We start from the raw sequence: 68,231 nt of genomic DNA, 5'->3' as shown, positions 1-68,231 counted from the left end.
CATAACTGGGTGACCCATTTCGATGCACAGAATATCTAAGCATTCGCTTTTATTGTTAGCTATAGAGTCAGAACGAGCCCACGACTGAATTGTAGGCCTATAACAGACAAACATCTTTGTCGATGACATTACTACAGAAATCCGCCTATATGGAGATTGGAAATCAGGTTGCAGTTTCTGCTGAATCCTCTCTGGAATAGCGCACAGTTTTTTGCAGCCACAGAACGCTCTGTTCAGATCTTGTTCTCCAAGTTGCGCCCTGCATGCCACCATGTCTGTTCGTGTTGTTGTCGTGGATACCTCCGCTTTAGCAAATGTAGTCTACAAAAAGTTGTGTGAAAAGTTTGACGGGGCAGCTGCGATGACCCATCCATTACTCGCGTTCGCCAAATGACACGGATCAAATCATAAGCGACAGGTAGGATTTGTATTAAAGAACTCCCTATCTCTAGTGTTATTTTAACAACTTGGTTACCAGCCAGTAGAGCAGCATTGTTATTAATATTGAGAGAAATGTAAAATACGCGTACGAAACGTATTCCTGAAAGCCATAATATAAGGTGCGCCGCTTCCGGATCCTCGGGGCATTTCCTCGTGGCATCCAAGGTTCTGTGCCTGGTGGTTTCGAAGCCGTGATGCTACGCTACAAGCGGGCCTGGCCAAGCTTGCATGTCTCAGCTGATATCCTGTTCTATATCCAGTCGGGCATCGGCACTCTGACACTGTAAAACAATAGGATACTCACCATTAGAGGCTGTCGGCAAAGTTACATGTGTTAGATAGGCGACAAATATAATTAAGAAAGATCTTGGGTTGCCTCAATATTCTGGAAACGCAGTAGTAAGGTTTTCTGGAGACTTCGGGAGTATAGGTAGCTTACTAATCTCTATCATTAATCTATCGTATTTTATTTGTCTCTGTCCTTCTTCTTGTTATGGAATCACGCGAATTATTCCTTCGCGTTCCTTGTTTCGTAGTGTGGAATGAGGCACTCAGGAGGGACAGCATTTTCACCTGCTCACGATCATTTTTTGCGAACTTTCAGTCCCACTTCCTGGTTTCAATCACGAAATATTTCGGCTTTGGCTCTCTTTCAGGAGGCTTGTGTTCTGTACCTGCAGTGGGAAAACAAATTTTCTCTGTTCGGCAATAGTTGATTGATGAAAGAAACACTCGTTAAGTGTTGTAATCATGTTCATTTGGTTGACATTGAATGGTTAACGGGTGTATTCGCCGCCACCTCTTTTTCAAAACACACTGATACGAACCAGTATGCCACTCAGCATCGGCTGCGGCTTCACCGCTTGAGACGGGGTGTCAGTGAATTTTAGCCAGCACATAACCTTATTTAGGTACAGCAACACTTGAATTATCAGCAATACGCGAGAAGACGACAATATCCTTGCTATTCACTGGTGTGCGCGTACTGAGGAAGCAAGCAATCGCACATTGCTGGCACTTCATTAATTACTCTAGCAAAGCGGCAACGGTATTATTTCGCCACTGTTTATTTCCCCTCACAAACGGTTGCGCGACATGGGCGTCCAACGCCAGCTGCGCGCAAGCCCCTAACCATAGCGTCCACTGTAGTGCTGCGTACAGTGCTCGGTCAAGACGTCTACAGGGAGATGATGTTACAACTAGAAAAGGTGAAACTTAACAGGAACTACGAGCGACTAAGGTTACAATTGGAGAGACAAAAGAAATCAGCTGACCATACCGATTCCTCGATCTTTGAACTCATTTACTCGAACAGAAGTTACTATCCTTGCTCCCCCAACGTCCCCAGCTCGTTTGAAAACTCCTTTTATCCGAAGGCATGACGACGACGCTTCTTAAGCGATATCAAATGCAGTGGAAAGCCGTCTGTGCTAGAAGGTCGTTGAAAATGGCTGCTGTGCTCCAAGCCGCGGTTCGGATGACCATTGCATGGTGCACCAGCTATGTTCCGTGAGCGCTATGTCTGCTCTGAACTTTGCGTCGTGCATGCTAATAATACCTGCCAAACGCCCGAACGTTAAAGTTGTGCCATGTCATAGTGTTGATGGCGTCGTCTCACCAACTACATATTGCCGTTGTGGTATGAGTTTGAAAAGCAGTAGCGACGGTGGTCGAGGTTTTGCTTTGGCTCGCCATGTATTGAGAATGCGGAGGTGACATAACGGTGACGATGGCGTGACAGAGTAGACAGATGGGCAGAACAAAGTGCAGTCGCCCAAAAAGCTTGTTCCAGAGCTTGTTTCGTACACGATCCGACTATACTAGAGCCGACCGCTGTATTGTACGGCTAAAACGATGAAACAGTGAAACGTCGAAAGTGGTGATTTATTTACTACTGTGACATGAAAGTATACCCTTTTGCATTCAGCATGCATACGCTGGGCTCATTAAATGACATCTGCATTTTGAGCTATTATTTGCGTTGCACACTAATCTTGATCTCCCCTTGCATCCTTCACAGCTAATGTGCTCCCATTCACATCCGCAGATTCGAAACTCGTAAAACGCGCAGTAGTAATATATCGTCTCAATAATTCTCTGTTCAAGTCCTGTGACCACAAGGTAGGGAATAAGCTTGTGTGGACCAGCGAAGCGTTTGGTCGGTGTTGTTTGCACCTTGCGACAGTCGACCTTGTGGGTGGAGAGATTCATTGAGCGAAAGCAAAGTAATATCACTGCAGAATGACGAAGGCTGTGCTCGTACACTACATAAATATTATTTCTCATAATTTTAAGAGCACAGCGACAAAGGTCGAAATGAAAGCATTTTCAAAGCCCCCGAACGATTGCAGAAGCTCTGCAACATCAACTCGGACAAAAAAAACAGATTGCTCCTTGTCTTACACAGCACCGCGAATAATTTGTCGATTCCATCGAAAATGTTATTCATACGATAACCTTGTAGTGCAAAATAGAGTGAATGAAAGGCTGAAGGAGCGTCACTTAACTGCTACAAAAGTTGTTTGAGACCATTAAGGCATGCAATGCCGATAGTGCAGCTGCGTCTCGCTAGTTGAAACCATTGCCATTTTGAAGCGGGAGCAAAGTAAGACGACAAGAAAAATTATTATGAAGCATGAAATCGCAAAATTGAAACAACAGTGCGTGAGGATGCCTTCAGGTGCCGCTATGAAAAAAAGACATGCGGTTTCTTAATTTAGCGTGATAGCGCTTTGTAATAAACGTTTTAATTACGCAGTGTACATGTGTGCAGTTCTTAGATGTGTACTTCTTAGTATATGATATTCTTGTTGTTATTTCCCTTTGTCCGATATATATATATATATATATATACGTCATGTACATGCGCGAGCAAAAATATGATTGCAAATATGATTGCAAATTCGAACTAACTAGCCCGTCAACATGTTTTATAGTGAAGTTCATTATTCACCAACATTAAACGGTAGCCGCGTGGCATAAGTTTACCGGATGCTGCCTGGAGTTGAAGAGTTGAATTGAAGAGTTGAGTTGTCGCAAGAGGTACGGAACCAATCGACCCTGCTCAGTAATAACCTTTCGTATCTCCATGTGAGCATCTGCAAAGGACATTTTATCATGAGTCTACGCAATCACCTTTCAGCGAGCTCATGAACATGGGCACGTAGTGTAAGCTGTCTGATACGCTCCTGAAGCGGCGAAAATTCCTTTTCTCTTTTTATGATCTAAAACAAGAGCAAGATTACCTTCAAAATACAATGCCTACGCAGTAATTCGAAAGAATTCACAAACTTTTATCAATTATCCACTTGAACATTCGGATTACGTATGCACGCTACGAAGTTATATGGTTTCCTTCTGAAGGTAGGCTGCACAGATGCTGCAGGCCGCCTATACGTGTCATTGCAAGGCGTGTGATTTTTCTTGAGACATGTAACGGCTAGCTCATCGCTCATAGCCGCTTATAGGCCTGATTTATGCTGAATATTAAAGCGTGCCACTTATATAACATTCGTTAACGAGGACATAATTTGGAGTATATAGTAAAAGAATAAGGTCCACCACAACTTTTGTTGTTCACTGTGGCGAAGTGGTAAAAGTAAAGGAATGAAGCTGTAAATGCCTCTACTGCGTAATTTATTTCGCCGAATTTTTCGTGACCGTTAGTCAGCTGCACTGATAGTGGAAATTTGCCTTGTGCGCAAACATGCAGGACATCGTTAAAGGCTTCAGTAAAAATGATTACTTACTTGCGAGTACGTTTTGGACTCGCCGAGCAGGTTGGAGCGCACATTTGTTGCAAATATCGAAAGCTATTGATCGCGAGTTATCTCTATTTGTTCTAACATATATTCTATAACCATTTATTGGTAAAAATTTATTTTCTCGTGTAAAATTTAGACAAACACTTGTTCAGGCCAGATATGCCTGAACAGACCCAGTTTCCGAAACGAACGCTTTGTTGTGATCTTATTACGTCCACGCAGTGTACGGGTAGATTTTCGGCCATACAAAAAGGCATTCTCATTGCAGAAAGCCTGGAAAAAATAATATTTGTCATTGAAAATACCTGGTGTAAAAATGAAGCTCATATCTCGCCATTCTATCTAATAGAAGTTTCTTTAAATTTTCTGAAGTCATCTTTGACAGAGGAATAAGTATTCCAAACACTTAGGGTGGAATTTTTAGAGAGCTTCAATTTATATCTGTATTTCTTGCTTTGTGTAGATTTAGGAGACAGACGTAAGCCAAAAGAATGTTTTTTTTACTTTTCAACTGTGATTTTGTAATTGCTGCTCTTGTCATACATTACACGGTATACCCCAGGTGATTTTCATCATAATACTGCCAGCACTTTTTCTTTGCTGATATATCCTTGACAATAATGCTGCTCAGAAACAGTATAGGCTACCTGCAATGGTCAGGCGGCGCAGCGACCGGCTCAGCCGTCAGCGCCGCCGTGTCAGTTCCGCGAAACACCGAGGTGCCAGTTCTACGAAAGCATGCTTCTGCGGCGCCCGTTTGAAACAAGTCAGGCGTTCTAAATTGTGGTTTTTAAGGCAATCGAAAACATTGAGGTTCATTTTCGGCCACTGGCATTTGAGAAAGGACGTCCACTTTACGACAACAACCATGCATATCGTGTCAAAAATTAAACAGGACGGACATCGCAGCAAAGTTCTTGTTACAACAAATAAAACACGTTTACGACGTCGAACTCAAATTAAGTTAACAAATAAATAATATATTCCGTTTAAGTGGGCAAATACGGCCGTAGACGTTTTTCAACTATAATTTGTAGCTTCAGTATACTTCCAGCGTAGCTTGCTCATCACAATTGTCCAGGATTTGGCGAGTTGGCAGGTAACCTGGATGATTCTTTATGGAGCTTTTTTTAACACGAAAGTGTTTTATGCCGGGGTCCACCAAGACTTCACTGACGTATTTCCGTCACGGAAATACGTCATAGAACATAATACAAAGAAAGAAACCAGAAGAAAAAGTTCCACAAACCTGCAAAATTTGGAATCGAACCCACGACCTCTCGGTCCGCGACGATAGATCGCCGAGCGTTTAACCCATTGCGCCACGAACGCATTTGCAGAGAGCTACACAGACGCACCTTATATATCTAACACTCCTCCGTGTACCCGCGCTCTTGCTCGGGGCGGTGCCGCCGCCTACGAGCAGAAAAGAGAAGTACTGCATTATGACACTAACGCGCACCGACAGTGAACGCTTCGGTGGTCTCAGCACTACGACGCCTCGATGCCAGCATTCGAAGGGACGCTGGCATCAAGAAGCACTACCAACGCCACTTAGGTGGCGTTCACCGTACTCAGCACAGCGGAGCGTGGCCTCCGCAATTAGCTCTGAAAATGTTTCTGAAGTTGATCGCGGAGGCTGCAATTACGACGCGCTGTACGCGCTGATTTGACTCGGTGACGATTCAGTTACGTGCTTTGTCTTGCGCGTTGTATTAGTGTGTCAGTTACGTGCTTCGTCTTTCGCGTTGTGCTAGCGTGTGCAGCGTAGTGCAGCTTCCATATGCACGACGGTTGCTCATGGTCATCGACGTTGGTAGTCGTGATGGAGGAGACGTGCCACCAGGCGTCAGCGTGGGTGCATCAACGCCTAAGGGCGCTTTAGCCACAAAACACCAATAGACATTATATATCAATGTGCAATAAACATTACACTACTTCTGTGAAGACACGTTTCACTTTCGTGTTCTATACCGATTCCTATATAAGAGGGATCAACCACATTTTTTCTGTTGACAAAGTGCCTCGAGCATATTTTGGTGTTGTCGTTCGGGCTCCAGTGTGAGAAGTCATCACCACTGAAACATAACAGAGACCCATCAGCTGACACTAAGCAACACAAAGACTGAACAAATGTGTGCTAGCGTGCGCGAGAGAACTGCCCAGTGCGAATACTCGATGTGTGCTGCGGTGTACTCCAGCCTTAGTTCTGTTGTTCTAAACGCGAGAAACATCGGCATAAATGAGTCTGGTTCCAGCAGTCGCGTCTTGATCCAGGCGCAGAAAGGAGCTGCACGTTGGCTTATATATTAATGCACAAGAACTACAGTGAGCACAAAGGTCCAACGCGGAGTGCTTACGAAGCTAGATTTGACACGTAACAACCATCGCGCATTTGTTTTGGAGCGAGACTAGGTAAAGAACTATCCAAACCAATTTACAACAGCGGAAATCAGATCACGCGTGTTTATACAGTTGTCGCTTTTTGTGCATTTTCATGGATGCTGCCTCCTGTTTTCTTTTCTTTTTCTCCCTTTATTTTAGATTTTGCGTTTGCGTCTTAGTTCAACAGAAATTGGCAAGAGCGACACTTACTTGACGGGCCGAAGCGCGGCGATCCATTTCAGCCGCCGGGTTTCTCCCCAGCCTTGAAGGGAAGTGGCACAATTTGATGCCGACATCCCCTTCGCGGTTGTGAAAATACCTAAAACAGCAGTATATGCGCATGTTCTTCTTGTTCAGACTTCTCACGGAGGAGCTGCCGAGAGGTCGCGGTGAATCCATTGAAAAATTGGAAAAGGAAACTTTCAGGCGCGCCTGAGCGCAGCACGGCCCAAGGTTTAATGGCGGTGAGGGCCAACTCGCGGGTGTTCACGGCCGCTGCTAGGTGGCGCGACATGCACAGCCAAAGTGCATTGCAGGGTGCCTATAACCTTTGAAAACGTTATACTTTTCCAGCATATATTTCTTCTTGTGAGCAAACAAACATCTGTACTGAGCACAACATGCACCCACAAGTGCATGCTGCGTCTTATATCATGCAGCAGTTAATGCATGCCTCACAGAACAGCGCGAATGTATTTCTTGTTGGAAACAATACAATAAGCTGATAAATAATAAACATCCTGGTATTTTTGTTGGCTGATTTCGGGAGTAAGGTTGTAAAAATAACCTGTTAACTCACGACGTTTTCGGTGCGTTGTTTGACAAGCCACTACAGTACCTTACTAAAAATATGCCTTCGAAATTATTTCATGAGTTATGTGTATCTTATACGATAAATCTTGCGGTAGGGAGTTAAATAAGCGTATACTACCAGCTCAGACGCTATATAGTGAAATCATACATCAGTAGCTGCCCCGAGAACGGCCGACTGTAAATTCTGAAGTTATCAGGGCCAGTTATATTTTTTTACATTTTTATTTGCATCTGGGCGAAAACGCTGATGAGGTCATTGTTTCCTAGTGCGGAAACCGTGAAAGGTGTGCTCCTTATTCAACACAGCTTTGACCAGTGCTGACTGATACCCAAAGAAAATGCCTGGTGCCGCTTTTCGTAGAAATGCCGAGGAGTGTGTTCCAGCCAGACTTGTACACCTTACAGAAAAAGAGTAACCGTTTGCACTTACAATTACTTCATTAAAAATAAACTTGATTACAATGACGAATTACTACAACACGAGTGTAATTGAGGAATTACTCAATGGTAATCGATCACTTCTGCGTTACTCTCCTCCGAACACTTATTAACATTGCATGAATACAGTAAACAAGACGCTGGCCTGGCGATTTCAGTGCGACCTCTGCAGCCCTTTATACATTGCTTATCTGCATAACAATTGCAATCAAACGCTTTGTCAGTCATAGTTCCTCGTTTTTGTAGTGAATGTATTAGCAGCAACACTCAAAACTTGCTCGAGGAGGCAAAAGAGAGGGAAGGTGAGCCAGTTATAGCACAATGTGCGCGCTGGCGGGCTAGTGAGCTATTGTAACATACACGGTTCTCGAGCAAGCCCAGTTGTAACGTACACGGATCTTGAAAAAGACAAGCCCAGTTGTCGAAACGTTGGCTCCTGCTTTCACCTTGTTCTCGTTTTGCTGAATAAGTTATGTGGTTACATGTAACTAGCTACTGAAAAAGTAGTGGAATTAAAGCGAGGTTAGCGAGTAAACAATGCAGTTGACAAGTACGAAATTGCCAATAAAATGAAATTGATTACGAGTAATTCGTTATGTAGAAGTCTGGTTCCAGCCCCGGCGTACAAATATTTCATTGTAGTTAAAAAACTATAGGAGTAGAATCAAACATCCCTGCCGGGATTCGAACCCGGGCCCTTTGGATTAGAAGTCCAACGCGCTATCCACTGCGCCACAGGGACACACGAACGCCTGGCGGCTTCATACTAAAAATGCGACGGAATGACGTTGCAGCGACGTGACAGCGTGTTCATTTTTGTTACGCTGCAAACCTTGCTGGGCACGACTGCAAGCTTGATTTTGAAATTTGAACTATACGTATTGAGTAGCAGGTTTAATGTATACGAGCTCCCCTTGAACCTCCAAATCGTACATTTGATCCCTGCAATATGGGTGCGCTTGCGCGCCTAACAAGGAAGCTACACTGCTCTAATGGGGCAAATCAGGTGGCTTTTGCAATAGTATGAAGGTGAAGATAATGATTTCTTCGGCTTCTAACAAATTGCCGTTCCGAAAGATGTGGTGCAGTAAAAGCCATGTGGCGAAGCGGCCATAAAATCTTGTTACCTGATTTACCGACCGCAAGCTTACTAAGCCAGCTTCAGGAACATTGTGCAATGTTTGTATGATGATACGATTCATAAAAATAATTTTCGGACAGATATTGTCTTTGCGCTTGCTAGTGTTTAGGTTGAACGATGGCAGCTGATGTTCGAGAAGCAACTTTTAGAAATACTAGGTTACCCTTAGTGAAGTCTGCTTCTACGATCCCCAAATGCATACAGGTGAATCTCATGAAGGCAGATGAATGGAGCTAATTTGATTCGAGAAGAACATGTAACGCAATTACACTCGTTCAAATCATCATCATCATGTTTATATCAACTGCAAGACGAAGGCTTCTGCCAGTGGTCTACAATTTTCCCAGTCACGAGCCAGCTGTACCCATAATATGCCTAGAAATTTCATTCGGTTTAAGGGCACTCCGTTTGTGTCACTGAGAGCAAAAACCATTTCAACAAATCTAGCCAACATCTGTATCCAGTAGCTGTATGCTTATTTGGGAGCCACTTTTAATTAATTTAGGAGAATAGACCTTATCACATGGTATTTAAATCCCGAAGTACACTTCTCGTAACTAGCAATTTCTGTCCTCGCATGTTTCAGCTAAATTTCTTTTCCGAATCAATTCATTACTCTTATTCAGTTTGTTATTCTATTATTTTTGCAAGAACAGAAATGTCGTCATGGCGTTCTGCTCAGCAGTCGTATCTGATATTGTGTTTTGTTCCACGAATATTCGCGAGTTGGCGGACAATTAGTATAAATATTGCAGCACGGATCGTCCTTGTGCGTACAAAGTTGTTTTTAAATAGCGTTTATGCACCAATATTTGGAATATGGCATACAATACTGGAAGCTGATAAGATCATGCTATCATGTCCGGAAAGATGCGGAACTATCCGATAAGTAAAGCGGCCGTATTTGACTGAAATACGTTTTGTTTATGGTTTTATGCAATCGCCGCCGTCTTATCGCTCCCACTACAGCATGGTCAGGCGATGTTTCTTTCGTGGTCCACTTCGCTTACTAGCGGTAATTTGCGTTTGTGCGTAGCCTGCTCGGAAAGCCAAGCTCGGATATCCAGAGGTTCAACCAAAGATTGCTGTTTGTTCACAGCAAACAGTCGACTCATCTTCATATTAGCATATATACTGGTAATAATTGAACGCCATTAAAATATGGCCAGTATATACGTTCCATTAGAATTCACTGTGGTTAACCCACCCACATAGTGTATGCAGAGAGCGAATAATGCATATATAACGATCATTTAAAGCCAACACACAATGAAGCTAAGGAAGCCGTGGCAGCTGCGTTTCAATGGTGGTACACTGCAAATCACCCGTGTACTGTGCACTGGGTGCACGCTGAAGACTCCCAGGTGTTCAAAATTAATCCGCAGTCCCTCATTACGGCCTGCCTCATAATGAATTCGTGGTTCAGGCTAGCAAGACCCGAGAATAAAATTTTTACGCGAATAAATGTATAGGGGAAATTAGCTGTGGTTGAAATTTAGGTGTACAAAATAATCAAAATATTGGAAGTGAAAGCGGATGAAAAGATAACTTGCCGCCGGTGTGTGCCGAACCCACATCCTGTTCAATACAAAGGCACTGCTATAGCGATGGTAGATTACACTCTTCGGACGATACACAGTGAATTAATTCCAAACACTGATACGACCACAGAAGAACTACAAGCGGTAGTAGCAGCTATACAACATCTCCCAGCAACACTTATCACTACACACTAAACAATTTCTCACCCATAAGGGTGTAAATCAGCTTGTCCCCAGACGAACACCCTTTGCCACCTATTGGGTGCTTAAAAAAGGGTGCTAGAAAAGGGTGCAGAGGCCAGCACCCTTAAGGAAGGGTGCACAGCATAAAATTTTAAAGGGTGTAGTGGTCGCACCCTTACTAAAGGGTGCTATTTCACCATAACACCCTATAAAATGGGTGCTGGAAGGGTGCTCCACATTGATTCACCCGAGAAGCAAAAGCCGAGGATTGATGTACGACCGCAAATGTGTCCACAAAGGTAGAATGCTCTACTCCGCAGACAATGCCGCGTGACAGGCCGCTTGCTAGCAACTGATATTTGGACAAAACAATGTATATATATATATATATATATATATATATATATATATGTAGTGGGACAATATGCATCTTTCCCATCCATGAATGACACTTGTCACGCATTTCATAAATGTTGTATAGCTATACCTATTTGTGGACCAAAATGCACAGCATCAATCCAAGGCTCCTGCGTACCTGCACACATGCATGCCCAGGAGATGGACGCTTGGTCTCCATCCAGACATGCATGCCATGCAAACAAAAAATTGATTCAGGAAAACAATGCATAGGGACCATTCGTTTCCAAGGAAATATACGATTGTTGAACTGTAACAGTCATATTTCCCTTGCAACAAAGGCAGAGAATATACACTATACAGCACCTGGTCATCTCTTGCTCATTTGAGAAATGCGTGGCACAGGTGGGTTTTTGTACACATAAGATTGCGGAATAGTTTTGGTATCAAAGTAAATTTATTAAGAACGTCAGTAAAATAACGCAACACAAATACATATCACCTGACCTATTTTAATACAGCATTCAACTTCAAAAAGAACAGTTGCTAACTTTGCATATGGGAAATGATCCGCAGCATCGTGTATACTCCGCTGACCTACCACAACAGTATATGAGATCAGCTTTCGTAACTACGTAATAAGCGAGAAGTACGTATCAACCTTCTAGAGCTTTTATTTTTTTTACGACTAGAATCTTGCTTAGTTATTGAAAGTTAAAAAGAGCTAATGATGTAATACAAAAGACAGTTTACCTGTAACATTTAGATAAGAAAGTGTTGAATAGTTTAACCCTTTCTGTAATGCATATGAAAAATGCCAACAGTGACCGAGACCAAGGAACGCCCCACATGGAGAATGCTTCTAAGTTTTAACAATTTGTGGTGCTGACAATAGAAAATTGTTAGTGTAATCATTTTATGGCTGACAGGTAAATGATCAGAAAGCAGAAAACCACATGCTGCCAGTGGGATCCTAACTAACCACATCTGAAAATAATTACACTAATAATTTCCAACTACTAACACTGCAAATAAAAAAAAACGAATAGCGTTGCCATAAGCTTGCCTTGTTATCGGTGACTGTTGGCTTCCTTCATATGTATTGCAGAAATGGTTAGACAAAACAAAACTTGCATCTGAAAATTACAGCTAAACTCATGATGAGGTAACAGTGCACAGCTTCAGCACATTAAACATGGCACACATTTGGCAACATTGTTCAAGAACTTTGTAGCCACTACTCTAGGGGTACTCAATGTGAGCCCAAGGAAAAGGCGCTCCAACACGAGAAGAGTGTTGAACAGCTTGCGGTCGTACTGGATATTGAAGAGCCAGTAAGCAGATAAAACAGCCGCCAGCCCCTCCTCCCCATTTTTCACTGCAAACATCTCGCGGTCCACCTTGATGTGGAGGTCAGCCTCTTCAACGTCTTCTCCAGAAAATACGATGCAAGAGGTTGCAGGAACGCTCGGGTCCTGTAGTGGCAAGAAAAAATATTGCATCATCACCAACAGACCATGAATAGTATATTGTCACCTCTTCCTACTTATTCACCCTTTATAAAGCTATATGCAGGTTATACACGATTTCAATGTAAAAAAACAATGTTAACAATACAAATGGCTAGTTGACATTTATGGACCCAATTTTGGTTTATGCCCGACGCAAATTTTGGGACCACACTCGGCAGTGTCCAGACTTCTTGAGATGGAGGCTTTATTTTATAATAAATATGTTCCACAGGATTTGCTGAGGCCAAAATTTGCACAGAATTTGCTTAATTTAAACATTGCTGAGAACTAAAACAGCGCACTTCTCTTCCAAGCTGTTTTGTGCATGCCATTTTAAATTCCACTTTCACAAAAAAGTGAGTGCATTACAAGGCAGAAGCAAAAATTGCATCCATAATCCTTCATGTGATAACACTGAGGACAACACTGGAAACTATCTGGCATATATATATTGAATAAATAAATACTTTTTGCAATTTAGGAAGGTGATTGGCCCTTACTTGAAAGTGGCATTTTCAGTTCCATTTTTAAAGGAGTAGACACCTTATTTTAGTCGCATGTTTTCTTCTTTTAAATGATGCGGTAGACATAATAAATGGTTGGCCATATGGTATTCGCATTGCCAAATAATTATTATTTGAATTTATTTTCTCATGTTCCAATTTCAGTTTCATCAATCCAACGAGGGCTGTGACGTGCAGTTGAGGTCACGCAAGACATGAAAAAACGACAATATAATCACTGATATAGTTTCAATTCACTACAACGCTTAAACACGTTTCAAGAGCTATAGACCACAAATGATGTATCAGCAGTTATATTGCAGCTTTCTTGCTGTCTTGTGTGACCTAAACACCAACTACACATCACAGGCATCGTTAGGATGAAATCAAAACAAACATCATGGAATAAATTCAATTATAATTATTCAGTTCGTAGGCCAATAATACTGGGTGATCATGAATATTAATGTCCAATGCATCATTTAGAAGAAAATATGCATGCAAAAATTTGGTCCTTAAACTATAAATTCTTGGTGAACTATTGTCCTATACAATTTCATGTTATTTCTGGCACCTAGTTCCAAGACATATTTCAGGTTCTTTGTCGCTATTACTTCGTGGTTGCTCGGGCCCTGCTCATCACCACACTTGTAAATGAAGTCTCTCTCCAGTCCATTGGCATTCAAAATTCCAGTAATGTTATGCTTGCTCAGGCCCTGGTCGTCACCCCCCTTGTAAATAAAATAATCTCTTCAGTCCATTGACATTGGAAATGCCAGTAAGGTTAAGCGTATAAAGTCTGAAGACGCAACATGCTGTGCATTCATAATAGTAGCTGGCAGCTCCCCGGGGAACACCTTTATGCTTTTAGAGTACTTGCTTTACGTATTTCTTCACTACTTTGTTTGAAATATGATTCTTAAGATTGTTTTTATATTATTGGCTCCCAAAATTGGGGGAGCCACCTATACAATAGTGCAGCCATTGTCCGTATATGGTATTTATCTACCATGTTTATGTGCCATATGTTGCTAGGTAGCAAATACACAAGATAATAACCAACAATTGCTTAAGAAAAGTAAAAATTTCCTGAAAAAGAAACACTGCTTAAAAACATCAGTAAAAACGCAAACAAATGCAAATTATACAGTGGATTCTCTTGCCCAGAGAAGTCATGGCTGCTTCAGGTCCAACGTGATTTATTTGATTTAACCAAGCGCACCACCAGTTGGCAAGTGTTCCCCTCAAGCACTAGCTGTAGAATGAAATCTCAGTGCAGTTTTTGGAACTATCACAGGCGCACCATATGGCAAGGTTTTATGACGTCCCTTACCAGACAGCAGCAGTCCTCGAATAACAACCATATATTTAGGGAGTAGGACCTTTGGTCATTTTTTTATTCTACAAACTTTTCCTGTGGTTGTTGTCAAGCATGTTTATTTTTTTTCGGTGAATTATTGACGAATGAAATATTGATTTTTTCAAAAGTCACTAAGAATCCAAATCTCAGCGTTCTTGTTCGCGTGAAAAGTTTAACCAGTAATTATCGTGTAATGGTAATGCTTCGAGCTATGCTTGTGGAAGGAATTGCTATCATTAAAAAAAATAACACGAATTAAGTAAGGTAGCCAACAGACAAAACCGCAAGTGGAAGTTTTACTTCTCTAAGGACTATAGGCTGACATGTTAGCACTGGCTGGTCACGGTGGGTTCAGCAAATGACATGACGTAAAAAAAAACACCCTTTTCCCTTGATGTGCTAGTGAAACTCGTGGAAACTGTTCGAGTTTTTGTGTATATCGAAAGCCTACACACACACCGGCAGATACCTGCAGTTTGGCTCAAACCACTCCATATCCCACAATACATTGGTAGTCGCAACGCAACTGAAAAGACCATCTGCAGTTCAAGAGAGGAGAGAAAAATATAGGAGAAAGCGATTATCATGGACCTCTTGAACAATGGCTACAAAAGAAGCTTCATTCACCACGTGTTGCAACAACTTGACCTGGGCGCCCACACACCCCTCAAACACTTTCCTACACGAACCGTCAGTAATACTGCCTTCCGTCAGCCATCCCTTCGGATCTCCGTCACGTACATTTATGGTATAAGCAAACAGCTAGCATGAGTGCTGGGAAAGGAGGGTATCCATGTTGTGCAAAAACCCACATCAACGCTTCAGCGGCTCATACCACGACTATAAGATCGGCCTCCAAAAGAAGTTCCCATGATTAGTTTACCAGGTGCCTTGTGCCTGAGTGCTACACCTCCTACATCGGTGAGACGAACTTCCCAGAAAGAATTCAGCTGCACAAAAACGATGTAGGCAGTTTCAATGCAGAGCGCAACGCCCTCGCAGAACATTGTGAGAAGCATGACCATCGCATCAACTTTGACGGCACCAGTGTCATTGGCACTAAAGCTAACCACATGAGGAGGCTCTACCTAGAATCGTGGTATATGCAAGCCATGCAAGGAAACCTGAACAAATCCACGGGAGCACTTCCAAGCGTATAACTGCACGACCTTCAAAGCCACCGGCAAGCACGACAACAAAGAGACCTAGACCAGGAAAGGTGGAAAGCACAACACAAGACTGCTCAAGAACGATATGTGTGGTCTTTCCGAGCGTCAGTTTTAAATTAAATCAAATCTTGGCTGGAGAGTCGTCCTTTACTGACAATTTTTTTAATAAGCCTGACAGACTTCTGTAGATGTTTACCTTTATAACTAAGATATGCACTCGCGTGTGCACTGCAGGTGTTGCAAAAATGGTGCGCTGCACTTTGACAGTGCTAACATTCTAGATGAAAGCAAAGATCACACGTAAACTCCTGGAAGCGCATCATACGAGGAAAAGATGCAATACCTCCGTGAGCAAAGCTTCAGTTTTCTTGTACAGATCAAAATAAGACCTTTTTCTGCCTCAAGATAAGATGCACCTTAGAGTGTATGTCGGCCCTAAGTTCACCATTGGGACACGTCTTTCGTTTTGCATTGTGTGCATGCATGCACGATGCAGCGTTTATATTTAGCCTGCCATGTTGCAAGAAATTGTTTGCGAGGTCTTGCGCTGCAGTTATGTCCTCGAAAAATCTAGTTTTTTCAGAGATCACGTGGACCTGACTACGCAGACTGAGAACTTATCTTCACAGGAATTCAGGTCGGCCATTTAAAAGTCGTTTATTCCTTTTTTAATGGGCCCAGATATCTGTTCCGATATAAATTAAGCTTGCCGTGTTTGACGCAGAACTATCACAGTAAAGCACAGTGCGTTTATGATGAATTTTGAGCTAAGCTCATGGGTACTAAACATTCATTGTAGCAGAACAAACTCGCAAGAAACTTATCTGCTCTTGCACAAAGATGACAGACCATTAAGTTCTTTGACATTGAAAGACAGAATCCGAAGTGCTGCAACTGTTAGGATGCCTCCAAAGCGAAAGGTTTATAGCGAACACTTTAATGCACTTGTTTAGTATCTTCCTAAAGTTCCCTAAATCTGTGACAAAGGTTGGTTTTGAAAACTATTAACGCTGTGATTTTCTGTCACTAAAAGCAAATGAACACTGGTGCTAGGGTAACATCCCCTTATTTATGTCGACTGCACCTTGAAGACCTTTCCCGTCAAGAATATTCTGTGCCTGCCATGGCACAGAATATTCTTGATCTACGCATGTAACTGTGCAACACTACGCCAGTTTATTTCCATTCCACAGATCAAACAACCTACCATTAAAGAATTTAAGTTTTAGAGAAGATATGAGTTGAAAACCTGAAGAACTGTCTTAAAAGAACCAAATAATTGAACACAGATGTACTCTAATGTTATGCCTATGAGACGAAACCCTGCAAAAATAATGTCACGGAGTGTAGGTCTAAAAGCTGCCGATGAAGCCTTTGTAACAGTACTCACGTCGTGTTCGCAGCCTCTCCGGTGACATCTCACGAGCCTTTTGAAGTGATGCCATTACACTTGCTTCGCAAGGGATGTGTTTCATTTCTGCCATTTTCACAATTTTGTTGATCCCTTTTGCAATACAAGGTGATGGGTCAATCTTAGTCAGTCTTGCAAAGTCACTGCAAAATTGCAAAAAAAGATGTGTCCGAAGTGCACTACAAGAACCAAGCAAATACATAGCAGTTATTTTTACCATCATGTTATCTACAAGCACACAATTTACATTGAAGATTTGGCAAACGACAGATGTAAACAATCCAAGTGAGCACTCTGACCTCACGAAATAGAAATGGCATTTTTCTTCTGAAGGTGTATGAGAAACTGAAAATTTCTAGTCACACAGAAAAGAAAACCAAGTTATGGTGCTCATTGTTTACTCTTTTTTTATTGAAATAAAAATGAATCGAGTTGTCCCCATGTCTTAGCCACCACTACCCTTTTTCGCTTAACACAGAAAAGTTTTAAAAAATTGTCGCAGTTTCACCCGAAAGGCGAAGCATCAATTGCGATAGCAAATTAGTAGAGAGCTATACGGAGTAAGCATAGTAGTTTTATCAGCTGTATAAATTTGGACATGCAGCAGCATCAGCAACGCGCAGTACTGTTGTCGACGCCGTCGTCGTGCCCGCGTTCGCACCGAACGTGCCCGGCGTTGGTGACTGTTGCCGGTGCCTCTGCGGGTGGCTCGGAGGTTTTCGATGAGATCTGAACAGGACACTCGTCGAGCAGCGCCGGAAGTCTTTACCCACCTTCTGTCTCCCAACGTTTTTACATAAATAGGGATTTGGTGCGGCAGCTAAACGTCGCCTCCCCTCCCTCCTTTCCCCCACCCCCCGGCCTTTCACGCCATGGAAGAAGTCGTATTTGCTCTATATATATATATATATATATATGGTGATTGTAAAGGAGAAAAGAGATGCTTAATTCTGCAGCCCTTCATGGAGCACAGCGCAGAAGCGCGTTTGTCTTCCGCCATGTGTTCGCTCGCCATGAAAGTGCGCGTCCCTCGCGCCCTTTCAGTCGCACATACAGCATACGGCGATTTCATCACCGTTGACGTCATACGGAACCTCACGGCGACGGCAGAAATCCGCTTTGGAGTGTCCATGTAATTGCTATCGCAATAATAAAAAAGAAAGTCTTGCTTTCGGTAAGTTCAAAAGTTATCTCTTCAACACAGTTCTCTAGTATTTTTCACACATAAGCACTATGCACACACACACACAATGTAGTTCAGTCAGTATTCATCACAAATGCCAGTGTCTTCATACAAGCGTTGAACGACTTTCATTGCTTTGTGGTGTACCTTTTGATGGCCAAGCGTCTGTGGCGCAAGGACAGCCTTGGTGACATAGCTAATGAGTCTTCTGCCCGAATACATTAGAGCACTAACTTTTTCATCAGATAAATATGTAGAGAGCAGTAGTCTTTTTTTAGTACACTAGAACATGTATGTGCATTATATTAGTTTTTAAACCATTTACTAAAGCTCTAGTTCTTTTTGAATGCAGCCACCTCCACAACCATGCAGGCTAAGTTAATGTAAATGCTGTTTCATACATAGTAGCAAAAGTACTTACCCTCTCAAAGCTCATCATGTATGGGTACTTCCTCTTCGCCTCATGAATATTATTTATCAAGGCCATCCTTTCATTGATTTAATCCTCGTTAGGGGAGCATTTGTGACATTCACAACTGAGCCAGTCCGTGTGCATTGCAAAACTTGTATCGTCTTCTCCGGCTATTGTAGAGATAGCAACATCCTGAGGGAAGCAACACCAATATAGCTGATTGCAGCATAAATACACCTGCACTATGCAAGGAAATATTTCAGTAATGTTCAAGAGGTATTGTCAAAAGTTAACGGCCTCATTTACAATCCTTTTTATGTGATACATTTACACCAACACACAACTACGTAGGATTTCGTCAACCATGAAAATAGCTAATTAGGTGGATTAACATATGGCCTTGTTCCCACCTGCTAGACAGGCAGCAAACCCACAAAGGACTGTGGTCGAGCACCAAATAACTTTATTAGTATCCCAAAGGCCTCGTTTCAACTGTATCCTTGCATTTTGTTGCAATTGGTCTTTCTGATTTATGGTATTTAGTTTTGCCTAGCTAAATTGATTTGTTAAATATTTGGCCAGCCTAAATTGAATCACGAATCCAAAATACTTTGATACCACCTCAAAACAGAGAGCACTAAAAAGACAGAATTAAATTCTGAGCGCTTCTACTCAGTGAAAATTAGAAATAGTTGAAAGCATTATCAAATGAAAATACTACGGTCACCATTAGCTTGCTACACGTCATCCTAGATAAACAAATCAACATATTGTATTTCACTGCGGAATGCCCCCCACGATCTTTTGCACTTTGTGCCACTGGAGCTCCACTGTGGCTGTTTCTTCACTGCCCTTCCTGCGTGACCCAAACTTCGTGTGGTTCTCGCCCACACAACCATCCCTAGGGAGAACTCTTCGCTGATTCTTGAATCTGTAGCGCAAGGCTACCTTCCAGGAGTCCCGCGAGTTGCATGAACAATAGAATAATATTGTGCTCCAATTCAGAGGTCACTTATTGTAAAGGGCCAAATGAAATGTTTAGTAAGCATCATAGAAACAAGGAAAAGGCAAAGCAGTGCAAACAACACAAATGACAGAACACATGCTGATACTACCAATTGAAAGTGGTTTTATGATCATGTGCAATAAGTTCTCTCAAGAAAGAACAGAAAGATTAATGACACCCCAAAAAACAAAAGTCAGACACAATTTCTGAGAGAAAAGAACTTAAGATTTCAGGTAGAGCAGTTTCTTTACGAGTGTGGTCGAAGGCGGGCTGACGCAAGTCACTCCCCTCATGTAGATGATGAAAGCTTCATAGGTTTCCCTAGGTGTTTTTCCTTGATATTAAAACGCACGTCTGGTGAAGCTTCTGTCCGCAGTTATTACGTTTGGAGTGTATGGGAATATTGCTCTCTGTTCCAGCCTCAATGAATTTGTACGCTCAAGGATTTTTACGATAATGGATGTGCCCAGAATCACATTGTCTAGAATCCCCACAGCTGGCTGCCCCAAGTAAAATAACAATTTACTTACAGCTCTACTTTCTACTACGTCCCTCAGTTGTGGGCTGTAAGCACACAGTAAGCAAATTACTACATCTCGAACTTTCTCACCAGCAAAACTATTTTATCATCTCAACAACTCGGCCAATAAAAAAGATAACAAAAAATTTGGCGGTGCTCCAAATGCTCTGATGTATACAATGTGCAAAATACGCATGCTGCCACTCCAACCACGTTCCACCTACATATGCTCTTGTCATTATCAAACAGCAGATGCAAAACACGTAGCAGGTGCATTTGAAGTGGAAGCGTGCTCTACTGTCTTCAAATTTCTCAACGAAATTTAAGCTAGTTTAAGGCTACACATGCACATACCTCGACAGCCCCACGGGGGGTCTTCAGAAAAGTTCTAGCATCTTTTGGAAGATTCCGGAAAAACCCGTGTGCTCTTAGAAGTCGGAGAGGCGGTGTCAGGGACCTGTGAGTAATGTTACATTGTAGAGCCCACTTTGCAAGCGAAGCTGCGAAATTTTAGCTGCTAGTGCTTTGGCTTCCTGCCCGTTCTGCGGTTTCCAGCACGTCAGCGTTAAATACATCGGAAAACCGTTCTTCTGAATCCTCACCGGCTTCGGATAGTCACCAGTCGACGGAAACCTCCGCATTACGATCTGAACAATCTGAGCTGCTTTCTGTGCAACCTGGGCCGGTATTTTGTAGCGATGCCTTATGCTTTATTTACTAGTCTTAACATCCACCACTCACGGCCAGCTGATCCAGTTGATAACGTGAACGGACCGTCGCTCTGACCACTGACCAAGCGCGAAAAGCGCGAAGGGGCATTAGCATCCGGAAAGGCATCGCTACAAAATACCAGCCTTGAACAATAGACTGTAGCCGCGCTACTGCTAACAGGCGTTGCGCTTACTGCACTGAAGCTAGGATACTCGCTTTCGGAGTAGCTCGCTTGCGGTTCACTTTTGGGCACGCTACTGCTAGCCCGTCGCGAACGCTTACTGAGCTGCCGGTACGCAAGGCTGTCGCCGGCCTCGACAGGCTGGCCAAGCGCTTCAAACAATTCGGCAACCTCGCGGCGTGCTCTGCTCTTGACATATCTCAACATAGTGTTCATAATCAATACACATACGCGTGCTAGCTGCGCTAACAAACGTTTACTTACCGTTACGAGACAAAGGGCTGCTGTTCCCACCGGAGCTCACATCGCGTCTTCTGTGCCGCCGCTTTCGATGTTGCGATAAACAGACGTTCAAAGCTTGCGGTTCGTACGACTTTCCGATCGGTGGGCACTCTGGAGGACGCCAGTGACGATCACGCAGCCCCAGCCCCAACAGCAATTCAAAAAACTAATGCAAACACGCGACTTCAATTTCACTCCGGCTCCGAGAAGAATGATGCCATCGCAACGCAAATACGCCGCCAAAGCAGGCAGAAGGAAAACGCGAGACGTTGCGCCACAGCTGCTTCTTGCCAATTCTTCTTTATAATTGCTACTATAATTACGGTATTATTTTATAATATTAAATGTAATATTATGTAATAATAATTATACAAAAAACACAACGTTCAGAAGGTTTTATCTTTAAAGTATAAACGAAAAGCTGTTGATTATTGTAGGCGCCATTTTGTTAAGGACAATTTACAGGACTTTGGCGTGAAATTTGAAATATTACGTTCATTTGCTAGAAAAAGTTATTTCGAAGAAACAAACAATTAGCACAATACTAATACCGATTGCTATACCTACACGTGCACCAACCAAAAATTATCGAATTGGGGTAGGCAAGAGATAAAGGCGAACTTTGGACGCAATGATTTATAGCGCGTCGAAACAAAAAGATAGCAATTATGTAATATTGTTTATATTTCAGGGAACTGTCACTACTTGAGATTATTTAAACCAGTAGGTTGTGATCTAAACTATACAAAAGCAACAAAATAAACAACACAATTATATTAAAATAGGGCATCAGATATTAAAATAATAAAATAAAATAGCACAGCAATTATATAATAGAGATTTAGACACAATGTCGTGTGCAATATTACGAGGCTGCGCGGGGAATATGCTTATATTATGGAGTGGATTGCAGATAAGCCTTGAAGGTCAATCATATAAATTAACACGACAGCGTTAAGGACCCCGTGTCGCAGAAAATGCGGCGTTGGTGTCGGCGTAAGCGCCGGCGTCCGTGGTAGAGAAAATCATCCCGGACCACCCCGACCGCGCAGGCCCTTCGTGTGGCGCAAGGTGTTAGTGAACAAAAATTGAATTTCTCACAGTAAAATCCGTCAGAAAAAAATGGTAAAGTACGACTTAACCACAACCTACAGCCATGGTGGCATCGGATTATAATTTGAATGTACGAGAAAACAATTCTGGTACGAGGAAACGCAAACAAAAACCCCTTTTCCAGCATTTTTACTATACCAACAGTGGCGCGCTCGGGTAGTTTACTTGCAAAAATCCTATCCAGATGTCGCTCGCATCCTCGACAAGGTCAAATTGGAACTTAGCCTGCCTAATGTTCTGAACACGCGCGGGCGCGTCGGGGCAATAGCAAACAATTAATAAAATAATTAAAAAGGTCCCAGGGCCTTCACATTTTAATATAAGACCACTTATATTGCCCCTGTAAAAACGTCTTCCCAGCAACCCATTTCTGTTTAAAAGTGAAGCCCACTTTAAGGGGATTTGTGTAAGTTTGGTCTTTTAAGCTGGATTTCCCACATTCTGTGTTGCAGTGAAGTCTAGTCATAAAGAAAAATGCGATGCGAACGGGGCCCGATAACTCTATCGCGTTCCACTCTTAACGGCGAAGCTTAAGCTTCCCTCCATTTTTTGTTTGCTGCCCGAGATTTCAATATAATTCTTAATTACTTAAACATCTCAGGCATTAAAATATATTATACTATAGCACTTCCTAACGTCGGGGTAAATCTATTCGTAATTTCATATCCCTAACTTCGGGCGTGTTAAATATTAATAATAACAATAATAATAATAACAATAAAAACCCAATAATAACAATAACAGTACACACCGCGTAAGTGCATACATACATACATTCATACATACATTCTGCACGCCTACGAAACGTAGGAGGTATGGTTCAAGTGCTAAGTGTACCAATTAATTTTATGGTGCCTGAATGATATCCTATGTACATCCATAGTACGTTATCTGGTAGTCTAACATTCATGTAGATAATACATCTTTAGACATCCATGCATTTCCTTATAAAAAGGTACCTACTCGAGACGTAATATGTACGTCACCTCAAGACGTTGACGTTGGGATCAATTATAGACCTTGAAGAGAGGTTCGTGGTTCACTGGGTATGACTGAGATGTCGGCTTTTTATATTTTGTGAATCTCCGAAATCTATGTGGAAACAGAAGTTGCACCATTCACTGCAAGAAAATTTATCACTTGTATTTGCCGCTGCTATATATTTGCACGAGCAATATGCATATGGAATTACAATGCATTTTCGAAGGATGACATAACAAGCTCGTATTTTGCAAGACAAATAAATATTTATCCTGCACAAAAGCCATATTGTGTTCCCGTTGTCCTGTTGGTTTAATCTTTCTTTGTAACCTGTGTACAAATATACTACACTACATGTACAGTCGTAGACAAAAGTTTGTAGGCCACGTGTTCTGCAAACGAAGCCGATAGATTTATTAACCGCTGGCTGGAGGCCGCACTTGCGGTGAAAGTCAAAATGCTGTTATTTCAGCTCCCCAAGTGCCGTACACAGCCGACGGTAATGAGCTTGCGCGTCATGCTTGGTCAGCGCCGGTCGCAAGCCGCAGAGGTTGAGGCTGCACGAGCGCCAGGAAAAAACTGGACCTTCCCCTCGGCGGGATGCTGCCGGCGCTCAGCCGATCACTACTTTAGCAAGGCTCCTAGTGAGGCCGCGGTGGCTAGCCAGGCGACCGCTAAAAGCTATCCGCTTCGTTTTCTGATCACGTGGTCCACAAAATTTTGTCCCATACTGTACACCCTTATGAGCACTTAAGCACCCATTTGTTATAGCACCCTTCTTGCACCCTCGTTTACACCCTTCCGGTAAATGCACCCTTTGCGTCTTGCTCGTAGGGTGCTCCGGCCCAAATAGGGTGCTCGAAGGGTGTGCAGTGGGGTGTAAATTTAGGGAGCACCCTATTTTACACCCTTAAGGGTGAGAAATTGTTTAGTGTGTAGCCGTTTGCACGCGTCGCAGATTACCTTCAAAATATAGACAGCGGGCCGCGTTGCGCTCAGCCGCGCGAACCGCTATGCCCAGCTACACCCGGGCTGAAGCAGGAGACCCACGGCGTGGATACCGTGGCGTCTGAAGCAATGGATTTGTCCGAGTGCATGATTTCACGGCCAGAAGCTGCACGTCAGTGGTACGTACGTCGAGAAGCTGTTCTTCTGTGGAGAGCAGCACCCTGATTCTTTCCTCATAGCGGAATGGAAAAACGATCAAATGTATTAACCGAACGTGCGACTCGATCCGCGACAGATACGAGGTGTGTTCAAAAAGAAAGCTAACTTTAAAATGGCGCGCCGACCGGCCGAGGGAGCGCGCTGACGCTACTGAGCGCATGTAGTCGTACGTTTAGACAACAGAATGCCATTTGCTGCGTTTCACTCTGACCGTTAGTTGGCGAGCTACAGCCGCTGAAGTGAGTACGTGCATAAGCTGCTCGTCGGACGAGTGCGAAAGGGATAATGAAAGAGCTTAAAGAACTACGTTTACGTGTGAAATTTTGCTACGAACTTGGGTAGACTTTCACAGAGACATTTCAGTGGCTTAGCTAAGCATACTGGGAGGACTGTATAAGTCGCACGCAGTGCTACGCGTGGTTTAGGCGTTTTGATCACAGCAAAATGTCGGTCAGTGACGATCACAAGCCTGGACGAGTTTCCACATCAACAGATGATGAACATGTTGAAAGAGTTCGTGCTTTGATTCGTGGAAATCGTCGTTTAACTGTTCGAGAAGTTCCTGACCAAGTAGGCATCAGCGTAGGATCGTGCTGTAAACTTTGATGACAAATTTGAGATGTGTTTGTCAGTTCATTCATGCCGTGTTTGTTCATTGTCGATGAGAAACAAAACCACGTTGAAATCTGTCAGGAACTGCTTGCCACTGCCAATGACAATGAAAACTTCCGTAAGAACATCAAAACAGGCGATGAGACTTGGGTTTACGGCTATGATATTGAATCGAAGATGCAGTCATCGCAGTGCGTGGGCATTTGGTCTCCTCGTGCAAAACAAAGCATGCATGAGTCGGCGAAAGATCATGGTGATGTGGGTTATGCTTTTTGACTGCAAAGACATTGTCCATCAGGAATTTGTACCACGTGGTCAGATCATAAACAAGGAAGTTTACGAGGAAATTCTAGCCCGTTGGAGGGATGCCGTGCGCAGTAAGAGGCCTCAATTGTGGGAGATCAAGACTTGGATGTTGCATTATGACAATACGCTGGCTCGCGCGTCGCTCATTGTGCGCAGCTATCTAGCGAAAGATCACACTCCCATTCTGCCCCATCCAACGTATTCTTTGGATCTAGCCCCAGCAAACTTTTTCCTGTTTCCCAAACTTAAAACCACGTTGAAAGGACGTCGTTCCCAAATCATGGAGTAGATTCAGGACAATGTGACAAGGGACATTTTTCACGCGATTTACCCATACAATGGCGGAAGTCTTATTGGCATGACGAACCGGCTGGTCGGACGCGCACAAAACACACAAGAAAGAAAAAAAAAGCACCAGCGATACACGAAACTGACAGCGCGTGTGCGGTGTGCTTTATGCCTACCAAACACTCCGCATGTGTACTGGAAGATCATGGGGCCAACTCGCCGTGGAGTAGGTGGGAGAGTGCTACTGCTATCGCAATAGACACAGGAGGATAGAAAGTAACCTGAATTTTTTGTAACTGAACGAGGTGAAACTCAGAATCTGCAAGTGAATTTGCAAGCTAGAAAATGTTGAGGTTCCGTATTTCCTTTACGGGCCAGGCAGAGGTAATCCAGCAACGTGCTGAATAGACACACAAACCTGGCGGTAGTGACAGCTATTGTTGCTTGCCAGCTATGCACAGCGCTAGTAACTGTTCGCTGTGGCACCACAGGTACCCTTTCAATGAGCGGATGTGCTGGCTATATGTCAATGCTGGAACACTGCGCAACAGTAATGAACCGCAGCTGCAGCGTACGATGTTACAGCGAGCAACCGTTCTTGTAACGCTCTGCTCTCATAATGTACTATCGTCATCTTTATGAAAGGGAATGCGCAAAATGTGGCGCGGTGCCACGGGTAGATATGAAAATGAAAAAGAGCGGCGCCGTTCTTTCTTCTCGTTGCACTCGCGTCACGAGCTTTTCACTATCCCATGCTTTTTGGTGGCACGTCCGTAAGCAAGAACGGTTTCCTTCGAATTTGATATGAACGAGTATTGTCGTGATCGCACTATCAGATTATTCCATTCTTCACGACTGGCGAGCAGTAAGGACATAGAAAGAAGAAAACGTGCACGAAGGGGTGTAGGCAGTAGAAGGAATGGAACCGCTCCCTTTGCTTTCGCTTTCGTACTCCCCACATAATTTTGTACTCCCACATAAAGTACTCCCACCTACGGCCTCCCCGCCGATAATGTGAGGTAGCGCTTTTCCACAATGCCGTACCATGACGGACCCGGATACCCGCCGTGGTTGCTCAGTGGCTATGGTGTTGGGCTGCTGAGCACCAGGTCGCGGGATCGCATCCCGGCCACGGCGGCGGCATTTCGATGGGGGCGAAGTGCGAAAACACCCGTGTACATAAATTTAGGTGCAGGTTAAAGAACCCTAGGTGGTCCAAATTTCCGGAGTCCCCCACTATGGCGTGCCTCGTAATCAGATCGTGGTTTTGGCACGTAAAACACCATAATTGAATTTGCTTTACGGGCCAGGCAGAGGTAATCCAGCAACGTGCTGAATAGACACACAAACCTGGCGGTAGTGACAGCTATTGTTGCTTGCCAGCTATGCACAGCGCGCCGACAACGCCGCCTGCTGCCACGGCTGCGAAGCGTAGGCGTGCTCGGCCGAGCACTGCTAGCGTCTATGCGCGTGCTGTCGTGTGTGCGTTCTTGATCGCCATTTAACGCTTTTGTAAGGCTTCAGCGATGTCTCGAAGCAACTTCTGCGTACTTTAACACGTACACGAAGTCGTCGGGAACACACTGCTATAAGTTTCCGGTGCTGCTTCACGAGCAAGAGCGAAGGCGACGGTGGATCGCGGCTGTTCTGCGCAGAATTTAAGCAATCGCGCTTTGTTTACTGCAGTGTTGGAGCGAAAAGTGTGTTTTTATATCATTTTTTTGCTTTATGTCGCTGCGCCTTGAGTGAACGCTTCCACGTTTAGGCTTGGTCGCCTCGTCTGCAGCGCGGAATACACATTAGGTTGTTGTTACTGATGATACGCGATGCCCCCTTTGAAGAACAAACGATGCGAAATGCTTGGCCAGAGAATGTGCAGCGAAGCTGTGAAGAGCTGATTGCGTTTAAACGGTTTGAACAAAGGGCTCCATGTCAAAAAGCAGGTGATGACACCTTCACGAAAGCGTCACGCAATCACCTTTGCATGGAATCGGCTGTTGCTCTACCTTTCGATGTCACTGAAATGCGAGCTGTGGCGTGGAATGTTCGGGGTATGCTAGCCTCAGCTGTCTGCATGTGTACTGTACAACATGGCATCTGTGAGCATTAAGGGCTTTTGACAGGGCCGTCAACCTCGTTTTGAATGCCTCTTAACATGTCTTCGCGGTAATGGGAAACGCCTCAACTTCGAAGCTCTGATGCTTCCAACTAATGCATAGTCACTTAACCCAGCTGTTTCATTCGTTGTGGTCTATTCTGCAAGCTTCATTTTATTATTCTTGATACTGGCGCCAGTGAGTGCGTGATTTGTTTATCTTCTTTTTCATGAAGTGGGTGAACTTATGTTCATGTTGCTTCATGGTAGTTTTGTCTGTGCTTTGAAAATGATGTCAATGTAGCACGTGTTTTACAAGCAATATTTAATATAATCCTCTGTATTTGCTTTGAAACTGTTAATATTGCGTCAATGTACTTGTTTAACTCATTCCTTGGTTCTTGTGTCTTTCTGTAATCTAGTGGGCCTTTAGAGAGGATGGGAGCTCGAGGGAGCCTACGTAAGACAGCAGGATCTGCAGCCAACATTTTCTGAATGGCGATAGGTCAAATGATCCGAGAAGTCCTGCTTACATTCCAAGCATACTTCCAAGTGTGTACGGACGTACCAAGCCTGGAAATTCCAAGAGGTATACTCAGACTCGGGGCACTACAACAGGCGGTACAACATGCGCTTTAATGCATCTCGGTGCGATGATGATACTAGTAAAACTGGTGGTTATACTAAAGATAACATACAAAAAAAAGAGCAATATGCTTTTCGCTTACCAGGGGGGAAATTTTCACCTATGGCCTCTTCTGCTATCTCACTCGCGTGCTCCCGTGAAATCAGCGAAACGCTTTGCTTGTTTAACGACGGAACACGCGAAATTCATGCTGTGCAGACAGTGGTAAGACGCAAGCATAAAAACTTTCAACCCTTAATTATTGCTCGAGTTCTATATGTGTTATTTTTCTCAAGCTCATCATGCTGGTTTGCAAGCTTTACCATCGCTGTCTTGTCACGGAGCCGCACCTGTACGAACAATTTGCAGGCGCCACGGCGGTCCATTTACCTACTATAAAAACACACGGCAAGTAAACGAAGCAAGTGTGTGCATAAAGAACATTGGTTGACGGGTAACAAATGAAGCCATTCATGACCGGGGCGTTATAATGAAAGCGGCAGGCATAGGATGAGCTCCACTTCGTAGGCAGGCTTGTTGATGCTCGTCTGCAGCAAACACTTGGTGCGTATGGCGACAATGTCGTCCCGAACTGCCGTGAAATCGGACTCGTGCCCACTATTATACAGTGGAATTCCCTGGCGCTCAGTATCGCTGCAAAAGTAACTATCCGGGACGAGCACTAGCGGCCAATCGCACGGACGCACTTCAGTCATGCTTGCAGTGAAAGCCGGCGGCTCCGGCACGCGGCCCGCCTCCGGTTCGAGCGGCCGCCGCTACGCGGCTTTCAATGGGGCCCATTAGGCGCTGCACTTGGCAGCCATTCGTAAGCTCTTTACTCCAACCGCATGGGCGCTCAGTTAGCGGTGTTGATCACTGAGCAGTTTTCAAGCAACGCACTTTTATTCCCACTCTCCCACGTTTGGCGTGGGTGTTGATGGATTGGTCGGTGCTTAGCCAGATATATTCGCGGATATACTTACACAAACGTTAATTTGCGCAAGATATTAGCTCCAACAAGCGTGCTTGCACTTGCCCTCTGTGGTGACTGATAAAGTAGTGCTAATGAACGCAACTCTGTTCCGCGTAGTCGAACCATGAAGCACCTGTATTATTAATACAAATGCCACCTGTAATAATGGGTAATACACAGACACTGGCCGCGGTAACTAAGTGGGTGCATGGGACGTTGCGCTGCACAGCTTGTGGTCGTGTTTCGAACCCGGCGGAGGCGCGGTCCCATTTCGATGAGGAGGAATGCAAAAGTGAACGTCCATGGTGCAGTGGGTGCACGTGAAAGAACTCCGGCTGGTAAATTTAATCTGGAGTCACCCACTATGGCGTACCTCATAATCATATCATATTTATGGTACGTAAAACCCCAAAATGTAGCTTTCTTATGGAGGGGATACAATTTCGGCTAATTGTTATCGCAAAAGCACACAGACCTCAAAACACAATTGCACGTTATATTCAACAATTTCTTTTAGGTACTTGACGTTCTTTGATTTGGGCATGCGCCACTGGTCAAGTTGTCTACACATCTTTTAGCCCAGGTAGCCATCCACTACTATCTGGTGAATAAACTGAATGAATGAATGAATGAATGAATGAATGAATGAATGGTTATCAGCCCATTGTTGGTAAGTCCTCCATAACGGCCTGTGACACAAGAAGTACGACACAAGAAGTTTTGAAGGAGGCGCGTTTGCTTATTCTGTTCAATTGTCCAGGAATTATCAACTTTATCGTCATGTTGAAGCATTGAGGCAGCCCAACCTTTCGATGCCTTTTACAGGACTTGGGTCGCTATGAGCGTAGTGGCTTTTAAAAATTTTTTTCTGATAAGCATCGTACTCCGGAAAGTTGTAAAAGAAACAGGTTCACTATCCTGCATGAAAATTCTTTCTGCTTCGTGTCATTGACGCTCTGTGTAAAGGTCTTGATCATATGGCCTATAGCGCAAGGCCCGCGTTGAGGTTATAATACAAGTATAACACAAAAAATAATCTGGACCTCTTGCTGCAGCCATTAGCTACTGGTCGCGACATTGCTTTTGTTATAATTCTATAAATATGTCCAAAACAGAAAAAAATAACTTTTTCATCTTGATGTTCCTCATTACGGACTGCGAAGGTTGTACAATGAGTTCAGCATATATTTTCTCGTCAATGACGCGACACTAATATTTAGGTACTCCAACCTAACCCGAGTCATACGCCTTTGTAACGAATACATGTTCTGACATCACAGCCTCCCAGTGTAACCGCTAAAAATGTCCACATCTCCTTCGAACAAGCATGCTCTTCCGCATTGACACTGAAGTCTGCACTTGCTTGCAGTTGCGATTCGTCCCATCATTGCAGCTACTTGGCACTGTGTCCTCAGTTTAGCCTCACAAAACCTTACATAATCCGGATTCTTGTCAGCGTGATGTTTTGAAAGCTCTCATCAAATTCTTGCATGAGAGTGGTCTAGATTAAGGACTTAAGGACCACCGTCCTCACCCTTATCTTCAACACTTCTCTCCCTCTCTTGTTTACAGCGAAGGTGATGGCCTCTTGGTGGTCACCCTTTTTCGTGTCCGCGTCCTGTTGCCAAAAAGTGGGCTGATCCCGGTGGCAATGTAGGACAGGAGCAGTGGCTCGTACCCTCGTAAGGCAGAGGCTACAAGTATATACTCAGAAAAGCGAAGCCAAAAATGCGTACAATCTTTGAAATCTCGCACACAGCATACAGAACAGCATTCGCTAAAAAAGTACAATACAAGCATGCGAACCATGTTGTGGACAATAAGGCACTCCTGATAACAATGCAAAGCACGTAGCGCTCCCCGCATTACTTTTCCCGGTACAGATTAGTGTTGCGCAAGCTGCAGAGGCGACGGCAGCTTGCGACGTGGGGAGTGATGTCTCCAGCGTTTCCTATACAAAAGAATCAGGCTAGCAACTTATTTAATTGTTGTAGCACCGCTATGTGTACGCAACGCATAGTTATGACTGCCGAGGAGCAGCGCGATTACAAGGCGCAGCAAAAGGAAAAAGAAACGGCAATACGACCAGTGGTGGTGCGCTGCCAAAATTCCCATTGCTCTCATTCCTCTAGTTAGCATATTACTCTAAAGCAATATAGAATAGCATACCCCCCCTTAGTTGTGGTAGTTTTAAACACGTTTGCTGGAGATCTACTTTCACAAGGGCGGGATGGCGAGTCACTTTTTTAAATATCATCTGCCTTCCGCAACGCGGAGTAGCAGGTCATAACTTTGATTCAGTGCGACCTCTCGGCTTTTTTAAAAATCACAATACATATATCTATCTTACGTGTTCATCAGGCTAATAATTTGTCCTCATCAGTTCTTTACTGTTTTCTGGAAACAATGAGTGTTCTAATGTTCGTACTTTACATTTGACTAAAAATTCAAGGCCAATTGAAAGATTTCAAGGATACCGAAGGCCAAAATTCACGGAGAGTGAAAGAAATCCCGTTCGTGCACTTACACTGGAAAACAGGGAAATTCCCTTTTTCTAAGATGCAATTTGTTGCAGCTAAGGAGCTACTGAGTTGGAAGGACGCTTCAAGCTCTTCAGTTAGATTTTTGACGTTGACTTTCTTATTGATATGATGTCAGTCGTCTTGTAGCATGATGGTTTGTAGTGTCCAGCTTCAGCCAAAGATATTCGTCGTGTTAAAGCTACATGAGTGTAACTTATTTACCGCTATATATTACTGGAGGCACTATATGGAGCCATAATGGCTGCGATATTCACAAACTAGCAATACAACCAAAATAGGGGTAGGACTTGGCCGCGGGACGTTGCTTCGTCGAGCTCCATCACGGCAATGACAATTTCAACAAGCCTGTCTCTGGCGCTTAATGACAGGCCACACTGAATTGCTTAGCGACACTCTGAAAAGAATATATCTAGGTTCGTCTCCTGAAAGTATCCGAGGCATAGCTCGGATGACTCAGTTTTCAAAAGTCGCCCAAGTTCCTATTTTCCAGAAAATCAAGTAGCACATTTATTTACGATTATAACGGGAGGTGAAGCCACAAAGAATCAGGAAACGACGCATAAAAGTGGATGCCTGTAGGGCTTTATTTATCGTAACTTTGAAACGCCGTCGCAAATTACCGTTAAAGGACGAGTGCTGACGTCTTTGTCAGTGTCATCGAGAGCGGTGTCATCCTCCGTCACACCCACCGAGGTGATTAGACCTACAACGCTTCAGAAATGCCCGCGCAACAGTAGAACACGGCGAAACCTTTCACTGACTGTGCGTAATTGTAGTAACTTCAGTAACTGTAGAATCAGATTTTTAAAAGTTTTCAAATTTAGATAAACTGGAATATTATGTTTCAAGCTACAACTCACCGAAAAAAATGTGTCACAAGTCTGTAAACAGCCCTGTGAATACACTTAAACTGAAAAAAAAAATCTAATATGCATCGCTTTCAAATACTAGAACTGATATGTGAGCAGAACTTCTTCTAAACCCTCGTAAACCTTCTAACAATATCTGATGCTCTAAGTTATATAATCCTTGTACGGTCAAAATATTCTAGCAGATGAAGTTTCCAGAACTACGTTATCTGTTTTTATTACTAGCTAACGGGTTTGTAAACAATAAGCTTAATTGTTTCCTTGCCTTGGCTATTTTTGGCATTGTTTATAATAACAATTCAGTTCCTGAATGAAAATACTGGTTCCTCCAGAGTTCATGGAATAAACTTTCATTAATGCAGCAAATCTCATTCCAATGCTTTCAATATTTCTCTCGCAAAAGCATTTCCATGCTCTACATGTATTTGAAAGGGGAAATCAAATTTGGCACCGAGCTAAAGCTACTTCATTCCATAACGTGAGGAAAAAATTATGCCAGCGCTAGCACGCAGCATTAGCATTCTTCTTCTTTCTGGGGTTTTACATGCCAAAACCAGTTCTGATTATGAGGCACGCCGTAGTGGAGGGCTCCGGATTAATTTTGACCACCTGGGGTTTTTTAACGTGTACTACAGCGCAAGCACACGGGCGTTTTTGCATTTCGCCCCCATCGAAATGCGGCCGCCGCGGCCGGGGATTCAACCCCGCGATCTCGTGCTCAGCAGCGCAATGCCTTTGCTGACTGAGCCACCCCGGCGGGTGCATTAGCATTGCTTTCTGTCATATATACACGTAATAAAAAAATGTTGTTTCCTTTATGTTTCGCACAATAAAGTTACGCGAGGAGCTTTGAATATACGCATAATGTGTTGTACCTGATGTGTTTGTCAGCTTCAATTATAAATCCACGGTATTGTGACGGCGCATTCATGTGAGCAAGATTTTACGCAAAGCGATATAACTTTATTATGGATCTAACACTGCTGTTGAAAGTTTTGGGTTCAGGGGGCTCTATCTTAGTCACTGCTTAAAGCTTACTAGTCCAAGTCTCACTGGTATATGTTTTGAAATATATGTTCTAAAATTTCAGACCAAGAAGTGACGTGGAAGTTTCATGCGGGCCTCTGGCCTAGAGTTAAACATAACAGATAACAGCCACGGCAATAAGGTGCAGCGAACACTGTCACCGAATACTTGTGTTTCCGCATCGAGGCAAATTTTATACCTAACACACTGCTTGCTAATTGCACAAAAAATCAGATGGTTGGGCTGTTTTGAAGATGGACCAATTAATTGCTGTCTTTAGTGATACTACACCATTAACCTTGTATGCTGTCATGAATACTTATATCGCTGTCTAATCATTCAAAGTTCGAGTGATTATTAGCTCCCTTTGACCATCCTGCACTTAGGCTCTTGCAATTTGATATCGGTATTGTGTATGGATATGTTCTAAAAAAAATGTGCTATAATTCACGTGTTGCGTCAAACGCGGAGCCGCGGAAGTCCCGAAATACATCATCTGTAACGTGTAACGCGAAAATGTGATGTCAAAAGACAGATGTTCTGCTTGCTGCCATGCAAGGAGCACCTTAGCCCCATGTCCTCATAGATGTGAACACTGCGGGCAATGTAGGAATTTACGGGAGATACATAAGACACAAAGCATGGATAAATTGTATCGACATGTTCTCACAGATGCGATATCAATGTAGCCACGATGCGATAGATTTTAGACAATATACACACGAAACATCCGGCGTTGAGAAACTCGCAAGCAAGAACATCGGGAATGCCTGTGGCCGGAAAAGTAAACGAAGTTTCACGTTGCACTAACACTGCAACGACGCTGGTTCACGACAGCTAAAAGCGAAAGCAAAGTCCTTACTGTATGAGGCTCTGTAGCGGCAAGCGCTCGCCAGAGCACTTAGTTCACCGCACAGCGTGTGGCAGAAGCGAAGGTAAAATAGCTGACGACTCGCTTTCATTACCGACGCTAATTGAGCTGTATTCGACGAAGCGTTGCCTGTGTTGGAGACGAAGTCCCACTTGGCCGCCGTTAACACCACATCCAAAGCCCAGTCGGCGAAGACCAGATGCCGCGCCTCTTCTTCGCCGACCTTCCTGCCGAAAATTGCACGAGCGGCGTCGCGCACGCAAGGGACTGTAACATTAAGGGTGGACGCGTACTCCATGGCTGCGTTTTCGGTGAACTGTGTCTCAATCCAGTCGAGCAGCAGTCGCACACCGACGGTCGCGTAGTCCAGGAACGGCAGCGAGCCGTCACCAACGAAGGCGTCCGGCACGAGAAAGTTTGCCGGTACGGCAATGAGTCGGCTTCTAGCACCGTGTTCGGGAAAGACGAGCCGGCCGTGGAGTTGACGTTGGACGGCGCCGTCCTCGTAGTCCGTGCCAACGTGGTCCCGACTCGCCCGGACCACGTTCACCAGGAAGTGCTCGCCGTAGGGGGCCACCGACGATACGGCGCGCGGATGCTTTTGGAGAGCGGTGAAGCTTTCGGCTGAGCCTGAAACGCGCAAGATATTTCGATATTATATCTCGTCTGCTGGGACGATGATCTTGCTAGTAGAAGTCGCCTTCAGAATTTCTGGACTGCCAAAGTGGAGGGCATCAAGTTATTTTGACCACGTGACGTTCCATATCGAGAACTGAACACACGGTGCAACAATGGTTTGTTAATTGCGCTACTCAGGAATGTGGTTACATAAAACCGGGAGTCTAGTTCGCGTCATGGTCACAACACCGTAACCACTGACGCCGCGTAGGTGGTCTCTATATAATACGCTGCAGTGGTGGTGTCGCACATAGTGGAGGGTGTGAACGTACCAAGCTCAGATATACTAAAGCCTTTGAACATACCTCCGCTGCAGCGAAGTACAGGCATCAGACTCCGTGAAAACTTGACCGGTGCGAGAGTAGGGATTTTTATAATAGTGTTGGGCTACATTGCAGGAGCACGCTTTCTTGTATTACGCTTGGCACGAATGTATACTTATACATTTTCTCAATATTATTCAGCACTGTAATGTGTACCTTAGATCTGCACTGCTTCCAAACGACAGGTGAGTAATATAATGTCCAAATGCGTGAGCATTTTTTGGGTTGCCATTTTCCCGAGAGCATTTCTTGGGTGGCCATTTCTAAGTTGAATGTGTTGGTTGAAACCTATTGTCTCTAAACGGGGGTAGGGGGGGGGGGGAGGGTACTCTGAGTAGGTTCTTATTTCCCATCTGATACGTCGACGTTAGACGATTTCTCTTTCACTTTGAGCGGTAGTTAGATATAGTCCTAACATACACAGATGCCTGCCGTAAGAACCCGCTTTAATCATTAACAAATATTTGGTTCTTTTTCGTGTATGCTGTAAAATGGAAACATGTCCAGGAATTTTCGTCATTGCTCCTTCGGCTATCTGTCGAACTTCACCACAGTTTCGACAACTTGCAGTTTGCAACGTTGAGAGTTTAAGACGTTTTATAAACATGCGTAATTTACGGCACTTAGTCATAATGTTTTGTTGCGTGATAGCAGACTTTTCGTCTCGTTTGCGTTAACATAGACGTTATTAGAAGGGCGTACTCTATCAACATTCCTAACTAGAAAGTGTTAAATTCAGGCAAATTTTTTAAATATGATATTTAAAAATGCTGCCCATTTAGTCAAGCTTGTACACTGCGCTGAAGTTGGACATGTGGCCGCAGGGCCATATGTCCAATATTCAATATTCCTGAGTATCTCAAATGCAGCTTGAAGAGGAGCGGCGCTTGCACGTTCGTTTTGTGCTATGCGACGACCAGGGCCAAAATACACAATGATCGGGTTTTGTTTGAGCTCATAGACCGCCGCCCTAACATGAAATCTTGTTAACGGTCTGCTGTGGAGCTGGTTGACTCAGTTAAAACACTTGGAGTATACTTTCATAAAAACATTTCCTGGGATACCCACATCCATCATATATTTACTCGGATATCAAAAGCTGTCGGCATATTGGCAAAATTTCATTTTTTTCCGTAGAGTGTTAAATTCTTTATCTACGAGGTGCTGTTTGCTTCCCACTTGAAATATTGCTGGTTTGTTTCGGGTAACACAACTTTAACAAACATAAGCCATCTGCATACGCTTCAAGAGAAAGTCCTTCGACACATAGCTGGTGACACATAGCTGGTGACATTTTGTATGTCGGCCTTTCGGCCGACATACAAAATCTATTTCCATGCCCTTTAACCTTATCTACGTTCCAAGTCATTACGCATATAGTCTGGCAATAAAATACAAACAAAATATCACCCCTGACAAGATGCTAGATTTTATTGCTCACTTGGCATTGAAGACACGCATTTACCCTACATGTCATAAATATATTTTGATCGTGCAGTATTCCCGAATATCTCATTGTACGTAGATGGTTCGACACTCTTCCTGTTCTGAATTACCTGCATGGGAACGAGATTGAAATAGAAAATGTGAATTTTTGGTTGTTTTTTTGTTATGTTTTTTTTCCTATGTGCATTTTTCTATTTTTTATCCCTGGTCACCACTACGGCCTGTCATGCAAACGCCTTTGTCAAGTGAACTGGTTTTCACTTTTTGTTCAGACCTCCCCCCAACCTCCCCATTTCTTCACGAAAAAAAAATAAACCTGATTTGATAACTAGACGTAATACATTGCGGTGAGCTTTACATCGTGGTAAAACGAAGCGTCAAGTACATGCTTGCAACGACAGGAAAACACATTAGGAATGCTTTTCGTGTTGTTACGGCATTCGGCGTTTAAGAATACGAATGTACTCATTGACCAGGCTACGCTCACGTCAACTAAGACACAAAACTTGCGAGAAACTTGCTCGGAACGCAAATTACGCGTGTCCAAGCAGCTAAACAAGGCGGCGCCCTCGCTCGTGTTACCTCAACCAAACACTCACCAATAAACGACACGTCGAGTTTAGAGAGGTTCCTGCAGTCGATACCTATTTTCATAAAAGAGGCACACGTTCCCAGGGTAGCGTCTTGGATGCGTTTCACCATATCCACGAAGGACTGGGCAGCTTCGGGTGACCCAAACGTTGCACTAATCCAATAGGGCAACAGGTCTTTAAAGTAGCTGCCAGTGATTTCAAGGCACGTAGCGATTCCCTCGGACCGAGCCTGGCCTCGAATAAGGTAAACGTACTTAATGACTTGCGCCAACAAAACAGCCGACGCGTAGACACGAGCCTGTTCCAGCGTGGTGCGGGATAGAAGAGTCACGGCCTCTTGAACGTACGCCATCCCACGAGACTCCACAGGACTTTGTAGTGAGTACCGCACAGGCCTTTCAGGTGAAGCCCTGTTCAGAGCGTCGACCCAGCTGACTCCCTCCATTGGCGGTTCCACGTATCTAAGGGGAGTCCTGTCAAATGGTACAGACAGATTATACAGCGCCCGGCGGCTGTGAATTTCGCCATCGAGGTGGTACAGACCATGGACGTTGCATTCATCGTTTGCGAGACCATTGTCTCCGAGGGTCGCGGTCAGAAATTCCAAGACGTGATCGTCTCCCAACGTCGAATGAAGCGTTTGCCCCGCGTCCAGAGATATCGTGCGCCGCCTTAAGGTCACTGATACGACCGACGCTAGGCCGTTGTTCAGGCTGCGGTTGACGATGAAGTCCAGCAAGTCTTGAATGGTTCTGATCGAGGTGGTGTCGTGTCCGTCGGATGACGCGTTGAAGCCCATCGTGGCGAGGACGTCTGTCACGGGTGCAACTCGAGCACCTGCACCGAGGAATTTGTGACAGCTATCATAGAATGCCGCCATGTTCCTGGCCTCTCCGCTGTTAACGTCAACACTCCGCCGCCCGTAGTCGTCATCAAGGAGGCTCAGCAGCGCTTTCCGGATACTTAGAGTGTAGTTTTCTTCGCTTTCGCGGCGGTAGCCAGGTCTTTGCTGGTTCCAAGCCCGCCACCGGCCGCACGCGAACTGGTAGAAGTCAACGCAAGGGTCTGTCGCAAGGTCTGCTGTATCTGCAATGGCGTCCACAGCGCGACTGCAAGCCTTACTTCCCCCGCAGTACTTGACCAGCTCCTGAATCAGACCGGTCTTAGGGGGTGCGGGCGAACGGGTGGGCCTTCTCGAAAAGATCACGGCGATGAGAAGAGACACGACGAGAAGAAATGGTATGCACAACGCGGACACGAGGAGATGCACCTGCGCCTTGCTTTCTGGGGGCTTCTGCGTAGGCCTTGCGGGTCCTATTGATACGGGATCTAAAGAAAACGATATAGAATATACAAATTAGCTAGCGCTGGCTCTTAAGACACATACAGATATTTCCTGGGTAAAAAATATGGTGAAAGATGGCTTGATTAACTGCTTCGTGAAATGTAACAGCTAATGGCTGCACTGGAAACGTTATAAAGCACGTGAGCAACCGATATGAAGGAAGGCGTATTTGTGCAATTTTGTGCCTTGTGTGTATCGTGTTACTAAGAACATCTGTAATAAGTTTAGGAATGGTCCAAAATATCCCAATTTTAAAAGTTAGGAAATGCATTGACTGTGGTCGTTCATCACACCTTGGTCCACACTCTAAGAACAGTTGCACCCTTTGGGGCGTATTTTTGCCACAGAACAATAATCGTCATCTGACTTGCGTGGGTTTCTTTTCTTTAACGCTGTGCGCCCGGCACTTCTCGGTCACGAACGACAAGAGCGTTATCAGCTTGACACAGCGTTCTCGACAGGAAAGTAGCAAGTGCAGAGTTTTCAAGATAGGAAACGCAAGCAAGACAGATGACGATTATTGTTGTGTGGCAAAAAGCACCCCAAAGGGTGCAACCGTTTTTAGAGTGCAGGATGCTCACGACGTAGCGTAAAACAAAGGTATCCAAGAAAATGTACGTATTGCCGAACCATGGCTTCAAGCCAAGGTATTCTATGGGCTATGTAACAGCCACCATGTGCTTTCCATACACACTCCTGGTTCACGCAAGAACACACAGAATGAATCGCTTGCATATTTCTGCTATTTCTGTACGTTTACTAATAAGACACAAGCAGATTTGAAGTATTCTTCGTATTCTAGAAAAAGCGCAATAAACGCACTTAGCCGTATGACCTGACGGTGCATTAGATATGGCTGCCGAGCAGCCGTGAAATCACGTCGCTTGCTGTCACTTGCCATTATTGTATCTAAGAGGCGAACATTTTCTCGGCGCATGTGAGCGACTGCCGCGAATTAAAAAAAAGTATCAGTGTTTCCCGAAAGGCGAAGCATCGATTGCGATAGAAAATTAGTGGACAGCTATATTAAATAAGGATAGTAGTTTTATCGGCCGTATAAATTTGTAACCATAAGCATATTAATTAAATAGGAAGTGTGGTGTCATGCATGCACAAACAAACATGAACGCACATTTGGGTCTATGGTATTTTTTCCCATTCTTTAACCTTCCTCCAACTTGTGGGCTTCCACAGAACTGATTTACCATGATTTACTGTTATGTACAAGCAAGCAAGTGTAGGTATATTTAGCATAACACAAGCTGGCCGACGGACACAGGGCGGTGCACACAAGGTGCTGTTTGTGCGTTGTTGTGTTCATGGTTCTCGATTGCGCTACTAGAAAAAGCCGGCAGATCCCTTGTCCTGCGGGAATCGATGTTATGCGAAGCAGTTAACCAAGTTAACGAAACGACCATAAAAGCACCAAGACGTAGGTGGCTCTTCATGACCTACATGACACGCATTTCATGACATTTAAGTCATGACTCCTCAGGAGTCCCTTTAGCTACACCTAAGAGATCTTGAGCCGAAAGCCTTAGTCATGCTCATGACTATGATTTCGACCATCAACCTTTAGCCTTTTCCTTCATTTAGTACCTCATCCAAACCCATTCCAGTGGTTTTTAAGTGTTAATCTTTTTTCGCTTAGTCATTGTCATTTTTGCTGTGTCATGATCACGACTATAACTTCTACAACAATTCTTTAGTGTTTCCGCCCCTTAGTGTCCACGTCCGAACCCTCTTTAGTGGTTATTGAGTATTATTATATTTTTCGCTGAGTCATTGACGTTTTTGCTGAGTCATGCTCATGACTATGACTTCTACCACGATACCTTAGTGTTTCCTGCCCTCAGTACCCACGTCCGAACCCATTTCAGTGGTTTTTGAATGTTATTCTTCTTTCGCTGAGACGTTGTCAATTTTGCAGAGTCATGGTGATCACTATGGCTTCTACCATCATCCTTTAGCGTTTCCTTCACTTAGTGCCCACGTCCGATTGCATTCCAGTGGTGTTTGAGTGTTAAACTTTTTTCGATGAGTCACTGTCATTTTTACTGAGTCATGCTCATGACTATGACTTCTATTAGAATCCTGTAGCGTTTCCTTCACTTAGTACCCACGTCCGAACCCATTTCAGTGGTTTTTGAGTGTTATTATTTTTCGCTGAGTCATTGTCATGACCAACATAACACGCATGTCATGACACATGACCTATCAAGTTCATCATACACTCCTGTCATGCTATGCCAATTTTGGTCCCCACCAAGTTAATGAAACGACCATGAGAGCACTACGACGTAGGTGGCTGTTTCATGACCTACATGACACGCATGTGATGATATTCATGTCATGACATATCATTATTGTTCACCATAGGCTCTCGTCATAGTATGCCAATTTTGATACATAACATGTTAACGAAACGACCATGAGAGCACAAGGACGTAGGCGGCTAGATAGATAGATACTGTCAAAGTAGCAAATGTTCGCCAAGAAATGCTTCGCATTGAAAAATGTTCGCCAAGAAATGCATCGCATTTACTACCTTACGATGTTTTACCAACAAGGAGACGTTGAGCGTTCAATGTCTCAGTTTAGTAATGTTAAAAAAACACCGTATATCCACAAAGTGAATGATGTTGAGTGGGCGAAGCACCGGGGGATCATTCGGGCAAAACGCCGTAAGCGTTCTCCGGAAGCCAGCTTCCGGTTACGGCTTCCGGAAGCCGGAGCTTCGCTTACATATTATATATATATATATATATATATATATACATACATGTACTTATATGCATATATATATATACATACATATATATGTCCACAGTATGTACACATATATATATACTGTACATGTGGATAGTATAAACAGTACTTATATAGCCCTTGTCCCCTGCCCCGCCCCTAGCGGTCTCGTGCAAACCAGAGCGACGGACTCCAACGGACTACGAGGGACAAGGCTCGGCCCTAAGGTGCTTCGCCCCTAAAAAGACAGTGCATAGATGAAATATACTGTTACACTAACAGGTTACAAGGACGTTTCACTTCCTGAACGCGGGTTACGCGTAAGCGTATGGACACCGCGAACATACATAGCGAGCACCACGGCGTCGAAGCACAAACGGAAAGGGTGTCAATGCGGTCGCGGACGCTACAATAATCTCGACGGTGCAACGCCTGGTGCCCCGGAAGGAAAGCGCATAATACTACACATGCAAACAAGAGACGCCACTAACATACACAGCGAGCACCGCGGCGTCGAAGCACACACGGAAAGGGCGCGAACGCGGCGACTCTTTCCTCCATCTCTATGCGCCTTCCTCCTCCGGCACTCACTTCCCTCCCGGCGTCAAACAATCTCGCCGATTTGACAGACGGGGCATCTACCCTTGCATGTATAATCAGAGCGTGGTTCTCCGTTGCAGTCAAGTAATTTTCTCAATGTAATTGACGAGAAGAAAATTATAATGAAGGAAAGAAAACTTACTCTCGGAACGGAGTGTCCATACAGCTCCTGGAGCATGCGGGACGTCATCGACGCTGGAAAACTTTTCGCCAACAGCAGGTGCATCAAAACGCAAGGTTGGTGCTTTTGGCTTCGTCGGCCAGGGGGAAGACGGCGGCAAAGCGAAAACATCGATGGCATCCCGTGGCTCCTTTTCCTCACCTAAGGCCCAGGTGATCTCAGTCATTAGGCTTGAGCACTGTGGCCCCTTGGCGCCACCCCCGGAGGTCGTTTCCATAGTTTTGGCATACTCTGAACCTTCTCTTGCCATCTCTTGTTTTAGCACCGTCAACACCGTGTTTTTCTGCGGGGATGAGACATCTGTCAAATCTCGGTTCACTTGCGAGATCCAGGACTGTCCCAGAGACCTGAGCCTGGACGGGCCGGACGACATGATCTCAGGAGAAGGTGTCGCTAGCTCCGCGAAGAACGTCTTCCCGAACATGTCGATGCCTAGCGTAGGAGGGAGCTCATCCTCATTATAGGCAAGGGCTTCGTGCTCTCCCTTGGGATCTACATCTAAGCCTAGGTTCCACGTCGCTTCACCAAGGTTGCGCGAATGGGGCCTCTCAGAGCAAACGTCTTCACGCTTGGGAATGTTCTGCATTGAAGCAGGTGGCGGGTTCCCACATTCGCTTATTGATCCTGCGGAGGTCGGGCTCTCGTCCGTGGGAATAGCCATTGCATCTTTGACGACCACAGACGTGCCCTGGTCGGAGTCACGTCGGCGGGGGTCTGATTGGATCCTCTCGTCTTCAGTGGTGTCGATCTTTTGTTCCTCGGATTGGCTTTCTGGCCCTTTCTCGCGGCCGGTTTCTGGTGCTTCTGACGGAGAGGAGGAACTGAGCCTGCCCACGGGATCTTCGTTGTGTTCCAGAGTCGAACGCCTCTCCTCCGAAGAGACGGGGCTTGAAGGCGAGAGAGTGGGGTCGACGGCGTCCGAGAACTTCCGTTCTGGTAAGCTAGCGACGCCACCTGCGTCTTCTGCTGCGGACTTGAACGCTGTTCCTGGGGAAAGTCTGCACTTGGGTTTCGAACGCCTCTTGGAACGGGCTTTGCGTAAGCTGTGCGGCAGAATCGTCATGACGGAGGCCGCGCTGTGGTCGGAGGGCACACGGTTTCTTCCGAAGTCGTGCTCCTTCCGAACGGCTGCACAGGGCGACGGCTCCACGTCGTCGTTGGCATCTGCCGCCAAATTTTGCGGTGAGGCGAGGGACGGTATGCTTCCTCTTCGAACCTTCTTGTCTCTGCCCTTGGGCTGGTGCTTTCTCTTCTCGTGATTCATCGTAGTCCTTCTGCTGCGAAAGGCTTTCTCGGTGACCACGAACCTTAAGACTGCGTCTCTTCTTCAGTTTCTTCTTCTTCTATCCTGCGTAAGCGAGCACGCAGGAAGGACTGCGAGGCAGTGACGATAATGATTGCAGATAGAGACACATACGTATAACGGCGATTGCCAAGGAGATGGTGTTATAATGATAACAGTGAAAATAGTAGCAGTAAGAAGTCCTAATTATAAGTGTATCTAAGCTAAAATTATGTTTAGATGTATATTTACTTACTAATAGGGAATTTAGGGGTCCGTGTTGTTTAGGAGTTACTATAATATTGAACATATGAATGAATAGAAAGCTGAAAAGACAAGAAGTAAGAGAAAAAAGTGGATGTTTCGCCCACTATGCCAAGTATTGAGAATGATAGCTAAGCATGATGCAGCTAGACGAAGTAAGGTTCGCAGATGTATAGGCCGCATAAATCGCAGCAAACAATCGCTTACTAATTTAATTATCAAGCATAGTGTCACGCGCACACCGACAAACATGAAAAAATATTACTCGACGATTGCAAACACTCGCTGTCACATCACTCGCATCATGAAGAAGGCCGACAGCGGCGATCGAATTCATTGTGCTGCCTTCCACTTTAACGCCTCTCCGAAACTTGCGATTACGCCAACTGCAACACTAGGCACGCGGAAAGAGATCGTACATCAAATCATAGGCCATCTAATCTCTCCTTGCTGTTTGCACGTGCCGAAGATTACCTTCAATATAGGGGTGGCGGGCAGTGTATGCGCTCAGCCGCGCGAACCGCTATGCCCAGCTATAGACACCCGGGCTGGAGGAGCAGCCCCGCGCCGTGGATACTGTGAAATCTGATGCGATGGATTTGTCCGAGTACATGATTGCGCTGCCATTAGCTGCACGTCAGTGGTACGTACCTTGAGAAACTCTTCTCCTGTGGCGCGCAGCACCCTGATTCTTTCCTCATAGCGGGCTGGAAAAACGTCCAATGTATTAACCGAACGTGCGACTCCACTACATATGCGAGGTGTGTTCAAAAAGAAACCGAACTTTTAAAATAACGCGCCAACTGGCAGAGCCAGCGCGATGACGCAGTGAGCATATGTAGTGGCCGGTTTAGACAACAAACGGCCGTTTTCCGCGTTTCGCTCTGACCGTTAGTTGGCGAGCTACAGCCGCTGAATTGAGCACGGGCCCAAGGTGTTCGTCGGATGAGTGCCAAAGTGACAATGAAAGAGCTTAATGAACAACGTTTACGCGTGAAATTTTGCTACAATCTCGGCATGACTTTCACAGAGACATTTCAATTGCTTTGCTTAGCACATGGGGAGGACTGTATAAGTCGCACGCAGTGTTACGAGCGGTTTAGGCGTTTTGATAAAGGCAGAATGTCATTCGGCCCAAGCCTGGATGACTTTACACATCAACAGATGATGAACATGTTGAAAGAGTTCGTGCTGTGAACCGTTGAAATCGTCGTTTAGCTTTCCGGGAAGCTTTGCAAAAATGGAAGAGTGCATTGCTAGTAGAGGGGACTACATTTAGGGGGACAGTGCTTAAATTGTTGCAATATAAGCAATAAAGATGTTATAGCAAAAGTTCGGTTTCTTTTAGAACACAGCTCGTATTTTTACCTTGTGGATGCGCCGGGGCCGTATACTACGGGAACATTGGAATCGTACTGCACACTTAATTAGGGCACACAACCTGGCCATGAAGGGAGATGGGCAGACATTCGGGTGAGCTCACTGGTCATTGAGGGTACAGGCAATTGACATCTACGGTCCCCACGAAGAAGTTCGATCACGATAGAATGGATCCGTATCGAGCGAAAGTGCAACCTGAAAAGCCTGTGTAGGCGCACACTATCCGGATCGTGCTCGGCCGCGATCAAAAGTGTCCTTGAGACAGGGGCCTAAATCGATGCACCCGCTGATTTAAATGCTTGTTAGCTACAGTAAGAAACAGCTGTTAAAGTAGCTCACACTAATAGAACAGGACATGGGAAGTGAAGAGCTGCCTACGTGCCGGGTGCTGTTTTTACCACGTAAACGCCAACGTGATCGCATTTGCCCCAGCGGTTGCCTCCTGTGTTCGCTCTCTTAATTAACATTAGTGTACTAACTGGGGGAGTGGGTCCAACGAGGGCTTGGCACTGAGGCATTTTTGATTGAAAATCCAGGTAGCGCCACTGTCACTTTGTCCCGAATGAGCGGCCCCGCGCGCCGGCCGGACGCTTGTCGCGTCGGAGACCCTACCGCAGCTGCATGTAGCTTTGACAGGCGGTTACTCGGTGGCGGTCACACTGAGATTATTCCCCACCGATCTATTGTAAATAAAATGAAAAAATAGGAGCGGAAAGAACGCAAACGACGCAACAATGACGGTGCGTCGAGCAAACGACAGCTTTCAGCCGGCGAGCTCGCCTCAGCCAATGAGCGATGCCGAAACAGCCGGAGCCAACGTTTATTGGCCGGAGATTCAGAATAAGGCGATGGCAGCGCCGCCACATTTTCCGAGTTTTTTGCTTCACCCTCGGCGCTTGCTAAGGCATCCGCTGGACCCACTCACCTATTCTAGTACACTCTATTAACATCATCCAGCATGAAACAGCAGGGCGCTGCCAAGGTAACAACGGCTCAGCTTGAGTTTTCGAGAGAAGCGGAACTTCGCAGATTTTGTTGGCATTAGCCGGCTGTCTTAAGTCGCGACGCATTGCCAACACCCACGTTTTTCACTGCGTCTCGTATTTTGAGAAATACGATTCCACTGCCTTTTTTTCGCGCGATTTACACATGCAACTGCGCAAAAGCATATTAGCCGGATGATGTACCCGCCGTGGTTGCTCAGTGGCCATGGTGTTGGGCTGCTGAGCACGAAGCCGCGGGATCGAATCCCGGTCACGGCTGCCGCATTTCGATGGGGGCGAAATGCGAAAACACCCGTGTACTTAGATTTAGATGCAAGTTAAAGAACCCCAGGTGGTCCAAATTTCCGGAGTCCCCCACTACAGCGTGCCTCATAATCAGAACTGGTTTTAGCACGTAAAACCCCATAGTAAAAAAAATGGCCAGATGAACTGGCTGAGCAGACGCGAACAAAACATGCAAGAAAGGAAGAACAGCAGCGATACACGAAGCTGTCAGCGCATGTGCGGCGTGCTTTTTGCCGACCAAGCACTCCCGCGTGTAATGGAAGATCACGTGGCCAACTCGCCATGGCGTAGGCCGGAGAGGTCTACTGCTGTTGCAATAAACACAGTGAGCTGAACTTTTTGAAATTGAACGAAACGTAACTCAGAATGTGTACGTGAATTTGAAAGCTAGATAATGTTTAGGTTTAGCAAAGGCTGAAGCGCTAAGGACTGGTTGCTATGGCCCCACAGGTACCCTTTCAAAGACCGGATATGCTGGCTCTATTCCAACGCCGGAATACTGCGCAACAGTAATGAACCGCAGCTGCTGCCTACGATGTTACAGCGAGCAACCGTTCTTGTCACACTCGGCTCACATAATGCAATTTCGTCATCTTTATGAAAGGGAATGCGCGAGCGCGTGGCAAGTAGCCGCGCCAGCAACACGTTGCGCGGTGTCATGGGGAGATATAAAAATGAAAGACAGTGATGCCGTTCTTTCTTGCACTCCCGTCACGAACGTTTCACTGTCCCATGCTTTCTTTTGTCACGCCCATGAGCAAGAATGGCTCCCTACGAATTTGATATGAACGCACTGCATCCATCCCACCTTCGGATGCAACACGATCAATGGTGAGAGTAGTATCATGATTTCCCGGTAAGGTTCTTCGATTCTTCACCACTCGCGAGCAGTAATGACACACTAAGAAGGAGACGTGCACGAAGGGGTGTAGGCAGTAGAAGGAACAGCGCCGCTCTCCGCTTTTGGTTTCGCACATCGCCGCAGGGCCACACTACATGCGGTGAACGAGGTTGTTTGCCACGCGCTCGAGTGTTCCTATTCACAAAAATTAAGATAGTACACCTTTTTATCAGTTCTTAAAAATACTCCAACCATAGAGAAAGAAATTCAACAAGAGCGAACACTACCATAGAGCCCAGCGGCCGAATTAACGGCAGCGCGCCAAGCCGTCGGCATTATTATCTGAACCACACTGCCGGTTTTGGTTTTGGGCACGCGCGTTTTGAACGTTAGCTAGCTCGCGTTACGCTGGCTGCACCGCTCGACGCGGCATTGCGTTGCTTCTACTGCTCAACCATGCGCTGTCCTAGTGCGGAATCGTTTTATCATTTAGTAAAAATGATTACGAACGATCTTGGCAAGGATCCTTCGTACCTGTGCCACGTGCAATTTCATAAAGTAGACGCAAGACGCTTTGTGCAGTGAAAAAACGTTTATTATGTTCTATACAAAGGCTCCTTCCGGGCTTTTTGTGCATTCATTCAACGTTGTGGCGCCAGGTAAGCAGCAGTATAGTTTCCGTACGAAGCTCCACCGGACGGCATCAGCTGAAAGAAGTAAATTACAAACTTGTCAATTTGATATTTAGACATTATGTGAATACTGCGTGTAGAGACGAAACGTGCAAAAGTGGTGAATGGGTGCTCCGAAACAAAAGCAATTCGCTTTTACATACATTGCGTACAAAATGCCCGACTCATCCCAAACTATACTATAAAATATTAAAACTGATTTCCAAGCATTCCCCCATTCCTGGGCATTATTTCGTGCGCTTTAACAGCAGAAATACACGGATGAATGCGCGTTTCCAAAACAACTTGACCGCAGCCGACGCGATGGTACGCTGCGTACACTGACATGGCCACAACAAAGGCTCCCAGCCAGACCATACTAGACGCTGGCTAGACGATGGTAGTACGGGAAGGCATAGACGATGCGGTTAATCAGAAAAGCCTGAGTTAATCTGTATACTTCAGCTTCCCTCATACCTCTACGTTCTGTGGCTATTCTTTGGATGAGGCCAATAATCTGCTGGGCTGTGCTTTTTAGCCGGCCAATGGCCTCCGTGTTCTGCGTGTTGTGTTGGACTAGCATGCCGAGCACACGAATCATTAAGACGTCACAAATTACGCTAAGGTATAGGTAGGCAAACATTCGAATAGTATCATCAACTATCTCCAAACCGACCGCACCACAGAACTTGTATGGGTCCCTGCTCACTCGGGAAATGCCGGGAACGAGGCAGCGCACCAAACAGACCGAGGCTTAACAAACCGGGCGGGGTGCTCCTGAGACTCGGTGGACTTCTGGAGCGAGCCAGTGACCACATTTAATGAACTCACCAGATTTTTCAAAGAGGTTAGGGAAATCTATCCAGTTCCTAATAAGGAGCTATCCATGGAACAGGCCAGGATCTTACGTCCGATACAAACTCACTCTTTCCCCTGCCCTCACAGATTGGCATATATTACGTGCGGACAGGAAGACCCAATTTGCCTAAATTGCTGCCAGAACTAGCTGGCCACCCAAAGTCATATCTAATAGGGATGCTCGACCAAGCCCCTCCAAAAAAAAAAGAAACTACTGCCAGCTCCTTCGGAGGAAGCCTGGGAGGCCCTCTTAAGGTCAGAAGACAAGTCCATCGTAGAAGATATCACGACCTGGGCTCTGCAGGTCGCCTCAACCGAGGCCACATAGAGGCCAAGGCTTTCAGATTTACTGTCTGAAATTTCGAATAAAGTATTTTTCTTCTTCCTCCTCCTTCTTCTCGGCGTTATGTGTTTCGTGTTCTGCCGGCGCAGGCCGCACACTGCCGTGTTATCTCTCTTGGCAATCAATCCTGAAAGACCGCTGTCGAAACGAGCTGCCATCCAGCCTAGGGGACGCCATAAAAGGTGCCTTACAGGTTGCCACACATTCGACGTTGAAAAGCTCCAAACGCACCGAATTCGACATCGAGCTAGAGAAACTTCGCGCACTTCGACGCCGTGCGGAACGAAGATATAGGCGCACAAAGTCCATTCATGATTTGAGATTGGCCAGACGCACACAGAAGAAAATACAGCGTCGAATGAATAAGCTGGCTTCACAACGATGGGCGTCTTTCTGCGAGTCTCTGGATCCCCGAAAGCCTTTGTCTCTTATATGGAGAACTGTTCGGGGCCTCCATGCAACCCCTGGACAGCGCAACCCATTTATTTCCCTCGCCCTTTACCTACAATGAAGCGAGATTGAAATCGCAGAATCCTTCTGTAGGAGGATTGCCGGTGTAGCAAGTTCTAATGGAATGCAGACTCCTGACCACTCACCATCCTCACGTGATCCCCGTATGGAGTGCCCTTTTTCTCTGGATGAACTTGAAGCTGCGCTCGCTTTATGCAGGCGTTCCTCAGCCCCAGGACCAGATGGCATTACATACCGCGCTTTGTGTAACCTTGGTGAACGAGCTCGAATGGCACTCTTGCTCCTGTACAACGACTCGTGGCAGACAGGCACCGTTCCCCAGGAATGGAAATCAAGTCGCCTGATTCCGCTCCTCAAAGCTGGCAAGTCGCCTTTGGACACTTCGTCATATCGTCCGATCGCACTTGCAAGTTGTGTATGAAATGGAACAGATGGTTCTAACGCGACTGGAGTGGTACCTAGAGCACCATGAAATTTACCCAGACACGTTGACAGGATTCAGGCGCGGCGGTTCGTCTATAGACAACGTTGTCGATTTGGTAACGTATGTCGAATTCCAGAAGGCCTGTAAACGCTTGTCTGCTGCCTTGTTTCTAGACGTTAAAGGAGCTTACGACAACGTCACCCATGAAGCCATCCTTAAAGCTCTAGAAGTAATAGGACTTGGTGGCAAGACATACCCCTCGGTTCGCAGCTACCTACAGATGCGCTCATTCTATGTGCTCACCGGGGATGGCCTGACACACCAGTATTACAGCAGCCGCGGAGTTCCTCAAGGCGGAGTACTAAGCCCGACGCTCTTTAATCTGACCCTTATTGGACTAATCGAGAACCTGCCAAGCACCGTTCGACTCTTTATCTACGCCGACGACATCTGTATCTGGACGTCGGGGGTGACACGGCTCAGCTTCGCGCTCGGCTTCAGAAGGCGGCCTCATCGACATCATGCTACCTTCGTAAACAAGGACTGGAGGTGACGCGGGAAAAGTGCGCAGTGGTGGCATTTACGCGGAAGCCAATGTCTGCATACGGCATATCAATCAAGCGACAAGTGATATCGTTCAGCAAGAGTCACAGGTTCTTGGGAGTTGTGATTGACAGAGATCTGTCCTGGACTCCTCACGTCAACCACGTGAAAAAGCGCCTGATGGCTATTTGTCATCTGTTCCAGTTCCTTGCAGGAAAGAACTGGGGGGTATCCACACAATCCATGTTACAGCTATACAGGGTGTTGTTTGTTGGGTTCCTCCGGTAAAGCCTACCTGTTATGTCCAACACCTGCATAACTAATTTGCGTACAATTCAGAGCATTCAGGCGCAAGCTCTTAGGATATGCCTTGGAGTACCACGCAGTGCGTCAACGGCTGAAACTATCGCCATTGCTCAAGAGTATTCAATCACAACGCACATCGCCAGTCGAGGCAATGCGTGCACATGCCAGGCACATTGCCCGGACTCCTTGCCACCACCTCGCCGCACTCACCGTGGAAAGACCCCGCACGTCATATAGCACAACTGTCAGTGCATATCTTGCCTCGATTACATCGGGGTACGGACCTCCGGCCAGGCTGGTGTCTCCACCATGGTGTTTGTGCCGTCGTTAAGTCCAACTTAGAATTCCGGGACTTCAGAAAAAGTCAGATTTATCACAGTCTGCACTAAAACAATTGAGCTTACTCCTGTTGTACGAGAGATACAGCAGTCACGTGCACGTCTTTACGGACGGATCAACTAGATCGACCAGTTCTGGCGGTGCTGTGTTTATACCGACGAGAGGAGTAACAATGCGATTCAAGACGTCACATGTCACAACGTCCATGGCTGCAGAGCACACGGCTCTTCCCAGTGCACTTCAATTTATAGACGCAGAGAGTCCTGGTACATGGGCCGTGTTTTCCGAGTCGAGACCGGCTTTACAAAGTATGCAGGCAGTTCTCCGACGTGGAGCTCACGAACAACTAACGTACGAAATTGTCAAACTTCACCATGACGTCAAACAGAAAGGCCACGAAATTATTTTCCAATCACTACCTGGCCATTGCGGGATCAGTGGAAACGATCTCGCTAACAAAGCTGCCCGAAAGTCACATCAAGAACAACACAGCGTTCCCATTCCACTTTCCAGGACAGACGCTGGAAGGCAGCTTCGTCACCTGGCACGCAAGCTCTCTTTTAACAGAGTGGAACACCCCAAATATAAGGCGCACCAGGCTACATGAACTGAACCCTTCGCTCCAACTCCGTCCTCCACCCAGGATTCACCAACGTGAGGCATATATCGCTTCTATACCGGCTGTGGTTGGGAGTGGCTTTCACGAAGGCCTACTGTGCTTTGATTGGAATGACCGAAAATGCTACGTGCGATGTCTGCGGCAGCGAAGAGAACATAGAACATTTATTGTGTCGCTGCGATTGATTTTAGTTGGAAAGACAAAATTTATCGGACGCATTGCGACGACTTGACGATCGACCGTTGTCCGTGCAGGTGCTCCTTGAAGACCGTCCCCATCGCTCGTCGGCCCACAAAGCTGTGAAGGCACTGTTGTATTTCTTGAGGACGACTGGCCTATGTGAACGCCTTTGAATTGCTCAGGCCCTCCGCGTGCGTGCGCGAGCTCACCGTGTCCTTCCTTCCCCCCTCCTCTATCTCATCTTTGTATTCCCTCTTTCCCGTCCCCCAGAGCAGGGTAGTCAACCAGACGCATTTCTGGTTAACATCCCTGCCTTCTCTTTCTCTCCTCCTCCTCCCCTTGGCCATCGCTCATGGCGTTTATGATAAGCGCGTGAGTACCGAAGGAAGGTATATGTTGTTGCGGGGCCATAAAAACTTCACAAACTTGCCCCACTAAGATTCAGTACAGGCCAAACTATAGCTTCGTTACCATGGCTGAGCTGGTTCTCGCTAAGTGCGTGACGGCGCCCTGTGCGGCCAGCGTGCCTTAAACCTACCCCAAAAAGTAGTGAAATTACTTTTCAGTAATCCTGGGTGTCAGAGAAAGCGTCACAAACTTGTCCTAGTAAGATGCAGTACACGTGGAACTAACTGCGCACCACGGCCGAGCTGGTTCTCACTAACTGTGTCACAGCGCTCTGTGTGGCCAGCGTGCCTCAAAAGTACCGAAATAAGTTAAAGTAATGTTCCGGCCCATAGAGAGCGTCGAAAGCATGTCCCAGCACAATTGATTACCTCAAATTAACTGCGTCAGGAGGCCGAGCTGCTTTTCGATAAGTGCACCACGAGTCACAGTTCAGTGCCGAGCCTAAATGCGTCGCAGACTGTCAAACAATACCTTGCCCTGCGCATGATGCATGCATCTGGCGTGTCATTGGCCTGTCATTCTAGCGTGTCAATCTCGCGTGTCATTGGCCAGGTAACGCAACAAAAATAAGTCGCAAAGTGTAAGTTCATTCGCATGCAGAATAAAAAATAAATAAATAAAACAATCTCTGTTAATTTACTTTCACAATCTTTTTTTCCGATGCTCGCGACAGCTAACGGACGGCGTTAATACTAGCGTGACGTATTTCCTGTTGCCAGTTTCCGCGGAGTGTCCCCTCTTGTTGAATTGTTTATTGATTGTTGCAGTTTATTGTTGTTGTTGTTTATTTGATTGTTTGCTCTGCTGTTATAATCCCCATTGGGATTGACAGTATGTGGCAATAAATAAATAAATATATGCTGCTTACCCAAAACAAGCGCATATAAATGCAGAACAAAATAAGACAGTACATACCTGCTGAGCTTTGGTGGATATTCTTCAAATTTTCTACCGCGGCATTTTAGCTGCGGCACTCTTGCATTACAAGGATAGTTATTGATGAAATATTGAATAAGACAGCTAATACATAATGTGTAATTATGATAACAAATATAGAAAGGCATGTAGTGAACTCTTGGAGTTATCTATATTATAATATATTTTCACAGTTTGATGTTGAAACGATGATTTTTCTCGGGCGGACTAGATTTAGAAATTAACAACGGACAGTGTGGATGGGAAAAAAGGTTGTGTCGTTCGCGGCGTCGCTTGTCATGTTTGTTGAAGTCTCGTTGACTCTGTCTTCGTCAGGAATTCGTTGCGTATCAGCAGACCTGTATATGTTGATCCTGTGGCAGGAAGAAAAACAGACTTTCACACGGCAAGAACGTTTATTCATTATCCCCAATGATTCATTATCCCCAAAGCTTATGCCATAGAACGCGCTCAATGAGCGAAACGGAGATCAGCGAACAGCTGATTGATTAGCGCTCCCTGATCTCGCGGTGCTGCCTTCCTAAAAAAGGCTTCACGCGTTTTGGGCAAACGCGCTGATTTGTAGCACAAGAACCATGCAGGTGACTCCAGGGCAGGACACAGACACAGATAATTTTAGGTGCTTGAACTTGCCTCCAATTACGAAGAGATGAGGTACGATAATCAAGATTTCGTAGCAATCCTTGAGAACCCTTGAACATCTAAGCGCCATTCTCACCGCCTTGAAAACGCCTAAATCTCATGGGCAAGAATAATACGGGTACCATGCGTACCAAGTTACTGTCACATGGAGCCAACAGACACTACAGGGAGTTTAATTTATATTTATTTATATATAGATATGCAGGAATAATAGGGAAAAAAGAAATCAAAGTGGGCAAAACACAAGTTGCCTTCGGTGGTAGCCGAACCCTCATCTTCCTCAATATGCGTGCGATGATCTAACAATGGAACTAAAACAACGGCTAGCTATCTTTATTTTGGTCATCAATTATGTTTTGTAGGAGCAATAGAATCCCGAATAGCACTGGAATCCGTTCCACGAAAACTGCTACATAAGCTGGGCGTTGATTGTATGAAAAATGTGGTACTTGAACACCTCTTAAACGAGCCGATCGAACAAGGCAAGGTGGCAAAATGTTGCCGAACTTGCCAAACATTATAACATTGCTTGAACAGTGCATTACACATGAGGTAACGCCAGCTTTGCAAACACGCTCCAGATTGCGAATACCTGTGGTATTCGTGACTTCCTTTTTTTTTGTTTTAAAACGTTTGTGCCCCGCGATATATAACAGGCCTGCTACATTGCTTTCGGGAAGTTTCCAGACTACAATATCTGTACACTATTGAAAGAAAGCGTAAGCTGCATGTTTATCCTTCATGAGCCATCAAATAGCCAATGGCCGCCTCTTTAAGAAACCTGAGAAAGGCCTTACATGGTGAAAAGGAACACATTATAGGAGAAATGTATTAAAAGGGAACACACCGTGCAGCAGAGTCAAGTTGATTGCAATAAAATGCTTACCCCTCCCCTAGCAAAAATAGTTAAATCCCAAAGTGCTTCATGTGTGAAACTACGTACAGGTATGTTTGCTAATTCTAATACATTACTCAGGCATTGCTTGTCTTTCGCTGGGCCAGTCTGTCATTTCCCGCCACTTTTCTCGGATAAGTTATTCATTCGTTTCATTGCCCTGCAATGCTGTAGCTGGTGCTAGGTTGCCGTTGCGAGATAGAATGAATAATGCATGGGACGGATGGACGAATGAAACAGTTTGAGACACTAAAAAGCATCAGCGCTTACGGGACAGAACTTCCCGAACTTGCGTACAAAATGCATGAACGCAAGCTGATGAATAATGTAGTACATATCGACGATAAGACTTGCGGTATCTTCAGCTGGTCGTTTTGCAGCGCTCAAGACCGCTCTCGCAAGCAGCGCTGTCTTTGACTGATCGAAAGAGCGCGCGCGGCCTAATAAAGTATGAGCTTTTACGTGCCGAAACCACGATCTGATCATGAGGCACGCCGTAGTGGGGGGACTCCGGAATAATTTGGACCACCGGCGGGGTTATTTAACATGCACCTAAATCTGAGTACACGGGTGTTATCGCATTTAGCCCCCATCAAAATACGGCCACTGTGGCCAAAATTCGATCCCACGACGCCGTGCTTATCGGCACAACACCATAACCACTAAATCGAAAGTAGAAATTGTTATCAGCTTTTTTATGTTAACTGTTCATTTGGTCTTGTGATGAAAAAAATTTTCCTATGCTTTATTCTCAATGCACATTTCTTATATGTTCTGGCATACCACCTCATAAAACACACTTTTATGACATGTACAAACAGAGTTCATCTAGCACGCCTGGGCAGAGCTTGGTCATTGAAGGGTGGACCCAGGCTGGACCCGTGCTGCAACATCCGGCTTGTGCAGTGCTCTACATTTGCTAAGTCATACAGTATTCCAGATCGGAGCCAGCAGCGACGAGGCGACGACGCGCTGCTATCTGCGAAAACACCCAGACATCATAATCTCTCGGCGCTTTCGCAAATAGCAGCCTGGGGCCGTCTAGGCCACTAAGTCACTAAGCAACCACGGCGGGTGCACGCGGCTTGCATTCGGCTGGTTCTTTTCGATCGCTCTCCACCCGCGTCGAACGCTCATAGGAGCTTCAAGCCCTGTCGTGAGAGACGTCGTTGGGATTCAGAGAGTTTCCTGTCACGTCACCACAACACAGCGTGGTACCCGCGGTAGTGACGTACTGGGTTTGGTGCTGCGTTGCTAAGCCGGAGGTATAGGGATCGAATCGCGGCCGCGGCGGCCACATTTAGGTGGGGGCGAAACGCAAAAACATCCGTGTGCCCTACATTGGGTGCAAGTTCAAGTACCCCAAGTGCTCCAAATTATTCCGGAGCCCCCCACTACGGTGTGACTCATAATCATATCGTGGTTTTGGCACTTCAAACCCCAGAATTTATATTTTTAAATTAACACTACATGGTAGCTGTTGAAAATGGTCCACTGTAACCTAGGCGCCTGCATGCTGGCTTCTCAACGAGCGCTTGTCCCACAGGCGCGTCCGCCATCTTTCGCGGCAGTACCGGGAGCTTCGGCTAGGCGATATCGCATGCTCGCCCTAGTCACGTGGTTTCGCCTCTGCCGTTTCCTCCTCCGAGAGCGAATCGTACGTTCGGCTTGCGTGCTTCTCCCCGGCACCTGAGTAAGAGAAACGCCGGAACTGCTCGACTCTGATACGGCGGATGGAGGCGACCAGTCGAGGATGTTATATGTGATAGAGCCGCCTTTTGAGTACGCTTGCGCAGGTGTCTAGTGTTCACCAAATCACCGCGCACTCACAGCCACCTTGTGGTGATGTCTGCGTCAGTGCGGTGCTGGTGAGCTTGGCGGAAGTTGCCACCAGTGCGTCCCAAGGCCACGGACGTGGCCAGGACCATGGCCACCAGCATCATGACCGAGCAGCCGATCGTACAGAGGCGCCTGCTCGCTTGGTCAGGGTCAGTGGGTGGCGGCGGCTGGGGCAGCTCCGAGGTGTTCAGTAACTCCATACGTTGCCTGCCCTTTTCGTCAACGGTTATCCTGTACAAGGCCAAGCAGAACGTGACACTGGCCCCAAGTGGTTTCTACTGTGTCCCTTCGCAGAGCAAACTGGCTGCTTGAGAAGGAAAGTTAAACATTACCTAAGGTTGAGAAGGGACTGTGTATAAGGCCTTCGTGTAAACCACACGGGCTACACAGTGCCCCACCCGCCGTGGTTGCTTGTTGGCTATGGGGTTGGGCTGCTACGCACGACGTCGCGGGATTAAATTGGGGCCACGGCGGCCGCATTTCGATGGGGGCGAAATGCAGAAAACACCCGTCTACTTAGATTTAGGTGCACGTTAAAGAACCCAAAGTGGTCCAAATTATTCGGAGTTCCCCGCTACGGCGCGCCTCATATAAAGACCGTGTAATTTAACTTTTTTTTTAATTTGCACAGTGCCTTCACCCAAACATGAAGTGTTCTTTAACCCTGCATAATTTTTAAAAATCGCCTCGGGCAAATAGCATAATTCTAGTCATAGAGCTGGATCGCCCACAGAGCCGATAATTACTTGTACTAGGGATCGAAATGTATAATCTAATAAGTAACAAACATTCATTAATTGAGTTTTCAAATGATTGCGGCAGATATTGCAATTTACGAATGGCACCCCGCGAGTTCGCAAGACGTATCCACTTGGAAGGATATTTCACGATCACACCAGTTTCGACATAATCATTCCGACAGTGCACAACAACACATGGGCGTTCAAGTTACTTTTGAGCTGCAATGCATAAAACGGTGGTATCTTAGGAAATTAAGTGGAACAATCGTGAATGTTTACCGCCAGTTTTACGGCGCATTTCTCGAAACCATTGTGCTCCTTAGGATGCGTTACAAGTCGATTTTCCTAGCAAGCTCACCAGCTAAAATTCGTAAATTGCAATGTGTGCCATAACGTAATGTTCTAGAATTATTTAGTGAATTTTTGTTATCTATCTATTTATGCATTACAAATTACAATTTCTCGTGCGAGTAATGTGAGCTTCGAGTAATCTAGCTGAACGACTAGAATTAGGCTATCTGCGACCGACGATTTTCAAAAGTTTTGAATATTCGGCAAAAAAAAGGACAACATCCTGATGCCTTTCGCCTGTGTGGTGCCATCACCATGGCGCGCCTGACCCTCCGTGCCTCTCCATGCTGAGCATGAGAGTTCTTTTTTTTATTTCTCAGGGTCCTGAAAGTTATGGCAAAACACAGAAACACCCTTAGATAGCCTGTAGTTAGCTTTACCGTCGCTGGTGTCGTAGCCGGTATATTTTTGACAAAAATTGCTGATTTAAAAAGAACGACAGCACCCCAATGAAAAGAAAAATTATGGGAATAAAGAAAATAAGGAAAAAAGGAAATTTGCGAATAAGGAAATATGCGAAAAGCTGTACGTCTATCCACGTGTATAAGGACAGTGATAGCTATTGAAAGTGACAGTCTACTGTTGGTTGTACGCCTGCACGTCTGTGTGGTTTCAAGGCCGCCAACGGAAAATTATCTTGTGTTTTGTTTTCCTACCGAATCGAACTTACGAGACAAGTGGAATCAAGCCATAACTCAGCGATCGACTCTCGTCTTCTCTTAGGACTGAAAACACGTTGGCATTTGTGGAAAAAGTCTTGATGCTGAAGACGTTATTCGTGTAGACGTAAGTTCAGTGAACGAAAATGTTTCATAATTGCAGCTTGAATGATGTAAGCTTAACGGAAACGACATTTTGATGATTTTCAAATGTCTGGCGGATTTACTACTTGACTAAGATGAAAGAAAAATTTTGGAGCAGCGACACGGTATCGTTCATTTTCATGGCAGATGCTCGCCCTTATCGTCTAATAATTGATTTATGATGGCAACGATTTTACGATTTCATTAGGCAAACAACGTCCTGCAAAGGGGTGCTTAGCTTGCGAAGACTAGAATTCCTACCCAAGAAGATCTTAAAACAACTTTTAAAGCGACTCTTTCTTCGCCTCTTCTTAACACTTGTCCTCTGCTGCTGCTGTCGCTGTCTTGCACGCCGCGTCGGGGGCTGTTTCGAAGCGTATATATACATGGTAGGAACACGACAGAGAGGAAATGTGATGTGAGAAACTCGTTTGGACCTTTCCATCGCGTCTCTACAATGTCTTTTTGCGCTCACGGGGCATCTGCACAATACGCTCTGTACTTGCATAGCTTTGCGGAAACCGCAGCGCTTACCGTTGTACTAACGTATCACAGTCCAGAAGGCAGGTACACACAACGGTAGAGGGGAGGTAGAGAGAGCGACGCCGTGACAAAATGAGTGAATACCAGCATTGCCACTTTGCGCTCGTGGCCGTTGGCATAGATAGGGGGAGCGCGGGGGAGGAAGAAGACGACGTGAGAATGCAAGGAACTGCTACTACTACACACTGTCAGCCGGACACACTGGATAAATTTCAATTCAAAGTACGGTACGGTTACGTTTCTAGCCAATTCTGAAAAATAATCTCCGTGCCAATTTATCAAGCGGACAACTAACGCGGATCGTGCAGACCCAACGCCGCATTGAGGCACCGCAGCGTCTAGATGACACTATGGAAGCAGCCGCCAATGAAATCAGCACTGTGGTACGCGCCGCGGTAGCTCTGTGGCTGCGGCGGCGCGTAGTACCGTAGCCACAAATAGAGAGGATTATATAAATGCTCGAAGTCTTCATCGATTTATGCTCTCGTAATGAAATGAAATAACTGTGAATGTAAAGCACTTATTTGTTACAAGAAACGCACAAGACACAACACAATCTAATCACAGAAACAAGACAGCCGCAACAGGCAGCTTTCTCAACGAAGCCATGGATAAGCGAAAAAAAAAAGACAAACAAGCCATGTAATACATATTCATGCGACGACTCAACGATTAGTGCGCGAAATTTCAGGCTGGTTGTCTAAGTGGGAAGCTCCATGAACGAAATTGTGCATTCAACCATGTTGAAAGGCTGTGTGAGTGGCCATGTTTGCTCACCGTGGCAACGGTGTCTTCTTCTGGCTGGGACTCGGGAATCCACTTTGGACCGAAGGTGGCGCTGTTGGGCTTCCTGGTGAAATCAGTAGAGACATTGTCTCAGTCACTCGGAAAGAAGCGGTGCTCTGCAAAGAAATAAACGCAAAGTTATGCACCCACTTTTGTAAGTTTCAAAGAATCGTCATGTTGCTTTTTTATGCACTTGTCGACTTTTTCTTTTAATCGTGAAGGCTCTGCATAATTTACACGAGAAGCTGGTGCTGATCGGATAGGAATTTGAACCTCGCAACACTTGTATGTCGCAGACTGTTTGTTGTGCCTTTACATAATTGTGGTGTTAACCGCTGGCACGCGGATTTACATCCGCTACAGTAATGAAGCTTTTCCCAGCAATATTCATTAAACCCTATAGCTTCCGTAAGCCGATTGCATTCCATGCCTATACATTTCCTGACCTCATTTCTTCATCAAACCGTTAACCTCCCTAATATGCATATCCCTTCCCATTGCATCCATTCCGTAATTCTCCAAGGTCATTGGTTATTCGTTTTACTAAGTAGTCGACCTGATTACCAGCACTTATTACTGTAAAGCACGGCCAGGTTGCGAGCTGCCGTCGGTTGCTCTTTAAATCCATATTTCCATTTCCCTGTTCTTTATAGTTTCGTGTATCGTTCATCTTGTTGTCGGGCAGCTCGAATCCCCAACCAAGTCATTACTCTGAGTTAGGGAGCAGCGCTTGATTGAATCACAAAACTTGTTCAAAACTTGCACAAAACTGCTACACTAGCCCCACAGGCTAGTTACAGGTGCAGCCACAGTATAAGGTTTACTGACAACCAAATAAGACACTGAGAAGACAGAAGGGGAAGTTAGAATTCTGTCCATTAATTGGCCACTACCCATACATGAATGTTGTCTGCGCGACCGTGTCTACTAATACAGGGAAGTGATAGAAACACACAGCGGGCGCAAAGATTTCACGCTATTGTCCCAGCGCAGATGTGAGAGTCGGAATGCTTTCTCTGACCATTATTGATCTAAACCAGTGGCGGCAGCGGGCTTTTCTGAATAAACATCTGAAACATAGCTGCGCGTTGCCGTCTGGCTGCAAAGCCTCTGTATCAACAACAACAATCATGGGCAAGCTGTGTCACGTAAGATTTCTGCCTTTTGGACAGCGTGTAAAGTGTTCAAAATATTTCTGACATAATAATGATAATGTGAAGCGCTATTTCTGTTGGGACTTTGGTCTTATCCGCTAACAACCACATGCATGCTTCGTCTGCTTTAAATTAGAGAATTACCAGCGTTGCAAAATCGCTAGGATTTCTTCAATAGTATGGACCAGCCGCTTAAACCCAATTTAACCGAAGCTAAATTTTATTGCAGTTGACGTTTAATGCAGAGATGGCATGCTGTGCGCGAGGGCAAAAGTGGACAGTTACAAACTGGAATCCAAACTTCGGACAAGAGAGATGTGGGAGCTATTGTAGAGTCGGAAGACCAGAAAGCGCGGGATCAAGCCGCTAACAATTTGAAAAACAGAATTGAATAATTTTGTAAATATAAAGATGCATTTCTGACACAAGAACTGCATAAACCAACAATGTGTGAGAACATGACTAAAAAAATCACAGCATATCCACGAAGTGAATGATGATGAGTGGGCGAAGCACCGGGGGATCATTCGGGTAAACCGCAGCTACGGACGAGATATAAAGAGAGCGCGCGTCGGGAACGAGAGAGAAAATTACACCATCTTCCCGTTGGGGAACCCTGAGTAGTATGCGAAGCAGCCATGGGGTCGACTCAAGGTAGTTTTATCAGCTGTATAAACTTGGACATGCAGCACCAGCAACACGCAGAACTGTTGTCGACGCCGTCGGCGTTTTGCCCGCGTTCGCACCGAACGCGCGCAAAGTGGAACCGGAAGTGGAACCGGAACCGGAACGCCATATAGTGAACACTTCATAAAACTACAGGTGGCTACGGACACACAACGCCATCTATTGAGCAATTCATAAACTAGAGGTGGCTACATACTACTACTACTACAGAGGAGGGAACGACCCACACCCTAAGGAGCTTCGCCCCTAAAAAATGTGGGCAGCTTGAAATAGTGGTGCAAGGCTGGAGTAAACAGTGGAGCTGGTGGTCGACCAAGCTTCTTCCAAGTTTTACTAGGCTTGGCTAAGTTTTGCTAGGAAATACAAAGCGCTGCTAGGCATGGTATTCCGGATTGGCTCGCAGCCGACGCGCAGATTCTCGCTTGGCCGCGCGACGTGCTGCAAGATAAGCGGCTTCTTCTTTGGGTGTCCGAATCTTCCTTGGCCGTCCCATGTCAAGGCTACATGTACTCGCCGCAGAGTCAATGAGAGTTCTGCCGCCGTCACGGCGGCTCCGTGCTTTATCTCCCAGGTGACGTCACGGCCAAGCTGAGCCTCCACACTTGCCGGGGTGTGGCTGGTCGAAACCTGCCGAGCCGCCGCCAGAGGCGCCGGCTGCAGTCACGGACCCTGCACGCGTTCGGCGCGAACGCGGGGAAGCCGGACAACGCGGATGGCGTCGGAAGATGGCGGCAGATGGAAACGCGGATGGCACGTTGCCTCTTTGGTGCTGCTACAATTTTTTTCTCTCTGTCTCGCTCTCATTTTCTCTTTCTCTCTCCTGAGCACAGCGCTCGTCGCGCGCATGCTCTCCTTCCCTCTCCTTAACGTCCCATGTCAGTAGTAGTAGTAGTAGTAGTAGAGGTTGAGGAAAAGAGAAAAGATGCATGTTTCTGCAGCCCTTATAGGGAGCACGGCTCAGCATCTGAGGGGCGGGGAAGGGGGGATAGAAAGTAGGAAAAGTGGAATAAGGGGAGGGAGAGGGTAGTCGTCATCGTCTCGGGCAGGGTGCCCTCACAGTCGGTCAGCCAGCATCGAATCGGCAAGGTAACAGAGTACGACCTTGAATACCCTGCTAGAACTGCGGGCTGGGAAGAGCAGGTCCGCACTGGAGGCTGACGGCAGGCCCATGCGGCGTAGTTGAGCCACCATGGTGGCTCGGTGTTGGTTGAGTGCGGGGCAGAAACATAGGAGGTGCTCCAGTGTTTCGTCTTCCCCGCACTGTGTGCAGGCTGGCGAGTCAGTTATACCCAGGCGGAAGCTCCGGGCGGCTGTCCAGCAGCAGCCAATCCGTAGGCGTAGCAGGAGGGATCTCTCCCTCCTTGTCAGTCCCCGGTCCGGGAGCCGTGTCGGGGGATTCCGCCTCGCCACGCGTGCGTCGGGGTGACAGCTCAGCAGCAGTTGCTGCAAGGTGCTCCTGGAGTAGTCTGAGGCAATGACTGCTGGGCTGATCGCCGTGTCCATGCCGTGTGCCTCTTTTGCCAAGGCATCTGCCTCTTCATTGCCCGGGATTCCCACGTGTGCAGGGATCCAGTGCAACGAGACATCGTGGTAGCTTTATTATTGTAATGGCACATCGGATTGCAACATGTACCTGGCACGGAGAGGAGGCAAAGCATACGCCGCTCCGCGAAGTGGTTGCTAGGCAACGCACAGTGATGTCTTCGCTAGGCGAGTTTTTTGTGAACGCGTTACGGACTAACCGTCGGCTTAAACAGCTCTGCTGTTAAACTCGCACTGACCGAGGCCTTTTTAGTTGCTACCTATATTTCATGGTACTGCATGGGAACGAAGTCAGCTGCTTTTGAACCTGTCAGGCCCGCCATATAGCGAATGTGTCCACCTGAAGTCTTGATGTGAGGATTAACAGGCTAGAGACACGCTCTCCAGGCCGACCTCTCCTCCTTTCTCTTCATTGAAATCTACTGCTCCTCCTTAACTCGTGATAGCATTTTCATTATTGACATATTGCTTGTTTCCTAAGCGTAAGGGATCATATCACTCGCTGAGTTCAACAGCCGTACGAAATACCAAAAACAGGTCGCAGATATGTGAGAATTCTACATACCTAATCAAAATTCTGACAGCGAAGCTCCAATACACGTTCTTCTTCTTCTTCTACTTTGAGCACCAAAGGCCACCATGCGGAAAAATCGAAGTGAATGCTCTAATGCGAATATCTATCTATCTATCTATCTATCTATCTATCTATCTATCTATCTATCTATCTATCTATCTATCTATCTATCTATCTATCTATCTATCTATCTATCTATCTATCTATCTATCTATCTATCTATCTATCTATCTTTCTGTATATATATCTATCTTTCTGTCTTTCTGTATATATCTATCTATCTATCTTTCTGTATATATATCTGTCTGTCTGTCTGTCTGTCTGTCTGTCTGTCTGTCTGTCTGTCTGTCTGTCTTACCTTGTCTGTCTGTCTCTGTCCCCTTACGCCAACCCAGTGGCCAACGCTGTCTATGTGCTTAGGCTGCTCGGTACGTGGTCCTGGTCCTGACGCCGCTGTGGTCGCTCCATTGCCGTCATTCTAACCTCCTGATCTTACTCTCGTCATACCATCGTCGTCACACATTCTACCACGACTCATTTGCCGAAGTTGTCTAATAGCTTGGACAGGTAGGTATTGACTCGTGGTCGTGATGCAGCCGTGTTCGTTGCATCACCATCATTCCAGCCTTGTCACCCGACACTTGCCATGCCGTCATTGTCACGCCGTCGTCATATAGTCGTCATGCATTCATTGTCACACAGCCATACTGCCTTCGTGGTCACTCAATCGTAGTCATTCCAGCTTTATTTATTTATTTAGAAAACACCTTACAGGCCCTGTCGGGCATTGAGTAAGGGGGGCAATGTAACAATGAGCTGTTGAGTATGTCGGGAACCGAGGGGTCACAGCGGAGCGCCAGAACAAGAGGACCAGCTCAGCAGGCTTTCAGAACGGACTGGCGCGTGCCGTGCTTGCGCCGCTAGCACGCGCTGCCCAACTTTATTCTCCTCGCCATCCGCGGCCGGCCCCAAAGCGCCGGCCGAGAACGTCGACCTTAGCGTCCCTGCATAGCAGCGTCGGTGGGCGCTACAGGGCCCCCCGCCCAGACTGAACGGGGAAATGTGCGCGATTCACTGCGGTGGTCTGGCCTGTGAGTGCAGCAGCGGACGAGGTTTTGGTGGCGGCATCTTGAGGAACGTGGCCCTGATGATCCCTGCATCTAGGAGGGCGCAGGGGCGACGCCATTGGTGCTCTAAGCTGCAGATGCAGATGTATGGTCGGTGAGCATGGACGGTCGATCGCAGAACGGTGCGGGGAACGCGGCAGCCACGATGACACCGTCCAAGTTTGGGCTGGTCAAGCGGTGAAGCCGGTGGTGGGGTGCATCGGCGCCGACAGCAACATCGAATCCGACCCCCGCTGATGCTGCGACCGTGGTGACAAGCCCGCGACGACGGGACCCGGTTCGCTCTATCGAAGTTAGCAAGTTAGCGTGGTGCCAACGTGTGAATGTCAGTCGGACCCGTGAACATAGGTTCGGTGTTGAGGGCGGGCGCTTTCGAAGTGCGCGGTAGCGGCGTCCGGCCTGCCACCTGTGTAAAATCGGGTGGACGCAGCGACGAAAACCAGCGAAGCAGCGGGGTTACCGGCCGCGCTGGGCACGAGTTCTCCGACGCCGAGCACCGCAAGCCGAGGAGGCATCCTTGTGGCCAAACGTCAAAGCAGTGTCGTTCGGGCGTTGAAGCCGAGACACTGAACGTGTGCTGCGAGAGGGGGCAGGCGACAAGGGCTCCACGGGAAAGACGCTGGCGTAGCTGGGAAGTGCAGTGCACGTGATAACTGGCGGATCAGTCTGACCGCAGTGTTGCCGTAGGATTTCACTCGGAACAACAGGTGGACTGATATGCGTCTCGACAGCCGTCAAGGCACGGCTCGCTGCTGAGTCATCTCCACAGCTTGGACTGGGGACTTCATGTAACTCGGGTGGCGGTGGAGTGCATGCCCACTCATTAGTATACTCGGGCGTGCATGCAAGGTGGTCGTTGCTGAGGACTAACGGGCTCACCAGTTGTGTAGTTGATGGTGCGGGCAGTGTGGCGGGTGGTTGTTCGTCGTCGGGGAACGAACGAGACGCGGGAGGCGCAGTTGTCTTGTCTCCGCACAGTGGCTCCTGTGGTGTAGGTGCGGCGCAAGATTCGCGAGCAGTGGCGCAGCGTTCACCCGGCGCCGATGGTGAAGAGGACGACGTAGTTTGAGCCATTCCTTCAGAAGCGTCAGCCGTTGAAGGAAACTGTGTCGTGCTGCGTAAGTAATCGGGAACTGGTACGCGAAAGTGTTGAAAGAAGGCGGTCTTGAGGCCTTCGTACATGTTCTGGTCTGATGACGGAAAGTCAAGACGAGAGAAGACGTCCGTGGGAATTTCTCGCTTGTGGAGTAGGTACGCCAGAGCTGTGACGACACGCCATTTACGTATAGCTGTGCGTCTACCTGCGCGAACCACACGATAGGGCTGTGTGGACGGTAGGGCCACAGTTGCAAACGCCAAGGGTCGTCGAGCGTTGGTGGGCGCCACTCTTCTTCCAGCTGGTCCATGGCCGCGGGCAGGGCTCGGTAGCAGGCGATGCTGAATCGGTCCTTGCTCATACTCTAAGGATCACGTCCGGAGTCACCAATGTAAGAAACCGAGGGGTCGCCGCAGAGCGCCAGAACAAGAGGACCAGCTCAGCAGGCTTTCAGAACGGACTGGCGCTGCCCAACTTTATTCTCCTCGCCATCCGCGGCCGGCCCCAAAGCGCCGGCCGAGAACGCCGACCTTAGCGTCCCCGCATAGCAGCGTCGGTGGGCGCTACAAGTACAATGGAAACAACTAAAAAAATAAATCTACAACTGTACAGTGGCTGAACTAAAAAACAAAAGAAAGCACAGAATGCCCAAGCATAACAGCAAATAGGATATCTTTGATGTCTGACTCTCGTCGTGCCGTCGTCATCACGCCATCGTCGCAAAACCTTCCACTCCGGCGCAGTGGTCCAAACTGTCTAATAACTTCAGCCAGTAGGTATGTGTTCGGGGTGGGGATGTCATCGTGGTCATTGCATCGCCGTCATTCCAGCTTTGTTATCCGACACTCGTCATGCCGTCGTCATCACACAATCGTCGCCCAATCGTCGCTGTCACACTGTTGTTTCATCATTGTCATCACTTCAGTATAAAAGCATGCCATCGTCACCATACCACCTTCATCGTTCCATTGGCGCCAATCTTCGTCATTGTATTATAATCATACTGTCCACCTTACATAGTGACTATGGCGTTCTTGTCATACCGTTATCGTCAGTCCCGATCATATCTTTATTGTCACACCTTCTTCGTGATGCCATAGTGGTCGTGCCAACATCGCCACTCCTGTACGTCAGCTGACTCTCGTCATGCCGTCGTCGTCAAGCGATCGTCGTCATACAGGTTTCGTAATACAGTCATCGTCACGCCATTGTCATCATACACTCGTCGTCATCCCATTAGCCTCATGCCGTTACCTTGCCAACGTCGTCACTGCATTGTCGCCATCCAGTCGTCGTCATCCATTCGTCGTCATACTTTTGCATGTCGTCATGCAATCTTCGTCACGTTGTTGTTTCAGCATCGTCATCACTTCAGTATCATCGTCCCATTGTGGTCATACCGTCGGCGTCATACCACCTTCGTCGATCCACTGATAACATTCCTCGTTCGTCATTCTATCGTAAGCGTGCTGCCATCATTCAATCGTTATTGTGTCGCCATTGTCATGACATCGTAGCCATTGCGTCAGAAGCTAGCTATCATGCATCCGTGGTCATAACATCGCCGTCAAGCCGTCTTTATCTTGCAATCATCGTTGTGGTC

The 68,231-nt window shown here is 46.1% G+C and overlaps 1 protein-coding gene, 1 long non-coding RNA gene and 1 other non-coding gene across 3 annotated transcripts; all 3 read right to left on the bottom strand.

The window, feature by feature from the left end:
- Positions 1-8,510: 8,510 nt before the first annotated feature.
- Positions 8,511-8,583, bottom strand: Trnar-ucu (transfer RNA arginine (anticodon UCU)). Its single transcript has one exon. It is a non-coding gene; the product is annotated as a tRNA-Arg (tRNA).
- A 3,167-nt stretch (positions 8,584-11,750) lies between these two features.
- Positions 11,751-21,553, bottom strand: LOC119453493 (uncharacterized). The gene is made up of 4 exons (XR_005192311.2): positions 21,295-21,553; positions 18,622-18,804; positions 16,997-17,160; positions 11,751-12,538 (listed from the first exon to the last, which is right to left on the bottom strand). It is a non-coding gene; the product is annotated as an uncharacterized LOC119453493 (long non-coding RNA).
- Positions 21,554-34,652: 13,099 nt separating this feature from the next.
- LOC125945716 (uncharacterized) lies at positions 34,653-44,987 on the bottom strand. The gene is made up of 4 exons (XM_049667968.1): positions 44,893-44,987; positions 42,657-44,069; positions 37,828-39,150; positions 34,653-35,411 (listed from the first exon to the last, which is right to left on the bottom strand). The coding sequence occupies exons 2-4, from the start codon at positions 43,957-43,959 to the stop codon at positions 34,717-34,719; spliced, it is 3,321 nt and encodes a 1,106-aa protein (XP_049523925.1). The 5' UTR covers positions 43,960-44,069; positions 44,893-44,987; the 3' UTR covers positions 34,653-34,716.
- Between the last annotated feature and the right edge of the window lie 23,244 nt (positions 44,988-68,231).

The sequence above is a fragment of the Dermacentor silvarum genome, chromosome 5 (assembly GCF_013339745.2).
Source record: "Dermacentor silvarum isolate Dsil-2018 chromosome 5, BIME_Dsil_1.4, whole genome shotgun sequence".
In the NCBI taxonomy this organism is placed as follows: Eukaryota; Metazoa; Arthropoda; class Arachnida; order Ixodida; family Ixodidae; genus Dermacentor; species Dermacentor silvarum.
The sequence above is the reverse complement of the archived record's forward strand: the minus strand, read 5'-3'. Positions and strand labels throughout refer to the sequence as shown.

What these genes read in the sequence shown, in the direction of transcription:
- LOC125945716 (XM_049667968.1), bottom strand. Translation starts at nt 43,959, where the DNA reads ATGAATCACGAGAAGAGAAAGCACCAGCCCAAGGGCAGAGACAAGAAG. An exon ending in ATGGACACTCCGTTCCGAGA is followed by an intron (nt 39,151 to 42,656) that starts GTAAGTTTTCTT and finishes CGTTTTCTTTAG; the next exon opens with ATCCCGTATCAATAGGACCC. An exon ending in ACTCGACGTGTCGTTTATTG is followed by an intron (nt 35,412 to 37,827) that starts GTGAGTGTTTGG and finishes TGCGCGTTTCAG; the next exon opens with GCTCAGCCGAAAGCTTCACC.